The sequence below is a fragment of the Hippoglossus stenolepis genome, chromosome 9 (assembly GCF_022539355.2).
Source record: "Hippoglossus stenolepis isolate QCI-W04-F060 chromosome 9, HSTE1.2, whole genome shotgun sequence".
Classification (NCBI taxonomy): domain Eukaryota; kingdom Metazoa; phylum Chordata; class Actinopteri; order Pleuronectiformes; family Pleuronectidae; genus Hippoglossus; species Hippoglossus stenolepis.
Genome location: NC_061491.1, coordinates 2,054,980 through 2,115,927, shown reverse-complemented (window position 1 = coordinate 2,115,927; position 60,948 = coordinate 2,054,980). Strand labels below are relative to the sequence as shown.

Sequence of the window (60,948 nt, the reverse complement as noted above, 5' to 3'; positions counted from 1 at the left end):
TCAGAACTGTCTGGTTGGCTTTGCAGCAATTTGACAACACAATCTAATAGAGAAGTTTTTTTGCTGGTTTTACTTCATAAAAATGATTTTAACCTAAGTTTTCTACTCATTTGTTGCTCTGAATTCTGGTTTTATGCTGAACAGGTAGAGACAGAGAGCCGAATAATAACAGACAGATAGCCTGTCTTGATCCCCACATCTTCACCACCAACAACAACGAGTGATGGCAGTTTTCCCTCCTCTTCGTTGAAGTAACACCAGGCATTGTTTGTTTATGTCATTATGTCTGTGGAACATGTGACTGATGGCTTTCTGAGTGGCTCTGAACACAGCGCTGCCCTCTTACCTGCCTGTGACCTCCACAAGGGCTACCATTGACCCCTGTCAATTGTCAATCTCTACTCTCATCTCGCCTCCACCGGCCCATTGTTCCTCTCAGGCTCATTCACAGCCAGTGAAGGCCCCGGCTCAGCAGCTCTGCTAACTCTGCTGCTGGGGACAAAGGCACGTCCACAACACTTGACCTAATGGCTGAGAAACAACTGTATATCCTTGTGAGATACATGTTGTAAACAATGTATTTTATTACATGTTCTTTTAGCTTTTTAGTAAAAATCACAAAATGATTATTATAATTAAGTAAAAACTTCCATGTGACAGATTGTCAGTGTGTTGGGGTGGTGTTCAGAGTCATTTGCACTGCGTTCGCACAGTTACAGCTGACCTCTTGTGATTGGATCACTCAGGATAGATGTAAATACCCGGTCTGAACTAGGTCTGAATGGGTCATGTGATTTTTCAGGTGTGTAAGCAAGGACAGAGACTACTATTGATACTGAGTTCAAATGTTTCAATAAAATAGACCTAATGTAGTGATGCCAAAAGTCTAATCATAGACCCTTTAATGGTATTCTTCAGCTCCCGGTCTCCTGACTCTGATGTGGTTGCTGGAATTTCCACTGGCTCTCACCAGATGTAACATGGGTGGCTTTGTTAACAATGGAGAACCAGTATGTCTCCATTCTCTCCACAGCTTGAGTCATGGGAGCAGGCCTGACATACCAGGCATGCTGCAGTTGTAGGGCACCACTTGTCTTGCCATCGGTCTGGGGCCCATTGGGTGGTGGGGCTGGGCTGTGGGGGGTGACAGAAAATAGAAAATGGAAAATTCCTGTGTGAAGTGCAGTCGTTGTTGATCAGGTGTGAACTGTGGAGCAGAGATCACAGCAGTAAGGGGAGGAGGGAGCAGACAGCTGCTGCAGCTCCACTAACAGCAAGCTCACTGCGACTGGGGCCCAGCGCTCACTACCAAGGACTCTGTGGTGGACAGAAGGATGTTTACGGGAACTATAGCTCTACTTGTACACATATATTTCATAAATATTGCATGTACGGTGATCCAGATGGTTTTAAGTACAATATATATATACCTTTCTTTACAGTGTAAACTTGTATGCACATAGGTATTATATGCTGTTAAATCACGAATCTTCCTAATTCCTAAATACTAATATTGACTTACTCCCATATTACTGACCAGTTCAACCCACAAACCTCTGCATGCAGTATATCACTCTGCTTTAAGATACATCACTTGAGATCATTATGGGACACACCATTGCTACTGCTCTATCAGTGAGTGCCCTGCAGCATTCTTACTTATTTATAAAGCTACGTTAAAGGCCCTGCTTTCCAAAACCTTATTGAAATCACTGAAATGATTCCATGGTTTCATGTTGACTTGACTGATTGTACTAGTCTGTGCTTTGAACTTCGTTTCATTGTCTTGGTAGTTCGTCCGTTTGCTCTAAAAACAGTTGTTGTCATCATGGTCAGGGATTATCTGAGTGACTGTAACCTTTCCGTCAGTTCTGACCAGTCTGATCATTGTTCTCTGGTCTCTCTCATCAACACTGAACTTCTACTCACTGAATGTTTTTAATTTTGATTTCTATTCTGACTGAACACTCAATCGTGTCATTGTCAAAGTCATGTGAGTGAATATTCTTGTAGATGGTGCTGCCTTTTAATTTTCCTATTACTCAGAATTGTAATGATTAAAAAATTCAACCCAGAATGAAGTTGATAAACAGTTCAATAAAATCTGTAACATCTCTACTCAAGTGCTGGAAACGCTGACATAAATGAATCCCTCAGTTCATATTGTAAAGGAGACATCCTAACATACAAATTATATTTACAAATGAGATGTTTGCACGGAGGAAAAATGTCCAGAGCTTGGTCGTCCCTGATGTGAAAAGATATGGCTCTATGGCATCAGTAATAAACAATCTAGTTTATGGCTTGTAAATGACAGTGCCCTAGTGCCAACTGGTGCTCTTATAAATTGAGCTCCAGGTGGCATGCCACTATCCCCTTTTCCATAATCCTGTGGTAAGGACTGAGAACCTCCATGCTCACTGCAATATGTCCCTGTACTAATCAACCAACTATTCATCTTTAAATATGTGAAAATTACAAGTGTAACCAAAAACACATAGCCCTGGTTTATAATTAATTGTTAAACTTTCTGCAGATGCTGTATCTTTGCCCATTGCACATAAAACAAAATAAAAAAATATTTTCTTTTTTCGATCAGATCTTTGACCATTTAATCGTTGGGTTCATGTTGTTGCCTCTTTATATTGAAATGGACTTATTATTATTAGTATTATTATTATTGGATTTATAAATTGTTTCACCAATTTTATCGACCACTCAAAGCTCTTTACACTACAAGTCACACACACATTCATACAGTGTTTCTATATGCTGCGCTTTTTCTATCACACACCAATCTCACACACAAGAGGACAAGGACACTTCGGCATGCAGATTGGTGGAGGCCAGCATGTTGGAAATCGAATGTAGGGTCGGATAGTGCTGCATTTTCTTTGTTCGTTTTGTTCGTTGCACATTGGTAGTCTTTCATAGATTATACAGTGTACGTTTGGTTACCTGTTGTGTCTCATTCATACACTTTATTTATGCTGTTGCCTACTTCTATGCAGTAAAGAAACCTTTCCGCCTGGCTGTAGCTGGAAACATACATTTTTTTCTTATTTTGAAAGGAATCCTCTGAGGAATTCCTTGGGGGTTTTGACCCACAGCCCAGTGACATCGGTGATATATGTCTATAGTCCTGCTGTCAACTAATGACAGAATAAATCTTGAAAATGGCTATCAATGAGTCCTTGAAATCCCAAACCAGTCAAATATAATGGCCTGATGTGTCCTCTGGGAGCAGGAGGTCACATGTTTTTCCATCCATAACTAATTTCTAATAAATGGCCAGTTTCCCAATGCAAGTTTTTCAGAGGTCAAATTGTTTGCATGCTTTTTTCTCTGGCCACAGATTCTCAAAAGTAAGTGTTGGCTTTTGTAAGGATGTTGTAGGCTGCAGCTAGAAATTTAGAGTCAACACAATACAAAACATAAAAATAAATAAAAATATGCAGTAATCATTGTTATAATTAATGTTTTATTCATCAATGTAATGACACTGGAAGGCATCAAAGGCTACCCGAGTCTTTAAAAACCTTGATTATCATTGAAGGAAAACTGTTTTACCAAAATGAATGACTTGTTCAGGAGAATATGTTGCAGCTACCAAGTTTCTGTTTCTTAAAATGAACACAGATCCAGAGCTGTGAGTCATGTGCAGCTGTACATAAAGCAAACAAATTGTCAATTGACCTGAAAGACCTGAAATCATATTTATAGAATCAGGTCTGAGGTCAAATACGAAACCGAAATATATATATGATTGTTTCATCTCCCTGACAACTTATATTCGAGTCATTGGCAGCTGTAATACAATTTTTTTTTTCAGGCCTCCTAATGCATTTACAGCAGCAGGACTTGCAACCCTGAACAGTGAAGTTCATTTTTTACTCTTTGGTGAATCATTTTGTGAATGAGACACAGGCAACCTTATATGACAATTTTAAGGGTCTTAATAGTGCCTATGATCAAAAGTCACATATGTCTCATAAAGATGTGACCCTTTGAAATCTCAGAATGGCAGGTTATGTGAGCCGTTTTCAGACATGAACTCCAGAGGAAGAACGGAGAGTTGGGTCCAGACTCTCTGCAGAGGTTGACTATCATACATGCACAATGCAACGGCAGATTTTTCACTTAGACACGTTCACAACAAATCAAATCTCTGTAGCGTTCAGGTGACGGCTGGTGCAGCATGCAGAGGCAGGACGTAACGTATACATTCTGCTGTGCAGATCTCGTGTTGTGGTTAACAGCACATTTACAACGGTGTCGGCTCTTATCATAGTTTGTGTATTCTACGTGTGTATCCAGAGAAATATTATTATTATTATTTTATTTTTTGTCATTGTTGCATCTGTTACGCGTTAGAAATCCTCGTGAATCCTGCTGCGGTCTCACATCGGCTCCTCCACACTTTTTGCGGACTTCATACTAGGGAGCCAGATGGAGAAAATCCTCAGAAGGCTCAGCAGCTCTCACTCGGTCATTTGCGTTCACACATACAGCCCCTGTGGAAAAAAAGGCCGGAGGATCTACAGAGTTCAGTACATGTCTTAAAGCAGCTGTAGTAAACTGCTTTGCACAAAAGCAGTTCCTTCAACCTATCTGCCTTATTCATGATCACACACAGGTTTGTTATCTCTGCCAAGCAGGTAATGTTCCTCCCTTGTTTGTTTTCTTTGTAGGTTTGTTTGCAAGCAAGCTTATACAAAAACAACACAGATTTCCACAAACCTCTGTGGGAGGATGCTGTGTGGGTCCGGGAAGAACTGAAAATTCTGAGGTCTGGACATGCAGAAACAGACACTTTTGAAAACAATGACGCAGACACTGATATTCCTCTCCTGATTGGATGACGTACTTAAAACACAATGTCATTTTTTACTTTAAATATGGCTTTATAATAATTTTGATGATAAACAAACTTGAAATTGGGAGAATTTCATTGCCACAGCACTCCCGGAATAGCTGGTATTGCACTGTGTAACTCTGGTGTACTGCAGAAACAACTGTGACATACTTTCGGCATTCGTCACATTCCAACAACCAGAGCCGGAGACGGCAGCTAGCTATAAGAAAAAGTAAGCTTGGTATCCTCAGTATGGCCGAGCCAGCAAAGAAACTGAAGTGTATCATGTACAATATGTGCCTATATCATTACGCCTACAACATTTAATATCATTACACAAATTCAGACACTTTGTAAAAAACTGTATATAAACTGAGAATGCAAGCAGAATTTCAGCTAAATGAATGTCATTTTTAATCTCCAATGTCACAACAAATTGAACTATTCAGTCATGTTTGTGTAAATTCCTGTAACATTACTCTACCTTGTCAGTCGATGTGGTTCTTTGGCTTCCGAGTTTGTCTGTTCGTTTTATGTCAGCTTGGCAACAAAAGCATGTGTGTATGTGTCTGTCCATGGGGAGACTGAAACTAAGCGTTGTTTAAAAGACAGTTCTGAAAACGTTAATTACACCTCCTACCTATAGGGAGACCCTGAATGTACCCGAGAGCAATTTTTGCATTGTGTTGTTGAAATAGTGCTGGAGTCACTACAAGTGAATGTTTCACTGCCTTATTTGATAAATTGGAAAACAAATGTGTTGAATTTTACCGATATGTTGAATGGCATGGGGTTGACTTTTCAAACCCCACAACACGGCAGGTGAGTAACATCAACAGCAGTAAAATAGACAAATACCTGAAATCATCTTTAATTCATGACTTTGAAAGCTAACAGACAGAGAAAAAGTAAAATGCCTTTAAATGTCTGTTGACTATCCAGAAATCAGAGAGAGAAACGTCTTTGGCTTTCTGCAAACAGCTGAGAGCGTGCACATGAGCACATTGCAGTACGATCAGTTGAGAGCTAACAATGTCTTTCTTCTCAGGAGCTTCATTTACCACTTCAAAGTGCAAGCATTTGTGTCACTACCATTTACAACAGTGTCTGTCCTCAGGCATGACCTTGCATCTAACCCTGTTAGATATGCGCCTTGAGCATGTTCATTGCTCAGTGACATTTTGCTCCTTAAAAATAACACAGATGCTGGGCCCTGTCTGACAGACCCACTGTAGCTGGACAGCGTCCGGCTATTTTCATTACTACCATCTCTTGTAACCCCCCACACACACACACACACACACACACACACACACACTCGAACCTCCCTCTCTCTTGGTGTCTGTGGTTCAGAGAAGGCCAGTTGAGTGAGTCACTTTATAAGTTTTGAAGTCTGACATGTTCCCAGCTTCTTGGCATGTGGATGAAGCAGTCAGAGCCTGTCTGCAACTGGTAAGCGTTAATCATGGATCAGCAACTTGGGTTTCACCTGTTGGACATCCCAGCGCTCAGGGACTCAGGGGGATTTGCACAGTCTGGTCACCCTGACAATGTTGTCTGTCACTTATTACCTCTTACATCACATGCTATAAGCTCTTAATGTCATTGGTTATTCACACACATCAGGCTGACCTATCTATGTTACATTTTAACTCATCACTGGACATTTTCACACTGTAGGGTCACAATTTTGCAGAGTGCTTATGCCTTCCATCACGTAAACAACTTTATCCCACGTGATCCCATGCTGCTTGAATCGCTAGTGTGTGTGCATGAGTGTGTTTGTGTTCAAAGGCTTTGTGGGGCAGCACTCATTATGGATAAAGGGGGTGGGGAAACTAGTTCAAATTTATTGCCTGCGTCAGCTGTGTCAAATTTGGCAAGCTCAAATGGCCAGCTTGCAAATGGCAGGGCAATACCTTAGGGTCAACAGCCTTTGTAATAAGTTGTACATATTCACCTCTCAGTGTTTAACTTTAAAGGTTCCCAAAGAACATCCACAGGTTACTTTTACATTAGCAGGCTGCTGAATCAGTCAAGTGAGGGCAGACGTGATTGTGGATGTGAGAGACAATCAGAGCCCCGCTGCTACTGTTGCAGCTTTCGACGAGGAGCAGCCTGCTCGTCCAAATCAATCCTACAGTATTTTTTTCATTCTTTTTTACATTTCTCCCCTTTTGATCGTTCATAAAGGGGACCACCCACTTTCTGAACCCTGGCCTCTATTTTTGCAGGGTCAGAAAGAGTGGCCAGTTGCTCTTTATGGCGGAGATTTTTACGATGTGGTCAGAGCTGTTTGGAGACCACCAGTTCTCCTTTCACTTGTCACTGGAGCTACAGTAGCCCCAAGGAAGGCCCGAGCTGTGCATGAGTTTCACTGTTCTGAAGACTTGGACATTTTGGCAACTGCTCAAAAGTCTGTAAAGCAGTTTATCCTCCCAGTATTAAGACGACTACATGATTTACCTGTTTGTCATATTTATCAGGGTCATTTCTTAAAGATTATGTGGAACTATTGCCCACACAGTGTTTAACTTGTTACCATCATAACTTTAAATATTAAAAAACATATACCAGTATATAGAACAGTGATTTTCTCATCTTTACATAAAATGTCTACTTAGAATTAATGTCAACTCTGAAGAAATGACCTATGCCAGTGATGTGTCCCTCTTAGAGGGGCAGTTGAAGCAATGTTAGACATGATTGTCCCACATTGCATTTGGTAAATGAATGCTCACAAAAACCTACGTATTAAAAGTAATGATTTTTAAAAAACGGAGGGAGTGAATTTTCAAAACTTGTGAATTTAATGTTGTCTTAGATATGTATGGATGTGGATTAACCTACAACTAGGACAATAAGGAGCCTGGTAAACCAGCATTCCAGCAAGGCCTTTTTCCAAATATTATGAATAGTTCAAAATAAATTAAATAATAAATAATAAAATTAATTTGTTTAGAACACGTTTCCTTTTTGTCATCCAAAATTGATACACAGCCTTGTAAGGCTGCTCTTAATGACTATAATGCTTTGAGCATAATTTTAACATCAACATGCTGACATGCTCACAATGACAATGCTATCATGCTAACGTTTGCAGGTTGAATGCTCACCATGCTTACTGTCATATCCATTGTGTTCTAGCATGATAGCATGCTAGAATTTCTCATCAGCACTAAAGACAGAGTGTAGCTGAGGAAATTTTTCATGGTATTTGTTATCTTTTATGTATTTAACCAATAACTAAGGTATTTAAGTTTTAAAGATTCATCCTCAGGAGAACACAAATGTCTTTGACCAAATTTAATGGCAATCCATAAAATAATTGTCTAGACATTTAAAACCCACAAATTTACTGGTGACAGTAGATGTAATGTCAGTTAATAGAATTCTTCATGGATATAGTCACCAAATGTCATGAAAATCTCTCCTGGATATTTTAGTCCAGATCAAAGTGGTGGACCCACAGAGAGACCGACTCAAGCCATTGTTGCTAGCATGGATACAATCTTCACCTGTTTTGCCTGCATTTCTGTCATCATCTAGGTCTTCTCATTTCAGCCTGAGTGCCTGCCCAGCCTGCCACAGAGACACGTATAAATAAGATCAGGTTACGTGTCCTCAGATCTCTGCGTCACTTTGTGTCTCTTTGAGTGTTAGACTGATTCTCTGTTCTGCTCAAGCTGTCTGAGGAGACATTTCCCTTTAGCCATATCCCATTTCTATATCCCTATACGCTGTGGGTACATAAACAAAAATCATACATATATGAAAGTGTTGGGATTTGTCCTCTGTGGATCATGAATATCCACAGCAAATTTGAAGCCACTGGATCTATGTTCATGATGTCTGAGTAGGGACATCACAATGATGGAAATGAGTGGCTATCATGAGTTTCTCAAATATGGCATTACGGAAGGAACTGATCAGGATTCCTCTCAATGTATTGAGTGGCATATTCAAATTTGAAGGAATGGATGTAAAACAATGAGTGGTTCCAGTCTCCAATTGACCCGATCGGACTATGGAAGAAAGCAGGAACCCAGAGAGAAAAGCGTTGTATCACGTTGTTTTCAGACATGAAGCCCAGAGAATGTCTGTACAATGGGGTCGGGACTTTGTCCGGAGTTTGTCTTTCATAAATGAAGAACGCAGCAGGAGGTTGAGAGAAGGAGATTGGACGCGTTAATCTATCAACAGAAAGATCTCCGGAACATTCAGATGAGGAGTGGCGCCTGAGTAGCGCGTGCAGGAGGCAGGACGTAGAATTTCTGCTGCACATCAACACCGGCATTGGCCTGTATCACCAAAAGCCCTTGAATGGCATTGTCTTTCCAAGTTGTCGTCTGCTTTGGTGTTGACTACATGTATCACATCTCTTTTACATTCTGAAATATTTGTATTCTTTTTTTTTGCATCCATTGCGTGTCTGAAATCAACACACCCAATCACTCAAAGTGAATCCCCAGGATAATCTCCTGCTGTATTCTCACATCGGCTCATTTGGAGATTTTCCAGAATTTTTACCAAGGGGCTTGCAGGAAAGGTTTTCGGAGAATGTCTGTAGCAACTGACATTTGTGTTCTCACATACAGCCCCTCTAGATAATGTCAGACGATATATCCGGAGTTCAGTGCATGTCTGAAAGCTGCTTCAGATGTGTCTTTTTTTATTTTGGGTCTTTCATGTAATTTAGTCTGAACTGTCATGTAGTTGTCTGACAGTCACCAAAGGGCTATAGTAAAATATTCACACGCAAAAGAATAAATGATGATTGTGTCTTCCTCTTCTCCTCCGACTTATTAACATATCATAGGTTCTGACGGTGTGTTTATGTGCTTTTAAGTTGGCAGTAGGAAAGTTTGACGAGTGGCATTTCGTGAGGCCCTATCTCCCTTTTTTCTTCCTTCTACATCCCATTGCCTAAACATCTTGCTGACAACAGAGCGTAGCCAGAGATCTGTGAACTCCGCAGTGATGACAGCAGCTACTGCAAAAGTATTCTGCAACCCTACTGTCAAATAAAATGGTATCCTTGTTAGCGGCCGTCACCACATGCTGAAGAGGTAATCCTACACAGCCAGCTTTTGACATTTAGAAGAATTTGACCTCTTACCATTGAGTCACAGCTTATCACTATATAAACTATATGAGGATCAGTTAGATGTATGTGGATTAGTTAGGAGGGAGAAGACCAATCAGCTAATGTAAGAAGATAAAGGTAACAATGTTGTCACCATGCTATCAAGACATCAAGTCTACAGTATCTATTAGATGTCAGAATTTAACAAGAGTTTATACTACATATCAACTTTATACCAGAATAAATTTGAAATACATTGTGTCCAGGAGGAGAGTAGACAGCTTTATAGCTTTTCAACATGTATTGGCTGTAGCACAATGTGGGAATGAAACTCACAACAAAGCAACAGTGAATGCAGGTCTCGGGTGAGGAACCTTCATGCTATCAAGTTCCATTTCACCTTTTATCCCAGCCTTTGAAGGGACATACTAAATTATTCAGCACATATATAGCACTAACCTCTCTTATGCAATTGCTGGAACTGCTTCTCTTTGACGAGGCAGCTGATGTCAGATGGTAGTGATGATGATGATGTAACTCACAACTGGTTGTAGCCAAAACAACTTGCAAGAAATCCTCACCTTTGTTTGTTTTTGATCATAGAGAGAGCAAGTTGCCGCAAACTAGAAACATTGATTTATTCAATTTTTTCTTGAAAAGAGCAACACTCCAAATCTACTTTTCTTTTAATGACAATTATCATGATGTGATCAGCTGTCATCAGTGATGACCTGTAACAGCTACATGTTCTTCCTTCACCCTGACTGTGACCTGATCCAGTCCAAAGGGATTGTTATTTTTGTTATTGCACAAAAAAAATAACCGATGTCATGATTATATGTTTCTATTACTAAGTTGCTGTCTTGTCTTTATACATTGGCTTGTGGGCCTGAGGGCCACCATCCATTGACATATACTATTTTACTTACATTTCTGTTGATTTTTGTTCTTGATTGCATGTTTTCCAGATCACAGGGAATATGACATCATGAGGCTGATGATTTTTCGATCCAGCTGCCACACACTTACTGGACCATGGATCATACCACTGCATCATTAAGAGCTTCTCTCAGCACTCATTACTCACATGTCTGTTTGGGTTCCTGGCAATATTAATATTGAATGTTGTATTACCAGAGGAGACGAGCTGATGTTAACTGTGTCTTATACAGTAAGAAGTGAGATCACCAAGAGAAACCAGTCACTGCTGTCAGCTTAAGTCTGAAAAATCTGTGTGTCAGAGATGACTGCTGCATTTTATCACTTTAGTGCCCCAGACTGGGGTGATGAGGGGTCAAGAGAACGTGAGAAGGGCAACAAGTGAAGGCACTTGAAGCTTCATGTTACACTGTTGTCCATGGACACAAGGAATGTTTCATCTGGACTCAGATACTAATAAATTATATTCAATTCGTAATTTTAACAAACATTATCTCAAGGCACTTTACATAGAAGGCCGAGACCTTACAATTTTAGAGAAACCCAACAGTTCCCACAATGAACCAGCACTTTAGCGACTGTGGAGAGAATAAACTCCCTAATTAGCAAGAAGAAACCTCGAGCAGAACCAGACTCGGCGGCAGTGTGGGCGGCCATCTGCCTCGACCGGTTGGGGTGAGCAGAGAAAAATGGGGAAGAGAGGAGAAGGTGGGTGGAAAAGAGGGGAGAGAAGAGAGAGACCAGGAATAGTTGTGTCACCGTCATATTTAAGATCTGTCAGACTGGTTGTTATAGTAACAATAATGATTAGAGTGATATTTATAGATATAATTATGTTATCAATGATTGCAGCACCGGTAATAATAATATTAACAATAATAATAACAATAATAATAATAATAATAATAATAATAATAGAGTGTTGTCAGATCTGGATCCTGCAGCTCTGGAGTCAGAACAGGACTTGTCTTCTCTTATCGTTAACTTCATTGCTTTCAGGGGAAGAGGAAAAGACAGAATCCTTCAGTATCTCGCGATGTGGATTGCTTATTATCTAGACATGAAACTTTTTGTCTAAATGGTTTGTTTTGGCTCATTTACATGAGCTTGAAGTGTGACCAGTCAACACAGAGATAAAAGGGAATTTGTGGTGGGAGTGGGGGGCTGTGCCCTCTTTAACACCTAATTGCCACACCCATAAGGTGCGATTAGGCCTCTCACTTTTAAATACAATGCTACAGTAATGATCAAGGCTACCTTAAAAGCAGACTGAATGAAATATTGAACCAAAACTTCCACAACCGTTTCGTTTTCTTTTGCAGTTGAGCTGAAGAAGATGAGAGTGGAGATAAGTCTCTTTGTAGCAAAACATGAATGTGAATAATTTCTCTTGTACTGCACATCTGCGTTTCCCTGGGCTATTAAATCATCGTTAGGGGTCTTGGTGCTGTGCCCACCCACCGAAGGAAGATTTCAGGGAGGGACTTTGCCTCTCAACATTTAACCAGTGAGCAGCCTGATCCCGGAGAGGCAGAGGGCTTTTCAAAACCTGGAATTAACCGGAGCAGAGCTGCACAGAGCCGGGAAGCGCTCACGTTTGAACCCCCCAGTGATGCGCAGGCTTTCTGTTTTATAATGGATGTACCCGGGTGTGATGCGCAGCGCGGATCTGTTGAGGAGCTCTTCGCCACCCAGTCAGCTGGACCAGGGGGTTTGATGGCCTGCATGTGAAGGGACATAACTCCGCGGTGGTTCTACCAGAGGCTCTGTTGGTGTGGATGGACAGGTCACAAGTGCATACGCAACAGTGTGGCAGCACCGCTGGATTTACGCACCGCATCCAACTTGGACTATCTGCCTCCTCTCTTGTCGGGTGAAATAAGAAGGAGGATGTATGGAATAAACCAGCGCTGTATTTACATGTAAGTCGTCGGATAAAGCTGTAGAATGAAATACTGTGATTTTTTTATTTACTCAAATATAATAACAACTCTCCATGTTCTCTTGCCCCTGCAGATCATTTCATTTTTTCGTGCTGTGGTGCCAAGCTCAGGTAAGAACTAAATTCTGAATGACACTATTAAAAGTTATCTTCTAAAGTAAGATTTAAAAAAATAATTGGAATGGAAAAGAAAGTTTGTTTTAAGTTGTGATAACGTACTTGTGAATATATCATTGTGTAGCAGATATTGTTAACTTTAACTTTATTTGTCTGATGGGGAGATTCCCCTTCGTACACCCTGTCTTGTAAAATTGGCTATATACTCATTTATCTCAGATTAGACAGAAAAAAAAATTATATATTTTATTTTTCCCTGTACATGAAAAGGGGGAGAATCACCCGTCTCCTAATTTTAAGCAGTATGTGAGGACGCAGGGCGCAGTGACGGACCAGCTGAGCCGCAGACAGATCAGGGTGTACCAGCTCTACAGCCGCACCAGCGGGAAGCACGTCCAGATTCAGGGCAAACGGGTCACCGCTACCGCTGAGGATGGAAACATGTACGGTAAGAGCTGACCCGAGGCCCGCTGCTGGCCCTGCAACACATGTGGCTGTGGTTGTGGCTTTTGCCACGGAGCTGTACTTATTAACAGAGATGATCCTTCAGCAATATTTTCATTAGAGGCATTCGCCACTGGAGGTCTGCACGGTGGAGAACACAATTAGACTGTCTTTTAATGGTAGCTAAAGCAGGTTTGGACAATTCCCATCCTCCACCATGGCATTGAGCTAAGCATCCAATTTTCTGAATAATAAGAAAATGTACCACTGGTCTCTGAAAAACACAGATGACGTTTAAAGGCAATTAATCTGAGGAAATTTCCACAAATCCTCAAGAACTTCTGCATGGAAAATTAGTACATAGCCGAAATATATTTGTAACCTCTTTTTTCTCGTTGAAATCAGATGGGAATTAGTCATTCTTTGTACTTAATTTTTAGTGAAATTCTATTGGTAGGTAACATCAACATATATTTCTAGTAGATTTTTACACTTTGATTCATGTTGTACCACAATATGCTTTGTCATTGCAGCCACCATCTTTGTCTGGGGTTGGAAATGTGGTCACACCATGCAAATCTTTTTTTATCATGCAACAAACTGAATCTTTTTTCATCTAGTGTTAGATGAGTCCGCTGGGGATTTGTGTTTGTCATGTCGGCCTTCAGAGAATTTAAAAGAATTTAATTATTTTTCAGAGAGTCAGATGCTTAGCTCTGTGACTGAGAGGCACAAATGAGGCTAGTCTGGACTGGTATTTATCTTTTATAAACTGTGCATATTGGCAACTTCAAATCTGCAGTGAAACCTGTTGCAGGTTTAGAGTCTAGGCTTTACAAAGATTGTGATTTTTGAAACACATTTGGTACACAAAAATGGGTCATGCGATAAAAGACAAACATAGAAATGTTTAAAGTTTCTTTAGAGAAAGGATCAAATGTCATGTTTCGGTCCCTGACACTGGGTACAAAGCCTCTGCTGGGGACTGATGTCCTCAGGCACAACCAGCAGTTTCACCTCCTACCTGCGTGTCCCTCTGTGAGGTGTTTTCAGGCCTATATGTTAATTCAGCCTCCCTGCTGTATCCATGAATCCATCGTCTGGCGAATTAGCGGCTGATTAGGGCAAGTCCTTTGTCTCCATAGCCCCAATACACAAGGCTGTTGTAATGCCCAATGACTGTAATTAACTGCAGGACAGATTCAGTTGAGAATGTATATTCTGCTGCCAATACAACTCTTTAATGTTCAGTCATTCGCTCACTGATGATTTGTTTAGTCTTTCAGCATAGAGTTAAATTGAGGAGGGTTACCTGCATTCCCAAAGCAGGGCGATACTGTTGGTTTCAGCCCAGCAGAGCTATTGTCTAGTGATAACAATTTAATATACAAGGTGATAACAAGCATAACAAGTAAATGTCATCAGGTAACACAACCAGTAACAGCTTTACAGACCCTCAAATGTTCAAATAAGCTTAAATGAACAAACAACAGACCTGAAACATGGTTTATGTCTGACACGTTGCACTAAAGTATCAAATTGTGGATCTTCACATTGGAGCATTAGTGTCCACAAAAAAAGATTCGAGCCTACAGTCAGAATTCTGTTTATTCATCAGTGGAACTGCATGTTTCACTGTGTATTTTGGGTTTTGGATAATACATGGCACTCTTGAAATGACAAACTGATAATTAAAAGAAAATGATGTCATGGATTCTGGTGTAACTTGACTTTCTATTCTTTTTCTGGCAGCTCGCCTGTTTGTTGAGACGGACACGTTTGGCAGTCGCGTGAGGATAAGAGGAGCAGAAAGTGGGCGCTACCTCTGCATGAACCGGAAGGGTAAACTTGTTGGAAAGGTACAATATATATTCCCTTATCTTTTTTACTTGACAGACAAAGTTAACTTTGATCGTTAGTTAGCATGGATCAGTTTGGAATCATTGCTGTGATAAAATAAAGTTAAAATAAAGTAATTACAATGTTATAGTATGATAATATTAAACGGCCAAATTCTATTGTTGCAAGCAAGAATTGTATCAAATAATCTGAACCATCTTTGAAAACACTTGTGGCATTTATTGTAAAAGTTTCACACTTTGCCAAGCAGATACAATGTAGACAGAGGATGTAAACACAGTATGATCAGTGTTTCTTACAATTCCAGCCAAAGAACACAGACATGACTCACTTGTCTTAATCCATTCAAGAGCTAGTTCCTCTTTAGAAGACATATAATCTGTGCTCGGCGTCAGTTTATCAGATCTCACATCCACTAAAATACACACTGCAGCTCCGATATGAAAGCCTCAGTCCATTGTCAGTGTAGTGTCATAACATGTCAGTCACCCCAGGACATGATGTGATGGGAAAATAGGAATCCTCGGAGAAGTGAGGGATAGTCGCTCCGTCTTAGAGCCACAGCTGACAGCATTGAGGGGAAAGTACAAGCCCATCATGCACTGCCTGTGTGTTTGGTCATAAGTCAACTCTTCATTTCCTTCATGGAAATGGAAAAGATGGGTCCACATATCTGGCTGACACGAAAACTTACAAACCTATTTCTCCTCTTGGTTGAGGGGTGTTGAAGGCGCGGCTGCTCGAATGTCTGTTAGAAAGTGCAAACACGACACAGAACACAAGACAAGAGGAAATTACTGTTTTCTTTGATTGGCTAAGATGAGTGTTCACGACAACAAACCACTGACATGTGGCTGTCACACTTTTTCTGCAACCGTACCTTTTCACAAAGGTTGCGTGTTATCAACATTTCATAAAACAACTGCAGCACATAAAGTTAGTTATCTTTGGATTCATATTTTATTACTTAACAGAAGTTAACTGAAATTACAAGTTAAACGAGGAGATCGATACCACTCTCAGGTCTGTATATTAGATATGAGGTACAGCAGCCTGTTAGCTTAGCTTAGCATAAAGATTAGGAAAACACTAGCCTGACACACCGACCTTGTTGTTCAATATGTAAAAGCAGCTAATGTTGTGGTTTTGCAGCAGAATTATGAACCAAATTGTTGAAAGAAGTAATATATTTAATGTTTTAATTTGTGAGCTTTATACCTTTGCTCTGTGCCAGTGTACTACACAAACTGACTGCTTGTTATAGGTTCATATTTATTGATAGATTTTAGTCAAAAAAGGACGAAGGAAGAATACGATATATATTCTCTCAAACATTACACAGATTGTGACAAGGCTTTAATATGAAGGAAGACTGTCTGAATTGACCATTGGCTTATTATAGATCTAATAGACTTTGGTAATAGAGTTATTTATAGTCAGTGATCCTTTTGTTTGATGTGTATATGAACAAACAAAACATATGTGTTTCATGCTTTGCGAGTCTGTCCAAGTTTAACATAAGGAACCATTCTCTCTCCTCATGCAGCCCAATGGTCGGAGCAGGGATTGTATCTTCACGGAGATAGTGCTGGAGAACAATTACACGGCGTTCCAGAATGCCAAGTATGAGGGCTGGTATGTGGCCTTCACCAGGAAAGGGAGGCCCATCAAAGCCTCCAGGACGAGGCAGAACCAGAGAGAGGTCCATTTCATCAAGAGGCTACACACGGGCCCGCCTCCCTTCCCCAACACGGACCAAAGCAAACACTTTGAGTTCATCCGATTTCCGTCCACACGTCGAGCAAAGCGGAACAGGAAATCACATACCTCTTCCTAACACGCAGCAAAAGACATGGACTGATACCAGCTGTGAAATAGGAAGAAACAGATGCAATTTTATTTTTGTATATTTTTGATAGGTAAGCAATGGTGAAAATGCCATAAATCTAGAGTAATATTGCTGTAAAATGGTCACGTGTAAATACTGAAAGAGAGTAAAGCAGATGGATTATATTTAATTGTCCTGTGTGTATGTGTTGTCTGGGGGGGGAACTGTTTAGGATGAAGGGTGTTTAATGACAAAGTGGAGCATGACAGAGACATTATTTTCCCCTAATGCATTAAGGGGTAAATATATTGTTCAGATGAAAACAATGACCCAAGGGTTTAACATTCTGCATGATCAGTGAACTACATTACAATGGAAATGTATCTTTGTCTGATGCTGTACAAGACAGTCCACACTGTTCAATGCAGGGGGTGAACAAAATAAAATGAAAATCTCATGTGACATGGAATGATGAAAAAAGGACATGAAATATGTAAAAATCTTCCGAGCTGATACTGCAGGTGCATCAGAGAAAGAAAACTACACAGTCACATGGAGTGATTATAATAATCAACGTTAGAAATAGCAGCTTCAAATTATCATCTATGTGCAAGAGCTAGGGGGAACCCCATGGTGGTGCTAGAGCAACAGACTATGAGGATTTATACTCCGGGCATCAAATATAGCTCATGGAAAGTTAATACTTGATGAGATATTTCAGTCTGGAGCAAAGTGGTGGACTAAAATTAATGAGTGGTACATATAAACTATTAGTCATTCAGAAAAGAATGAGCTCACAATGAAATTACAACACATTACAGTGAGGGCAGCGGTGATGGCACCGTTGGCCTGGACCAACAGCGGTAATGATGCTGGATCTGCTGCACGCCAACGCAAGAGTCGGGGGGGAGAAAAACATTGGAATGAGATAGATTAAGTTGTTTTGCTCAGGACCATCTTGGTGGGTGGGTGGGTGGGTGGGCATCAGAGTGGTTGATGGAAAAAGGACGAGGGCAGGGTGGGATGAGTCTGGGTCACACATCAACAACCCATGCAACAGTTGTGGAGCTCATTCAAACGCCAATGCTTGTGTCACATGTCAGATTAGACTGTATTAGATCTGTATTAGATGTGTTGTCAGGACCGACACAATGTTATGACAGATCAAAATGCTATTTGGAGTTCAGCCAACTAATATTGCTCTTTTAATAAACTTGGCAAAGACAGAGGACATGAGCCTCAGACCGACTTACCACTGACTGCAGGAAACATGGCTGTGAATGTAATGAGATCTATTTTTACCACAATGACAGGAAAATATTTGATAGCAGGTTGGTGGGAGCACATCAACTGATACTGTTTCAAATCGCGCACAAAGTATAAATATCTTTACCTTATGTCTAATTTATCTTTGATTATTAGATTTAATGGGTCCCATTAGTAAGCAATTTCATCAGACTGGAACTAAAATTGAGATGAATCTGACTCACCGTCCCACTGAGGATCTATCTTTAATTATTTCTTGTGTATCCAGGGAACCTCTGTTGTTATTATCATTCCCTCTATTCTCTTCTATTATTTCTGTGTAAGTTGCTGTGTGTGAGTATACACACCACAAATGGATACAATCTGAAATAGTGGTGAAAACAAATCAACAAGAGTGCCTGTGACATGTCCAGCATTATAAGACAGACATAGAAGAGTAAAATAACAAATCAAAAAGTAGACATGGAAAACGTAAACTAAACGTGATAATGATCTTTACACTGACAAAATAGCCTAAATGAAGAGATGTTTAATGTGGTCATGTTGAATCATTTACAGCCACATAAAGGCTGTGTCCAAAATCTCTGATAGTCTTCTACATAGATGTCCCAAAACAGTGAGGTAGTGAATGAGTGGGTGAAATAACCATAGTTTGTAGAACTGTGAATTGAGCTTCCTAGGACTTATTGTGAAAACCAAACTTACTTCATTCCATTATCTTCTTCTGATTTCTTCCCGAGTGTGACTTCCATTAGAATTTACTTCAGATTTTAGTCATAGTAGATTTGCTTATGCCACTCACTCTTCATCCCACACAAATGCATTCCCTCCTCCTCCTCTAAGCTCTTGTGTGAGGTCAGAGGTCAGGGTTGGCAGAAGGACAGTCACTTGATGACCGCAGCACTTTTGATGACCTGTGCTGCCTCAGGATTAAACTCTGTCCTGTGTGGTTCATGTCCTGTGATAGTGGTTGGCGCCCCCCAGCGGCAGTCATGGGTGATTACACCCGGATCAGGTGGAAAGTCAGCTGATCCCACCACAAACAGGAAGTGACAGTTCAACAGTCTGCTCATAGGAAAACAGCTAATTCACTTGTGCTATTGTTTTATTGAAGAAGAGAAGGCGCTGGACGTGAGAGAGGATGTTCGTCGGGGACGATGAAGAGGGAGACTTCTTGTCTCCGTCAGGAGGGTGCGTTTGTTTGTGTGTTTTAACCCACCATGCGAATTGTCTTAGCATATGGGCTAACTAGCTTGCATCATTTAGCTAGGGTTAGCTTTGCTCGTTGATGGGCCACATTTCACTTTAAATCGAAATGTAAAGATGATTGCGACTCCCTCGGTAAGTAGTGCTGTTTCAGAGGACTAGTTAAAGCCGAGGCCATTTAATTCAGCTTACACTTTCGGCATGAATTGATTCAGTAGATGTTTTTGACGTGCCTTTGTTGTGTCTGTAATTCTGTTGAATCACTTCAGACAGATGACGCATTATAAAGACTAAGTCTGTGTGTAATTAGACCCCTGACATCCATTCTGCTTGGTGAGAAGCTCCCCCCCACTAACCTGCAGGAGATAGGAATATAGTTGAAAGCTCATTTCTAATTCCAGGACTGATGACATGTCAAAGTCAGTGTTTTTAACAGCAGCCAACTTGACAGAAACAGTATTGAACACGTGTGTTTTTAATCTCATTCATTCAGCCTCTGCACCTGAACAGAAGCCTCATTTATGTCATTAGAAACAACTGTGTTTACTGTGTCATGTCAAAATGGCTGCGGGGGAAAATGTGTATTAAGAGGATTAGGTCTGTGAAAAACCAAACAACGGCTGATTATATCAGATATAAAACTTAAACACTGAACTCATATCCACCACATCTCTGGTCCCCTGATCACAGGCTGCCACTCACCCTGTAGTGTGCGCAGTAGTTTGTATGAATGAGGCTTCTTAGACTGTCTGACATGTTCACGTTTGATTTCATATTCCCATATTTGAGCCAGTTAACTAACAGCTTCATGTCATACAGACACTGACACGTTATCCTTAAACCTCTTCTCAAGCCTCTCTTATGAGAATACAGAGCTGACTCAACCTGCTCAAAGCTGGTCAGAAAGAAAAACCCCTTCTTTAAGTTGAAGTGATTTTCTTTCTTACATGTGAAGGTTTATGTGCATTTTGTTATGGACTTAAAATGCAGTTTCCTTTGATGTTGTCGAATAATGTGTTGCGTGTTGCCCCAAATCCACAGTCAAGTTCAGTTTGTTTGGGGGAAGGGGGGGGGGGCTGTTTTTCCCACAGTGCTGACTTGAATGTCTCAGGGTTATTCTCCACCTTGGTCTAATTAAACTAGCCTGACTTCTATTGCAGCTGTGATCACTTGATGGGACCAAGATACATGACAGTAAAATAGGTGTACTGTGTCAATCCACATCTTGCCCTAACTTTAAATAGAGTCATACTATTGTTATTAATTGTGCATTCACTTCCTCCTCAGAAAACCCCATTTCCCTATGATGTGAAGTCATTATTCCAACTTTGGTGTGTTCATGTGCTTTGAAATCAGAATGTGGAAAAAAAACCCAGATGCTGTAAACAAAATGTGTTGTTTATTTATTTATTTTATTTACACCACACTCACACCTCTTTCCAATATATGCACAATCATAAAGAGCAATGAAAAAGGTGTGACAGGCGTACAGATGATTTCAAATGTATGCACATTTATAATAAAAGGGTCTGTGTTGATGGTGCTAGGTGCTTGTGAGAGATGGATGTTCAAAAAAACTACATTTTACATTTACAAGTCGCATTAAAAGATATTATTTAGAGCTGATTGTAAAATTAGATTATAAGTGAAGATGTCAGCAGCTCTGGAACTCGTGCACCAACATTTTTCATCTCTCTGAGTTGATATTCTGACTTGAGATGGCGTTCAAATGGATTTGCCCAGTCTGGAACTGGGGTTGGAATTTTTCCAACCCCACATGAATGCACATTTACATGTGTTATAGTGTTAATTCTGAAGTGTAAAATGAGTTGTGTTACATTAATGTGAGCTCAACAGGCTGCAGCAGGTTGCAGTTGTGTTATCATGAGTCTGTCGTCCTGTATCGTGATTGTGGACGTTTGTATCAGAGTTTCCATCTCAGTTACACCTCTTTTCAAACTGATCTATTTGTCACGATACAGACTCTCATACTTATTATAAACCTCACCTCACCGTTATCTGCCATTCAGTTCGAGCTATTCAGTTGCAGCTCTGCCACATTCTCAGGCTGAACACTGAGTTGTACTTTTTGCCACTGCGTGTGTGTGAGCTGGGGGACTAAACAACCAGTGTAGGGCCTGGCCAAGAGGGAGGAGTGGTCTGGCGGCTAATTCCTCTCACATGCTGCTTGTTAGACGAGGAAGGTGGAGGCCTCCGCCACAGCCCCTCTCTGCTCAGCGGAGACCCAACACTAAGTCGGAGCTCCTCGGTTTCTTCTGCTATGCTGTTGAATCTACCATGTTGGTGTGACTGCACTGAGGGGACGAGAGATCAGGGGTGGCCCAGGTCAGAAGCGTGGAGCGATTATCAGAAGGATTTTGACTAGCACATGCCAACAGATAGCTCCACCTCATCCCAGCTCCTTACCATTGGAGATGAGGGCCTCAAGGCTTTCAACATGTCATTCCTTGGAGATGCCAGTGATTACAAGTGGAAGGAGTTCCAGGGGTCAGTACGAGGCAGCTGGGCAGTTTTTAAACCGTTTTGTTTGGAAACCAGGAAAACTCTGAAATATTGGTCTCATCTTGAATGTTGCAACAATGTTACAGCATGCTACGGTCTTGTTGGAGCTCAACATGTAGATATTTATTTGATTCGGTGTTGATATATTTTTCAAGCAAAAACATTGTTCCTCAAGTATACAGATTTTCTCCTTTAGTTTTGTGGATCAGTGTAAGACATAAATAATAAGTATGCAAGCTCACTTTTGTCTTTGAAAACTGTAGTTTGACAAAAAAAAAATCTTATTGCATGGTCTATGAACCAGTTTATCAGAGCATCTCACACTGATTGTTTTCGGTATATGGAGTTATCTCAGTTGTGACGGAGCATGTCACGTAGCTGCATCGTGCTGGGCAGGCTCCACAATTTGAACACATCTTCTTTGTCTCTGGAAAATTGCAATGGCCATTTTTCAAAAATGACATTTCGACATCTTTATAGACTAAATGATTCATCATTTATCAAAATAAAAAACTGACCAGTTAATGAATAATGAAAACAATTGCTAGATGGAAGTTCTGCAGTTTTTGTGGCAGGCAGATACTGTAACTGCTGAAATCCCCCAAAAGATTCAGTTCAACATACTTCGGCAGATCATACACTAGATCATAAGTCTAATTGCACATATAAACATTGATGATCTTTACTGTCGCTTCTTCTCTTTGCAGGGCTAAGTTGGCCTCCCTGTTTGGTCTAGATCAGGAGGCCAGTCAGGGGAACGAGTCATTTCAATATACAGCTCCCAAACAGCCCAGGAAGAGCTCCACTCCAGGTAGGATCATCACAAATAGACAAAAGTGAATACATTTTTGGATGAGGATGAGGATGTAAAGTGAATATTTCTGTCTGTTCATAGTGCCAGCCTCCCAGAAACAAGCTTCGCCGTCTGGAGCCCCAGCAGTGTTATTCGCCACTGCTGTCCAAGCCTTCAGATAGTGAGCACCCTGTTTTTTATTATTTGAACGTCTTTTCTGATATTGATCGAAGTACTTGATGATGTAATTTGTAACATGATGGTAATTTCTAGAAATCAATCTGCCAAATCATCTTATGGTCAAGTCAACAAATCATCTTATTGTCAAGTCAAAAGCTTTTCTACCATTTTTGTCTTGCACAGTATTAACGGACAGTATGTGAAGCAGGGCAAGCTGGGAGCAGCCGCACTGGGCAACCACACAACAAAAGAGGTTGGAGCTTTGCTAACTGGTCACTTGTTTGAGATTACTGGTTTGACTTTGGAGTTTTGTGAATAATACTCCTCATCTTTTCTTTTCTACAGTACAAACTGCTTCTGTACTTGAGCCAACAGAAACAAGTGACCACTGCCAAGATTCACATGGGCTTTGTTTTCACGGTGAGTGAACACACACACAAAATTGAGTACATGCAGACAAACCGATAATGTGATGCATCAAAGTAATATCATGCTTTGCCGATTAGTCTTTCATAAAGTTGGGAAGGTTAACAAAGTATCGAAGTACATTTGGATTATTTGTAGGTGTGAAAATGCATCAACACTGAGCAAAGGCCTAAGTTTGTTAACATGTTTTTAAATAGGTATAAATCACCTTTGTAATGTTGCACTGACCGATTGTTTTATTGTAGTACACTTTCATACAGTACACTGCGAGAACCACTATTGAACAAAAAAGTACAAATATTTTATTTTATATTTTCGATATTTATTATATTTTTTAACAAAACAACAAATAAATTAGTGGTATGACTCCAACACCTCTGTGCTTGAATATTTATTAAAGGTCAAGTCTGAGTTAATTGAAGTCAGTGTTGGTCAATGTGAAGTATTCACAATGAGAAGTACAGTTTTTATTTTATAAATAAATTATTTTTATAAATCTATTTTTGAATAAGTTTATTTTATTTTATTTAGTCTCATTACGTTGTAAAGGTTGCATCAGTCGGTGGAGTCTTAAAGGGGCTCTTGCTCCTGCAGCGAGAGGAGCAACAGTTACACAATTAAAATGAAATTCTAAAAAAGCAATAGACAAATGAGCAGGATATAATATAACGCTCACTGGGTTATACAGGAACAATTGGGTCTTCATCAGCAGGAGACCATGCAGCTAAAACTCAATACTTTAATCAGATAATGACAACTGAGCTGTCTCTGTGACAACTGGGCAACTTTTGGTAAAAATCTATTAAGTGGTCCGTAAATTAATTTTAGTCTTTTGATTTCATGACACCAGCTGAAACTGATGATGCAACAGGACAATGACCCTGACTATAAAAGTAGATCCAAACAGAATGACTTTAAACAAAGATCATAGACAATCCACCTGTTGGAGTCCAGAGCTCAACCCATCCGTTCACACCAGACATCCTGAGAACATATAGCAGCTCTGGGGGAACAGTGGTGTAGTTTCCCTCCTGAATCCACAGCTGTTTAACCAGTTATCAAATCCACTGGTTTACTTACCTTTTTCACCATCACTGTAAATGTCTAATGAGTGTGTTCAACAAAGATAATTATCGTTAAGCATGTTGTGTTTGTCTGCATTTGTGACTTAGGTGAAGCTCAGGTCACATTATATGAACAATTAACTTAGATAACCAGCTCCTTCCATAGAGTTGAACACACTTTTCCACTGTTAATACAAGTCGCAGCTGTCATTGTACACAGAGGGATCCACTGAGATCAGTTGTGTTCATACTGTGAAGTTTTCAGCACTTTAGTTGTTTAGTGTAAAAACTGTATATTTTAAAGATAAAGGGAGAGACCATCATCCTAGACAAATTCATCATAAACATTATGAGCTTTTAATTCTGTCTCTCAATATCATATCAGTTCCTGCTCTGCAGGATTATTATCTGAATAGGAAATAAAATTCTTTAAATGTGAAGATTTTTTTGGTCAAACTTATAAACTTGTTAAAATAATTACAATTAAGCATGAACAAAGTCTATGTCACACTGTAGCCTCAATATTAGGCTGTCCTTGTGTTCCTGTGTTTTATTTGGTGGTAAACACAGCAGCAGAAACCAAAACTGAAAAGTCATGACACAATAGATTTCTCCTCCAGAGAAAGCAAGTTGCTTTGTAAATTAGCTGATCATTGTGGAAAACTGATACACTGTGAACTCAAGTTTCCGTCGTCATGTCTTTTCTGTGTTCATGACCACACGTTGTTTTGCTCCTGCAGGTACAACCAAACCATTATTGCACTTTTTATGATGACCAGAGGCAGAACTGGTCCCTGATGTTTGAATCAGAGAAAGCTTCATCAGACTTCTGCAAGGAGGTGAGTGACACAGGAGCAGAGCTACAGCTGTTAGTCAAATACAGCTTTTATTTGACTAACAGAGCGAGTATTTGTTGATGGAACAAGGTCCACAAGTCTCTGGATTGATCCTTAAAGGCCCTTTATCAGTCCAACATACTCAGGATTCAAGGTCTCACCAATTATGATGAACTTACTTTCTTTTTTGTGTACTAGGTATGCTTAGCAAAGGTGAACAGTGCAGCCTCTTTAGATGCTGTGGTGGTTCAGGATCTGAGTCTTGGGGAGGGCCAGGGGGTGGAGAATGGAGACTCCCTGGAGGTGGTGTACACAGGCTGGCTCCTGCAGAACCATACCATCGGACAGGTCACACAGCTCCACCATTGTAGATTCATTTGCAATTATTTTGTCTCCAGTTCTTGTGAATTTTCTTGACATGTGAAGCTCAACTTACACGTTTTTCAAATATAATTTTAGATGTTTGACACCAACCAGAACAAAGACAAGCTGCTCCGACTGAAAATTGGAGCTGGAAAAGTGATCAAAGTGAGTCAGAATACAAGCACTGAATAAGAAAAGCAGCTTCAGTTCATTCCTCAAGAAAAAACATTTTTAAAATGATCTCTATAATTCTTGAAAATATTCCTAATGATTTATTTTCTTCTGCTGCATATTATTACATTTCATTTCAATCTATTATGTTTATTTATTAACCTTTTAAATAATTGTTCAACACAGGGTTTTTAAATAAACTATCCTAGCCTCAAATGAGCAGCATCATGTTCATCACCATCATATTATATTATAATGTTCTTTCCTCCTTATCGCTCTGCCTCTCCTCCTCTGTGTGAGCAGGGCTGGGAGGAAGGGATGCTGGGGATGAAGAAGGCAGGCCGCCGCCTCACTGTCATCCCACCGAACCTTGCTTACGGATCCAAAGGAGTCCCTAACTGCGTCCCGGCTAACAGCACTCTTATTTTTGAAGCAGAACTTCGGCGGGTAACATCCACTGAGCAATCTTTGTACTTCCTTCCCTCGTCTGCTCTAGTTGTTAACCTTCTCCAACGTCCCAGATGAGTCTGATGTCACATTAATCATGTCTACTCTACATCGGTAAAGTCAAATATATTCTTCTTGTTTTGTGCTTTAGGTGAAGTTTTCCAAGGACAGTGGCTCTGATCGGGCCAGTGCCAGCTCCAGAGACTCTGCTGCTCCTTCCCCAGCTCCCAGTGTGGAGAATCTGACCCCAGAGTCTGCAGTACAGATGACTGTCTCAGGCCCAGGCAGACCAGGGTGAGTTAGGCAATAGCTAACAGCATTTTCCTTAACTTTTAACACGTAGCCTGGTTTGTCTCTGACCTTTCCTGTTTTATTCATTACTTTTTTCCAGGGAGCCACAACTTCGTGCAAAGTCAAACTCTCTCAGTGAACAGCTGGCAGTAAGCAACATCACTGCTTTTCTTTCCCTCTCAATGAAGCATTTAAAAAAAATAATTGTATGCAGTTATTTCACAGCTGTGTTGTGTCATTTTCTTTTTCAACTTCAGAATCCAGATGCTTCTAAAGCCAAGCTGATTTCTCGCATGGCAAAGATGGGTCAGCCCATGTTGCCCTTTCTGACAGGAGTGGCCAGCCAGCCTGAATCCAGTGACTCTGAGCTTGAGGTGGGAATGTTTATAATGTGTTTTTTATCTGAAGACCTTAAAAGGGAAAAAAGGTGATACTGTGTGGTTTTTCTTATTGATAAAAAAAAAAACATGAGATAATCTAATTTCTATTTGTATTTAAAGCCTGATACAGTATATCTTATTCATCTTAGCCATAGAACTCAATTGTTTTTCAAAAACTGTTAAAAACACATCAGTGAGCCACAGTGCTGCAAATGTTTTTATTATTTTAATGTCAAAATAGTTTTTGGGCTTTATGGAATTATCTATCCTTTAAAAACAAACCACTCATTTGTGAGCCACTTGGTCTATTTCTCCATTAGTAACCAATAGCTTTTGGGCTGATAGCCACAGAAAGTGTTGAGATTACTGCTGGTTTGGGTCTTTTCATCTGTCTTATTAATTGTTGACACAAAGCTGGGAAGCCTTGGAGACATCATAGAAACCACCAGCTCCCATTTACAAAAAACGGTCAAGGTGTAAAAGGAATAATCCTTCATCATAGCAAAAGTCAGCTGAGCCCATCAGCTGCATCATGTGAAGAGTTGCTCAGAAAATAAAAAGAATCGTAACCAAGAATCTGGAGTGTGTGAATACTGCCACATGAACTGTACATAAAAGGGTCACTTTCAAATTTAAATTAGTTTAAATTTTGAATGTGCTGAAATGAAAAGCTACAAAAAGGATTGTGGTACATTTACTTTACTCCCTTTACTAAGAAACTGTTGAATGGTTGATGGATCTGTTAGTTATTTTTCAGTTTCAGTTCAGTTATATATTAAACATCAAAAATATGATAAAATATTAAATTCTACAAGTATACCTAAAACGTAAAGGTATTCAAATTAAAATGATATAATAGAGACATGCAGTAAATTCATATGTTGCTGAATGGTCAACTTCAGATTTTATGATATTTTCCTTGGTTATTATGAATTGATTATCATAGTTGGTATTGATATTTGTAGTAATCTATTAGTGGACAAACGGTTTCAGTACAACCAGCAATAATCTTTTTCCCAGCAGATATTCTGACTTGGAAAAACATATGCTATCTATCCAAGCATTGGTAAGCTTCAACAGTGAGCCAGCAAGTAGAATACCATGGCTCTTAGACCTTTTCTCAGCAGCATCAGAAAAAATAAACTATATATTTTAAAGTATGAAATTGTTTCTCCTGATTTAAAAAAAATGTTTTCCAGATTAAAAACCCAGTTCACACATTTTGTTATTTATCAGACAGGAAAGCCAATACAATGTTAAAAAAATCTCTCACATCTGGTGTGTTACTAAGTTTGTGCCACTCTGCGTTGATCTCCAGGACACCAGTGGCAGCAGAGTGAAGGATCGGCCTTTAGCTTCATCTCCAGTGCAGATCTCCACTGCTCCAGATTCAGCACATGGTTAGCTTCTTCTAATTCCTCATATATGCATTCATCCTGGATTACAAAGGAAAGAATTTCTTATGATGGTGTACAGCATGTTTCTTGGTACGTGACCTAAATTCTCCCCCAGTACATCCTCATCCTCACACTGCTCCACCTTCTACCTTACTTCCTGTTATGACCACTGTTGCCCCGCATCCTGGCAGCAGCCATGCCTTTCAGGTGAGTTTTCACCACATTTCTTACCAACATATCAACAGTATGGACATGACACAATGAAATCAAACCTGGTAATATCAGTGCACCCTGTTGTTTCGTAGCCTTACTACAATCCGACCTCTATGGCTCCGTCTCAGCTGCAGCCTTTTGGTCAGGTCTACCCTGCACAGAGTGTCCCATATACAGGTAAGAGCATTCATTTCAATCACAAGGCAGCCATTATGATCAAACCAAGAGTGTTGGGTCTTTGACACAAATATTTGTATTGAGCAAATAAAATATTTAATTAATAAAGATTGATAATCATCTCCACTTCCCCCCGTAGCATAAAAATATCGCAGATATACATGGAAGAGCAAAGCTTTATGATCTATACTGCAGGCAGCCACCAGAGGGCGATCAAGATGATTTGACTTCACCTTTGGGGAGCTGTCATATCTTTCATCTTCATAGACAGTCTATTGTTTCAGCCACATTACACTCAGGATTATGTTGTTTACTCCAGGCTCCAGTGATGTGACTTCCTTCTTGATGACTGAAGCACGCCAGCACAACACAGAAATCCGGTTATCTGTTGGAAAAGTGGCAGATAAAGTAGATCAACTGGCCTCAAAGGTAAAGAAAAGCACATGTGCAAGAATAAGTTGAAGATGTACTTTTAACAGAAAGCACATACACATGGTTCTTGTCTCATTTAACTTCAACAGATAGATGACCTTCAAAGGCAGGGAAGTGTTCCAATGGGTGTTTCTAGTATGTCGATGGAAACCTCCATGATCGTACACAACATCCAAAGAATTGTGCAGGTACACACCTGAAAATACTGCATCATGTGTTGCTGAGACTTTGCTACTTGCGTTTTTTCATCAGCTCTTTTGTTACACTAACATTGATTGTTTCATCTTTCAATGTGCTGGGACGTTTTATTCAAATCAATCTGAAAACTCTTATTTTGTCTCTAGGAAAATGAATGTTTAAAAAAGGAAGTCTTTGACAAAAGCTCTCGCATTGAAGAGCAAAATCGAAAGATTGGGGAGCTCATTAACCAGAACCAGAGGTGAGTCAGAAATGACAAATGGTCACATTTATTGTTGACCAGAACATCATTGTTTCACATCATCATGAACAGAAATATAAATGATCTTTCTCTCATGTTTAGATAAAATAATGATCAAATTCCAAAGTGCCTTTTTTCTTTTAAACACACATTTTCTCATACAATTTCCATGGAAAAAAATCTTGCTGGATAGTGTACTTAAAATCAGTGGATTAAAACCCCTAACTGATAAAACTAGAAGGGCACTCAACAGTCCCCTTATGAAGCCACATTTAAATTCACTAGTACCATTTATTTGGATCTGCACCAAATTGTGCACTCATAAATATATAAAATATATATATATATATATATATATATATATATATAAATATCAGTACCCTAAACATACTGGATTTTTTTTCATCAAGATCTTTGAAATATTCTCTGGTAAACCAACAAAAGTGTTGAAGAGCGCCCTATCTCTCAACAAAGTGAATACAAATCCTCGATCCACCCCCTGATCTGGAGCCACACCAAAATGAAAATGAAGTTACATGCTACCACTTCCAGGGGTTTTTGCGTAATCCTGCTAACTTACAAACAAATATACTAAGCTCAAAACATAGCTTGCTTGGCGGAGGTAACAATACCGATTTTATCTTTGTGTACTTAATGTACTTTTTCTGCTGGCCAATATCTGATCTTGTATTAAAAAAGTGTGCGGTCAATGTAATGTGGAATTGCTGTGCTTGTCCAGGTACATGGAGCAGAGTAACCTGCAGCTGGAACAGAGAAACGACTCCCTTAAGTCGTCCAGTGAACACAACCAGGCCAGAATTCTACAGGCTGAGCAAGACAAGGTGAGTGTCTGGCTCTAGTGCTGAAAAGGGGAATAACTAATCCGTCAGATGGATAATACTCTCTTTCGGTGCATTGTTTGTCAGAGGATAATAGTGTGTGATGCACACACATCATCACATACTTTATATAGTGTTGTGCTTGTGCCTTCAGAATGTAAACATTTTCCCCATATCACAGAGGAAGATTCATCCCTGAGTTTCAGATGCTGTATGTTTGAGGTAGTTTAGAAACAGTCACATGGAACATTGTCCTGCTGGAAGTAGCCATTCGAAGATGGTACACTGTGTCCATGAAGGGATGGACAAGGTCACTAACAAGCCATGTTTGATTGGTAAGGGATTAAGACCAAAAGGTGTGTCAAGAAAACATTCCCCACATCATCACACCACCACCAGCAGTAGTCTGGACTGTTGACACAGGCAGGTTAGCACCATGGATTCATGTTTTTGCATCCAGATTGTGACTCTACCATCTGCTGCCTAAGCAGAAATTTAGATTCATCAGTCTTCAACTGTCCAGTGTTGGTGAGTCTGTGTCACTGCAGCCTCACATTTCTATTCTTGGCTGACAGGAGAGGGACCTGACGTGGTCTCGTTGCCTTTTACGTAGCCTGTGTTACTGTAGCCTTTCTGTTAACTCCAACCAGTCTGACCATTCTCCTCTGACCTTGCTCACCAACACTGAACTGCTGTTCACTGGATGGTTTGTTATTGGTTCCATTCTGAGTGAAAAACACACAACAGTCTCTCACAACCAACACTCAAACCAACAATCATGTCACATTTAGTCACTGAGTTCACAGGTTGTCATCATTCTGATGTTTGATGTGAACATGAACTGAAGCTCCTGACCTGTATCTGCAGAATGTTTAACACTAAGCAGGTAGGTATTCCTAATGAAGTTCTGAGCTGAAAGCAAAGAAACCGATGGTAAGGTGAGTGTAGGGGCTATAAGTTGTAGTTTGGTGGGAGGGGTATTTAATGAGTAAAAGGTATAATCCTGGCCTGTGGTGCAGGCTGCACCAAGTCCTCCTTTAAATATCTCCCAGACCCTCAGTGTAGGGCCTAATCATTGCCTGTGTGCGTGTATGGGATGTAGTTTAGCACCCACCCTCTGCCTGGGGTCTTAAAAGGTTGACTAGGGCAATGCAGGCTACTAATCCATATACACTGGGCTTGATGGGTAGTGGTTAGAGATGAGGGGACGAGAACAAGCCAAACAAAGCGAAGTCAAACTAAGCTTTTTTTAACAGGTTTTATCCTCTTTTATTCACATTTTGAGACTGACACGAATTATCATATTTGGGGATTATGATAAAAAGATAAGGTTTGGTATTTTCTCAAGTATATGATGTCTGTTTCCAATAACAATCTGATACTAATACTAAGGACTCTAATCTTTGCCAATTGCTCTCTGCCTGGTTATTTGTACTGCTGAGGAAAATCTAGCATTTACTACTCTCTCTTCTCAGCCTGCACTGCCTCAGGACCTGGGCTCTGGCCAGGTGAGCCTGTTTCCCTCTGTGTACTGCTACCAGACCAGGGTCAAACAGTATTTGCAAAGTAAGAGACAAATTGGAATGGTGTAACTTCTCCAAAGGTTTACTCAGGAAGAAAAACATGCTCTTTGTGACAAAAATAGTTGAAATGATTTATTTACATGGAGCAAAAACACACAAGTCCTTGAGTAATGGTCAGTCCACAAGTCACAAGTCACCTCCTCTCACTGCCAGAAAGTTTATAATTCTTTGCAATCATTTCCCATTCACTTTGCCATTCTGGGACCAAACCACTGATCTGATAATCTTGTCTGCCCCGATTACCGCCCAGATCCAAACATGCTGCTCGAAATACCAAGAATTATGTGCAACTACTATTTGACCCAGGTCTAACTGCTTTCACTGGAATAATGTGTTCACCATTCATTTGCATTTTAACAAAATTTCCTATTTTCTTTTTCCTGTCCGTCCCCTTTCCCATTAGTCATTACTCAGTTTTTCTTCCACAGGTTCATGCTGATCACACCACTATCACCAGTAGCCACTCATCCAGGCTCTCAATGTTTAGCTACACTGTCTGTTTGTGCTCTGGGATTTACTATAGCCTCTCACCCCCGCTGTCCTCCTGTGTCCCCATCAGGTTCGTCTGACGGAGGATCTGGCTTCGTCCACAGCCCGGCTGTCTGAGCTGCAGCTGGAAGCTTCATCCCACCAGCAGAAGGCTGTGGAGCTGCAGAGTAAACTGAGCTCAGTGCTGCTGGACACTGAGAGCCAGGGCAAGCACATCACTTCCCTGGAAACACAACTGGAAGGTTTGTCTATTATTATTATTATTATTATTATTATTATGATTATGATAAAAAATGATGATTAAATAGAAAATTTCAAACAGTATTTTGCCACAGCTCAACTTCTTTCAGTCTCTGCACTAATTTCCCAGGTTATTAGTTACATCTAACTAAAACTAATGCAACAGTCCTTTTATGAAGAGTTTAGCATATGAATGGTTTTCGAGAGGAATTCAACACCAAAAAAGACTTCATCAAACTGACATACTACAGTGGCAACAGGACTGTATGTGGTTACACTTATTTATAGCTTACCATTTGCCCAGTTCTCCATATGTGTTTAACAAATCCTGATATACAATGTCTTAGCAAACTAAAACAACCCAGTTCATTTTTTAAAGGCTCACACACGAGGAGGAGGTGTGGGACAATTTGTTGGGACTATTTTCAGCAGCAGATTAATCCACATTTTGTGCTTTATTTGTGGCAAGATTGTTTTTGCGGGATTGATTGGGATCAAAACCATGATTCACACTCACTGCTCTGTTTGATCATATCAGCATTTTTCTGTTGATGCCTTGAAGGAAAATTAGTTCAGGTATGTGGCTTATTGTGAGATTTCTTGGTCATGATCTTAGTAACAGATTATGATTCATACCCATTTTAACAAGCATAAGAACACTTTGCTTTAATAGCACACAGTATCCTGGAGCATAAAAGGCTAAGGACTTTGTGAAAAAAGGATGATGCAACAAAGCTATGTTTATGTGATTCAGAGCTGAAGGAGACAGCAGAGAGGACACAGGCCCAGTACCGCTCAGAGAGGCAAAGACGCAAAGAGACAGAGCTGAGGGTCAACAACACGGAGGAGGAGCTGCAGGACCTAAGGACTGATAAAGAAGGTCTAGAACGAGTAAGTTTACTTCTTGTTCATGTCCCTCTTTCATTCAAAGGACCCTATACTGAGGTTATGTCCTTTATATTACAGCAAGTCATCTACCCCTTCACGTTTTGCACTCCTTATTGTGGTACATTTAACTGTAAATGGATAAAAATTGCCATTAAACTCAATACAAAGTGGAAACATCCTTATAGAAATATCTATAAGAAAGTGAGATCAACCTTTTTTTTAAGACCCTTTGCTCTGTAGCTCTAAACTCTGGTCATGTGTTCCTGAGCCGTGTTTAGCATTTGACTGGAGTCTGCGTGTGGCAAACCGAATTAATTGCACATAGTTTAGCTAAGATATCAGTTCTCACAGTTCTGCCTGTATTTCAGGATACCATTAATGTTGCAGTGTGTAGAATTTAGTGACATAAAGTGGTGACGTGTCATGTTACAGCTGAATACCCCTCACCTCATCCTCCCCTTCCAAACATGAAAGAGAACCTGTGGTAACCTTCAGTTTTCATTAAAACTCAAAGGGTGTTTAGTTTGTCCAGACTGGGCTACTACAAGAAACCTGGCGGCCTCCATAGAGAGGACCCCCCCCCCTGATGTAAATATTAAGTATTTCAATATAAAGGGCCCATTCTAGGGTAAATAAAACAACAATTTGTATAATTTAGATGAAACACACTCGTGAAAACATCACTAGGATTATTTTATATAAAACTTCTGTCAATAGATCCTTTTCACCTAAATCTTACACACTGGACCTTTTAAGTGCATGAACCAAGAACGAGAATGATACATTTTTGCAAGTAATAGATCATAACAATCTCCTGGTGTCTCCTCCATGCTCTTGAGATTGTGCTGGGAGACACAGCAAACCTTCTTGCGACCGTATGGATGTGTCCTCCTGGAGGAGCTGGACCCCCTGTGCAACCTGATCAGGCTGCAGGTACTGCCTCATGCTACCAGTAGTGACAAGGACACTAGCAGAACACAAAACTAGAGAAGAATCAGTCAGGAAGGATAAAGAGAGAGCAGCTGTCTGTGGCCACCACATGCAAAACCATTTCCTTTTTCGGGGTTGTCTTGCTTTATCTTCTCCATTGCACCTGTTGTCACTTTAATTTGCACAAAAGCAGGTGAAATTGATTCACATCATTCAGATTGATATCACTGAAGTTTATCTGACTTGGTTTTATACGGGTGTTCCCTTCATTTTTTGTTGTCATATATAATCTGACTGTCTGTTTCTGTCCTTTTTAAGACACTTTTGGAAAGGAAGAAGAAGTGGCAGGCCGAGCGTCAGCGTCGGGACGAGGAGGTGGAGGAGCTCCGCAAGAGCAGCCAGCAGGAGCTGGACAACCTCCGAGCTCAACTTCGCAAGGCCAGGACCAGCACTGACAACGCTGCATCTGAGCAGGTAACTTTCAATGATAGGATACTGTAGGAACATGACTGATGATGTTATGGTTGAATAACTTGCACTTTGTCTTCTTGCTGAACTCCCTATCTTTAATCTTCTGAATTAAAAGATAAAAGACTCTTAAGTGTTAATCTCAAGGGGCCACATTGTTAACATTGCATTACAAATATCTATTTGGCAATATATCTTCGTCCTAATTAATTAGATATGATTATCCATATGCTGGCATCAAATATAGATATTTAGTTATTTAGTTTAGCTTGGACCTTTGCCACTTTATGGCTGTTTTACACTGTAAAACTGGCACCAAATCCCAATGAATGAATACACAAAGCCTGCTCTTTATCCTCTTTAGGGCATTATCAATTTTTTTTAGTTAGACATGATGTATCATTACATGATTGTCTTCCAATATATCAATTATCACAGAATAGCTAGGCCGTGATATTACCGTTATCGTTGGCTGTGTATCGAGTATCGTATCCTGAGTTACCCTGGGATTCCCACCCCTACATCAGACCACTAATGGAACACTTCCTGTATGTTTTGCAGTTGTCTCAGCTGCAGGCAGAGCTTGAGGAGGACTGGAAGGGGAAGTATGAACACATGTTGGCGTCTGTTAAAGAGCAGCACAGGAGAGATCTGGCTGAACTTACAGAGCAGAGAGATGCTCTGCAGGACAAGTTAACCCAGCTACAGGAAAAGGTACGCAAGCCTGTCTTGATGCAACCTGTTTGGTCATAACCATTGTATACATTTACAATATGAAACCATTACTGGCATTGTTCAGTTCTACCTCACCTCTTGCCCAATATCAACTGGGATGGGTTCCAGGTTTTTACTAAATTGTCCTGTAATGGAGATTTTTGATGAGATGTTTTCACTCAAAAATATTCAGGTTTTTGCAGCTTATAGTGTCTTTTTTTAATTTAGTCGAGTTGAAGTTGGTTATATAGTGTGATCAATGTGAATACATGATGTTTTATTACCTTGCTTTTGGACCTTTTTGCTCTCAATAGTTTACTCATCTGAAGCAGTCAAGGGATTCGGAAGAGCAGATTTTGCTCCAGCACAACGGGCAGACTGAGGAGCTGCAGGCCCTTCAGGAAAAAGTAAGACTGGATGACTCGTCAGCTGATCCCTCTCAATATATTAAATTATGTCAGGGATGTCACTGGACTTTTGCAAGACATTGTATTTACATGCAGAGTTGTTATTCATTCTGTAGGAAAACATCCCTATCAGCCCCTCTAGAGACACACATTCACACACACAAAAACAATCACTGTATGTTATTGTCTTTAAGTACACAGCCTTGGAGCAGCAAGCAGGAGCTGTAAGGGAGAAGCTTGAAAATAAAATGGCTGAGCTGGAGAAGAAACTGGCAGAGCAGGAGAGTTCGGGAGACACTGCAACAGAGGTGAGGAGTCCTGCGTGGCACAGATCCCAGTTGATGTGTTGGTCACTGATATTTTTGTGGTCATCCTTACCAAGGCTACCTACAGCACACTTGGAAATATAATATCCATTATAGGCAGCTATGGTAGAGGTGGTGAGAAACATGGCCAATCACATTCTCGTCTCTCAACCCCTTTAACATGTGTACACTACATTAACATTACTGATTATAAGGTTATGGCTATAATTTGAATTCTCTTGTTGATGAATTTACAATCAACATGTTTTTCATATGTAATAGTACAGATGGTAGGGTTGATACAATGATCCCTGAATATAGACATATAACTACTATTTAGTTTTTTATGTTTGATTATCTTTAGTTCTGATGTGGTTTTAGTCTAGATTTGTATGTTTGAATGATACCTGACAATCCAGAGTGATCCACAAATACATTAGAATTTTTAAGATAACAGTCTTTTATTATTGTGTTTCTCAGTACAGACTGCCTATTAATTGTCATAGATTACAGAGCTCATTCATCTTTATTCTGTTTGTCTTGCATTAACGCCATGATCACAACACAACCTCTTTCTACACATGATCACATGTCATGCAGCATGTTTGAAATTGTGTTTGAAAAATGTTTAAAAGTGAAGATATGAGGAAAACATAAAGGGGGATATGTGATATAACAGAGGTTTCACCAAATAAAGTGACCTAATTCTTGGTACGCAGACTGCAAAGTGCCCTTCTGGTGAACACAGTGCATGGTGAGTCACCAAGATACCAAACCAGCACAGTAGAGGAAATATCCACAGTGCATTGCAGGAACTTTTCAGTTTAACTCAGTGTGCCAGTGTTTTGCACTACCACTTCTGCCTACTGCAGCTCAGAGCTGAGGTGCAACTGTACTGAAGTTTGATATTCTATAGAATTTTAGTGCTGTTAATGTGCCTTGACTTATCATTTCTGAGCAATAATAGTAAGGCCATCTGTGTGTACCTGCAGGTGAAGCGTGTGATGAACGGAGTGTTTCATTCTCTGCGAGCGGAGTTTGACCTCAGTGAATCTTACTCAGGCCAGGCTGTGCTCGGGGTGATTGTCAGCACCATCAAGGTAGGTTAATTCTTTTAAACAATTAAAATACCTAAGCAGTCTGTATGTGGCAGTCTGGAAAGTTGAGTAAGTACATTTACTAAATGGACAATCTATGGATGGAAATTAGTCTCTCTTTCCAATTCAATGTGTCCCAGCTACTTTCAGCTTCTTAAACCAAGTGAAACTTGATTCTATTGGTTGTAATGGAGTTGGTTGACACTCACTGTTTGACTTTGTACATCAGAATATGTGCTAAGCATCTTTTGATTCAATCTTCAATCATGTGGACATGTCTTCTCCTTAGAATGTAACTCTACAGCTGCTCAGTGGCACACAAGGATCTTCCGTCCTTCCTAAGAAGGAAGAGGATGAAGAGGATGCAGAGGAACAGGAGGAAGAAGCAAGTGATGATGTGAAACAAAGAGAGGAGAAACCTCGTCAGAATGTGCATGTGAATGGAGAGAGACAAGTCAAAGAGGAAGAAGAGGAAGAAAAGGAAGAAGAACATGAGGCTGAGTTGGATTCTCACAATGTCAGTGAGACTCAAATGAATCAGGACATAGGGCAAGAGGAGACAGAGACATCAACTGAGTCAAAGACACAAAGCCAATCTGAGACATTACAGGCCACTGATCTCCATCCAGTTTCAATCAGTGAAGGGTCACTTCAGGAGCCAGCAGCAGAAGAAGCAGCAGCAGAAACAGCAGCAGCAGCAGCAGCAGAAACAGAAACAGCAGCAGCAGCAGCAGCAGAGAGTGAAGGACAGCAGGAGCAGGAGAACCCCCTGTTCCTGAAAGCCCAACAGGGTCCAGAGACTCCAACAAGTCTGCACATCCAGATGATGGCTCTGATCAGAGTTCAGCTCCTGATGCTGGACAGGAAAGTGCTGCAGAGAGCAGTGAGGTGGACAAGGAGAACATAGAGAACAATAGAGAGGATGTAGAAGAAAAGAATGCTGCGCCTGAGGAATCTTTTGGACCCCCAGCCAACCCACCTCCACCACCAGACACACTTCAGAACAGCTCATGGTGAGTTGGAACATGAACAATTACTATTACTGCAGATTGATCTTAGCTGTCAGTAGAATCAGATGAATATTCACTCAGAGCAAAGTCTGGTCTCCAGTGGTTCCAGGACAATAACTGGTATATGACTATATATAATTTATTATAACACAACAATAGCAACACTAACACACAAACAATTCCAGGAGGACATTGGTGTGGCCCAGGAGTCCACCGAGCCATCATTTCCAAATTCTTCTGAATGATCGTTTCAGTATCTGTCATTATCGTTAACATACAACACCAAGGGGTATGGACCTTTTTAAAGTTTCCGACTGAACTTTTTGAACACAACAGGAACATTTTCTCCTCTTCCAGTTTCATGTTATATCAATATGAGTCTCCAGATTATTATTGTCCTGATTAGTCCGATTTTAAATAAGCTGAATCTTCTGTACAGGGGTGAGAAGGAGCAGAGTTGGAATACTCATCATATACAGATGAGGCTCTTGGAGATCAGCTCCGATTCAAAGAGTAAATCAACACACTGACTCCAAACCACATGTTTGATTCAATAGAAAACAACTGGCCCAAAACAAATGCCAACGTTGTTTCTTTTAAATATATTTGTTCTCATCCATTAAGTTTCTCAGCAGATTTTCCAGAAAAGGCCTTTTATCCCAACATGTTTATATGCGCAGTGGAGTAAGAAACATTTTTATTATTAATATTTACAAAGTTGTGTTACTGTGCAGCACTTTCAAGCCGAGAACACTTAGAAAACTTAGTTGATACACCTTACAACACTCTGCACGAGATTTCTTGTTTATCACAGCATTATTGAAAGCACCACGAAGTTTGGAACTGGTTTTCTTCCCACTGCAGAACCAAACAGCTGCTGCCAGATCTAAAAGTTTATAAATCTCCAAGCTGAGCTGAGATGAGCTGAGATGAGCTGAGCAGAAACCAGAAACCAGCAGCAGCAGCAGCTAATGAATCTGAAAATGTTGACTCTGTGATTAGGAAGCCAGTAAATAACATGTATGCTGTTTGCCCACTGTCATTTTCATCTTGAGGGCCATAACTTTACTTTTAGTATCTAGATTACAATTGTAACCTATGTGTGCCCCCATCTGTTCTCATGTACATGTGTATTCCTTTAAACTAACGGTCTGTCTCTCAACTCCGCTTCACCGTGTATTTGTACCCCTCGTCCTCGGCTCTTTCTCTGCTATTCTCTCAGCCTGACTGAGGGAATTAGTGAGGAAAATGGAACGGCGCCATTTTTCCAGATCACGGCTCCTGCCAAACCCCCCGCAGCAGCCAGCGAGGAGGAAGAGGAGGATGAGATGGTAAGGGAGGATCTGTAGAGTTCAATCAAAGCTCTCAGATTTGATTCTGCAGCTGCCTCACCCCCCCCTACCCCCCAGCTCCCCCCTTGTCTTTTGTCTCCATGTGAACTCAATCAGGGAATTTTTTTATCGCCTCAAAAAAACGTAAACATCTATCAACAACATTTTGGACGGCATTCAATTTTTCATTTATCTCGCTTGTGTCCAGAGTTTGAAGGGCCGTCCACCACCCGCCCCTCTGTTTGGTGAAGAGGAGGATGACGACGATGATCTGGACTGGCTGAACTGAGATGGAACCAGAATAATTTAATTTTGCATCTTAATTTGACTCTCCAAACCAGACGCAGGGTGTTTGACCTGCTGGTTGTGCCTGGTGGAGTAGTGAGGATGAACGTCTGCACGTCTGAGTCCTGGCAAACACAACCACGATCTGACGCTGCAGTTATGGTTGGAATAAGAAGTCTGTAAAACATGATTAATAATGTCACATCTGTTAGTGATGCAATTTAATACCGAACCTTTACATGGCAATGTAGCAAATGAGTTTGTTGAATCAGCAGTAATCCTCTTATCAGACTGTACCATGGTTTTTAATCATTAGCTTGCTGCTTTAAGAGTTGAACTTTTACACGGTTTTGCTGACCTGAAATTGATTCCAGGAAATAAATAGCATTTATCTTTTCTTCTTCTGTTTTGTTGTGCGTGTTCTATCAGTTCTCTCTGTGATAATTAATCATTTGTGTTTAGTGTTCAGCCTTAAATACTGAACATGGAGTACGATGTCAGTGAAACAAAGTGCCATTCATTGGTCAACTAATTCAACAGTTTATAGAATATGGTGTACTTTTTTGTGTTTGGGATTTCTGCCAAAGACCAGCAGGGGGTGCTCGAGACCCTAGGAAAAGTTACTCTGTTGCTGAGCAACAGTAGCACCAACCATGAACAGTACCACACTGCTTAGAGGTGAGAGCCTGAAAGAAAATGTTTGATTCAGTCGAGACAAAGGTGAGCTCCAAGTATTAGAACACTGACACCTACACAGCACAAACATATTTTTCTGTTCTGTTTTAGATCCACAGGTTTTCACTTTATCCAGCATGTAAATTCCATTCAATCATTAATTCAAAGTCACCGCTGACTGTGTTTACAGTCTATGGACTGAAGCCTCAGAGCGGGAAGGAAGAACTAAGTGCTAAATCTGTCCAACACAACAAAGTGTAGAGATCAGGTAAAGAAGTGATTTAACCATCAGCTACTCAAGAAGTCACAACTAAGAAGACAGTGTTGAAAATAAAAACCAAACCTACAGGATTGTAACGTTGACATATGTAATAAAAAGAATTTAGATGTAGCCATTAAAGTAATAATTAAATGTAAATATTAAACTAAGAGCTGGAATATGTTCAATCATATGTATATAGTGTTTCCTGCTTGGTGGTTTTGAACATTTTGATACATTTGTTCAGTCAAGAAAATTTAGTGACCTGACTAATGCAGTACTTTGTGAAGATGATATTTACAACTGGAAATTCAATATGCCTGTTCTTCAACATGACTTCTGACGAGGTGGAAAAGAAGATGTGACATGTTCTGTGTTTATGGATTTGCAGCCAACCATGTGAGGATAAGTGTGTCACAAGAATAAAATGGGTGCTCTGTTGTTTCTATGTTAACTCTGTGCCAGTGTGTTAAATGTTGCTGCCACGAGTCTGGGACAGGATCATCTCTTTCCAGTAACAGGACCTGACGCTCTCTAGCTTCTGGTTTGCTTGCATCTCGTTCTGGCCGTTGAAGACAAGCTGTGTCCGTTTGTGTTCTTTTTAGTGGATTGCATCACAAATTCTTTTATTGAAAAGACAAAATATTTTTTTAATCAAACATCTTCTGCCTCAAGTTCAGCATTAAAACCAAATACATAAAGAGAGAAATAAATCTAAGAAAATTAATCTCAAATAATTTACTTATATTTATCAATGAAAAACACTAGAAAATGCTTTCTAGTCAAGTTAAAGTGATTTATTACAGAATTTTATCTCATTCCTCTGATAGATCAAATTGGGTTTTGTCTATGCATTTATAATAAAACTTCCCTGATACCAAAGGTATTGAAAACCAACTCTTACTTTCTGTTGATGACAGAAGCACCAAATGAACTGTCGAGTGTGACAGCTCAATCACCTGCTCTGCATATCACTCCAGAAAGACGGATTCACAGCGGATAAATAAATGTTCCAAACTTTCAAACCCTCTTCTACAAAACAAATTCAAATCAACGTTAAATCTCAATCTCAAGATTCTTAGAAACAATGTAGAAACCGTCATAAAAGACACTTTTAAAAATTAAGCTATCATCTGCAAAATTGCTTTTCAGGTTTAACCCCTTGGGATGGTTGTTTTGATGACAAACAGTATCTGTCTGTCCCCATTATGAACATTAATTGCGAGCCACCACATCCGCTATGTGCTCCCCTCTTAATCCCCCTCTTAAAGTGCCACTCGTTACAGCTATAACTATTGATTCAATTACAGAGCATTACAATCACATTTAGAAAAACCTATAAATCCAAAGCAATGCATGGTTCCCACTGGTTTAAATCTTTTTTACAAATAAAGTAACTGCATGCTTTTATCATATAATCAAGTAAAAATGTTTTGTTATTGTGAATTGACCTTCCTTCCAGTAATTCTGCTTGAGTCTCATTATTAAAGGTTCAAATGCATTTCTGTATCCTCATCAGTGAGAGTACATTATAACCAGTTCAGCAATGTGAATTTTCTCAAATGTCTTATCTTTATCAGATGTAGGCATCAGGGTGATAAAACCTTGTTTCATGCTTCACATCAGTTCTTCCTTAAGCTTTGAAGTCCTTGCATCCGTACTAAACTATTTATTTTGAAATTGGCCCCAAGCCTGTCTGTCCCTAGAGATTAGTTTGAAGTCATCTTTAGGAAAACTGATTTCTGTTCCTTCATTTTAGGAACACAAAACCAGAAGCACAACTGATATAGTTATCCTGTGTACAGTACAGAGGGCTAAAACATAGAAAACAATCCAGCTGGTCAAATGGATCTGTTGTGTCTCACCCACATGGTGTAACTTGTCTAGGTTCCTTACATAAGTTTTCAAATAAAACAATTGTCATTTGCCAAAGTTACGTTCAATTGATTCATTCTTATTATTATATAATTCTTATTTCTCTGATCTTTATTTTGTAGTTATTGGACATGATATTTCCAGAACCCAGCATTTATCTAAGAATGTTAACACTCACCAACAAATGGTCAATTTGATCTATATTTGAGCACACGTTTCAGAGCGTGTGAGTGTGTGAGTGTGTGAGTGTGTGAGTGATGTCTGATGAACGAGCGTCTGGTTCCTGGTTGGTTTTTTGTTGTATTGTTGACAGTAGGTGTCACTGTTGAGTCACTGAGGCTCATGTGAACGCTGTTGACAGCAGGTAAACTGCACAAGAGAGAAATATCTGTTACGTGCTCAACCCAATAAATACAGATCAAATATATGGAGAAAACATTCAATTTGAAAACATCCCTAAATACATGTAAAGACTCAAGTCATTGCTCTGGTTCTTTTAATGTGGCTTTATTCATTTCATTCCTAAAGATTTGTAATTTATTTCTTGAAATAGAATGTTATAAAACCGAACATTCCTGATGCAAAATGATCTTAATGGATACAAAAATACAATAAATAAAATCTGTCAATGAGATAAAATAACATTCAGAGACAATGAGCTGAGATTCAAACTCTTTTAATAGATTGTCTCATTTATGAATACGAATATAGATTTGTATAATTTCCTATTTGTTGATTTCCTAATTATCACCTTTGTTCTCTGTAGGCTGTGTCATTAATATTGTTTTGAGAAGACAATTAACAGGATATACAGTTATTTGTGTTAGGATAGGATACATGATACTAGGTGAGTGATCTTAGTGGGAAAAGATCAAATGGGCAACATCTTTAGGAATAAAACAGTGAGGAGCACATGCTAGAGTTTGGACTGATACGGATGAATAGTGAAGTAGTCCCTCTGTATTAATCAGCATGCTCATTAATACAGTGAGGTTTATTTAAGATTAAAAGTGCCCCTCAGTAGAAAAGTATAGAGACCGAGCAAGTGATGAGGACATTATTCCGTATGTTGAGTTGTGCTGCTCAGGTCAGGTTCATGCTGCTCTCATGTGCTGACTGGAAGCAGAAGGTTTTCATGGTTTTCTCTGGCTGCCTGTCAGCATAATGAAGAGGTGTGTGTGTTGTTGTTGATGTGTCTGTTGCTGGGGTCGGCAGCATGATGTCACAGCCGGGTCACAGTCCTCCCTGGTTGCCTCAGCTTTGCTTGGCTCTTCAGACCTCTGCAAGATGATGATGTCATTACTGTGTGTGATGTGCCCTCCAGGTTCAACTGGTCGTTGACTTGTTTTACTGGCATTCCACAATGATGTCGTCCAGTCATTTATACCAAATAATGAGGAATGATTTGTTGATCTATAGAAGCTGTAGATCACATCTCTGTTTGCAAAAGTAATGCAGTACTACACCATATGATTTATGACTTTATAGTGATGTCATGATAACATAATTTCTACAATATGATCATAAATAATTTTTGATCTATACAACCATGCATGAACTCTTCATTTTCTACCTCCCCTGTGACTTCTTCGTGACTTCTTTACGACGTCATACGATGTCATATGATGGGGTGTAATTTCCTGAGCCATATAAACTTTAGATTGTCTCTATTATGTGCAGAGACGTCTTAGGAAAAGTGTTTTTTCTTTAACCATATTTTTGTTAAACTTTTTGCATCTTTTGATGTTTGATTTATCAGCTCTGAAAGTAAATCATACCCTCCCAAGTGACCTTCCCATCATATTTGGTGAATATCCATTGTTTAGTCATAAGACTTCGATGACTCATGTGTGACGATGTAGAGGTTTTGGGACTTTGCACTACTCTGAAGAAGTGATGACGCTTGGTGAATCCAAGACCTTTAAGACAAAAGCAGAAACTACAATTACCTTTGGGGCCCGAAGACCCCAATTCCACCTCTGACACATTGTGTAGATAATAACAGGTGATCCTCAGGTGGTCAAAAGCAGTTAGATCTCAATATACAAGTCAGTGCCAGGTCCGGGGTCAAGGACAGCAATGCCTCGGACAAATCCCTTCCTGCGAGGGAAGTCTTGCTAGCCTGCCTTCTGCCTGGCAGCTCGAGTTAACAGCCAGAATGTACACACCCCAAACCTTGAAGAGGTTTCAAAGAGCCCTTTGAATAAATGACCTCAATATCAGCACAAACACTGCTGCCTAATTTTAGATGCCAATAACACTGAATGTTTGTCATCGGGTATTGGTGCATGCTGCTCGCTGCTGAGCAAACAAATGATCTCCCTCGTTTGCCGAAGGAAACGGCGAACGAAGGAAAAAGGCTGAGTGTTGCCAGGCCTGTTCCTTACAGATACAATACCTTCTGTGCTGTCATTTCTTGATCAAAAGTGACTTCATTTCCATTTACTGTATATTGGTTTTCCAGTCAGACACAGTGAGCTTTATGTGCTTGTGTCCCAGTTCTCGCAGGGGAGCCCTGGAACGTTTTCTGTTTACGGCTTTACTGTGATAACATTTTCCCCTCTGAATCACAGGCAGCTCTGTGTAGTGGTGCCACCTTCCCCTGCCCACGAACAGGACACACTCTGTCAGCTGGCTACGCCGCCAACTCCCACACTAAAGGCCCTTTGAAATACCAGTTTGTTTATTCTAGTGTATGAAATGTGCCGTGTGCAGTTTAGGACACCTCAGATTCACCAGAGGGAGAAGCAGCATCTGTGTTGATGCCTCTGGCCTCTGTCACTCGCAGCTAAATCCTGCTCATTGTACTCAATTTAATGTAAATCAAAGTGATAGTACAGTATCTCCTGACTCTGTGCTTTACTTTCTCTGCTCGTTTGTTGTTTGAGAGGTTGCTGACCTCCCACCTTTTTATTCACAAAATACATTTCCATTTCATACGCTTCCCATTTCTGCCCTGCTGTCAGAGTCCAAGTGATCAACTTTCCACTTGTGGTCCACATCTATATACACAATACAGAGATGAAACACTGACATCTACTGTGCAAATGGGTGACATTAATCACTGTGCAAATGTTATGACTGTGAAAAATCTGCTTTTTTCCACAATTGAAACATTTGTTTGACTTTGGCTACAGACAAGCTGGTATAGGCTGCTAAAGAACCAGATGTTTTTGCTGCCCCTAGTTGTTGTTAGCTTCACTCTATAACTACAACATTCTCCCTGCACTCATGACAGACCCTCACCCTCTCTGTCTTTATACCACTGTATCTTAAGACCACAGTGTGGGGGTGGGTGTGGGTGTGGATGTGGGGTGGCATCCAGCTGCAGGACAGAGGTGTGCAGGTGGCTCAGGAGAGCAGAGCCAGGTGAATTGACCAGGAATCTTATCACTCCTCTTAACTGTAGCAGTGTGCTGAGCCTCAGGACACCTGCCACTGATGCGGACGCAGCACGATTTATTAATAAGGAGCCACAGAAATTGAGCTGAGCACAGGGACACTTTGTGTTTTCATTCGTTTTAAGATCGACCCACTAATTCCACAAAGGTCTGTCTGTCTGTCAGTGTGAACCTAAATCCAAGTCTTGTCCTCCCTCCCCTTCTGGTTTTACCACTACATGCTCAACCAGCTGCTCTCTAGCTCTGTGTATTTGAAAATGTAAATTTCATTAGACTCTTCTGCCCCAAAAAAACTAAAATAATATGCATAAAGAGGCTAGTAAACTGAATTGAGAAATACAGAGTTACTGAAAATGATTGGTGTGATTGTTGTTATTAGGGACAACCTTTGCATCATAAGGTCAATTTGTATTATGCAAAATATTACCTTTTGCTTCTATAATGTAGCTTAAAATAAAGGCAAAGTTAATGACCTAAATAAAAAGTGCTTCATTGAAATGACCAGCTCAGCAGATGAGAGGCTGTTCAGTCAGAGCCACCGCAGTCAAAGTTACGAGTTGAATCCACTTGTTACCTCACCCTCCCTCTGTCGGTCAACACCTGCTGCACACCTGCTCATGCCAGACACACAATGGCCAGGTTATTGCCAGTATTGGTAGCACTGTGGCCAGTTATTGCGGCTCTGGGCTCCCTGCTGTCATCACTCCTATTAGATGCTGTGGAGGAATGTGCAGGCCACAGTTTCCCTCTGTGCTGGGCAGCTGCCAGCTCAAGTCATGACTCCCTTTTGTGTGCAACCACACCTGCAGCCACCCCATGCAGGGTGAGCCCACGTTTTCATTAGTGTGTATGCTGAGAGCATCCACACTTTAGTTAGTAGTAGTCAATTTAGTCAAGATCTTTATCAGTGCGAATGCTGCACGACAGCAGGGCATTTTGACCAGAAACCTACAGTAGTCCCATGAGCCCCTGACAGCAGGCCAACACTTACACAGCCTACACACACAAGAAAACTTTGAATGCCTAGAGTACTGATTTGTACCGCCGACACCTGAGGATGGCGTTTCTGTGTTAAGTAATTCTGAAGATATTTAAAGAAAACATTTTTATGGAAATACAGGGGAATATACATATAGTACCGGAGGCCACTCCCACATTGCAGCTCTACTAGGCCAGTCATCTCTTTGCCAAAAATGGAATTTGTGATGTCACATCCATGTATTTCTTCAAGCATGTTTTTGAACATGTTAAAACTTTTTCTTATATATAAATACTTTAAACAATGACACACTTCTCCATTGTTTTAAAAACTGTTTCTCTTCTAATCAATGTTGTCAATACTGTAATTTCCTTGATGTGCTCAGCTACACGTGGCATCTATTGCACTTCTGTCCATCCTTTTTTGTAGTTTTTCCTAGCCCTATGAGACAAATTGTGATTTGTGAATATGGGCTATACAAACACCCTCAATACCATGTATTAATCATGTAGACTGATGTTACACTGAGTTGAAATCAGCAAATTTTGTTTTTTAAATGCAATGTTAAACTCTTGGAAGAAGAAACTCTCTTTCTGCTGCCAGTCACGTGCTTCAAATTGCCGTACAGCTCATGACATAATCTGCTCACACTCATCTATGAAATGTAATACTCACCTGACTGCTCAGCATGTGTCTACACTATATGAAAAATGGGAGCCCCCCCGGGAAACAATGGGATGAGTGATGGCTGCAGTGCACCATGAGCTTTTTAAGGACACTGGCTTGAGGAATGCAGCAGAGACAGAACCTGTGGAGACGGTGTCATGACTCACAAACACACACACGCACGCACGCACACACACACACGCACGCACACACGCACGCACACACGCACACACACACGCACACACACACACAGTTTGTACTTCTATCTAAGTGAGGACACTCATAGACATAATACATTCCCTAGACCCTTACCCTAACCCTAACCAAAGGATGTGGTATGGGTATTTTTTATAAATTTATTTCTTCAACATTGCAAGATAAGGCATTATTCAACAGTCTCATACATTTCTCAGAAAGTTAAACAAATTCATTCATAATTAAGTGATTCATATCACTGAGTGTCTGTTATTTGGTTTGGCTTGATTGAATTTAATGGGACTGTTGGGCCTTGACGAATGCATCACTCTACTGAGTGCCATTCTCATCTAATATTGCTATTTATTCTTTAGTGGCCCTTAACAAACATTGTTTTCCATGTGCACAACACCTGTGCAGGCTAATGCTGCATTCACAATATGTTGGCAGAATGAGAAGACCTTCCGTCTGACTTCCTGTTGTGTCTTCTGAGCTGTCTGCGGTTGACTCAGGCGTTACAGCACCTCTTCCCGCATGCTGCACACACTTCCTGTTTATCCCTTTTATTACTGCCATGAGTGTGATTCTGAGCTGTTCAGCAGAATTAGGCTCTTTGACACCACATGACAATGAAAGCTCACACTGTGTTACTGAGGAACCTCTGTGCTGCCTTGATACAAGCTCCTTTGGATTTGGAGGCGACAGGTTAGGTTTTACAAAAACGACTTTTAGTAAACACTTAAAAGGAAGGACTCATCATACTGGTGGTTGGTGTCAAAAATCCACATGAGACAATAAACATAGGTAACATCAGTGTGATGAATCACCGACGACTCATGACCTCCATGTATTTGGAAATGTTTGCCTGGCTGACAAACAATGGCTGGAACCTGGCCAGACAGGAGGCTGCAAAAACTGGCAGCCCCCCCTCCACTAAAACCCCACTCCTCCATCAGTGACGCAGCGTGGCCAGTACACACATCCTGCCTTTGTGGGCCAGGAATGCTAAGAATCCAGACTCTTGCCCTCCTCCCCACTGCTGCCCAACAAGGTGCTCTCACCCCATCTCCCCTCATGCCTCATCTCACCCCAGTGACCCCCCACCCCAGCTTCCCAGTGGTTTTACAGCTCCGTCGGCTGGGTGTCTGGGTGGCTGCTTGCGTAACTACGTGCACGGTGTGTGGTTTGATGTTGTCCTCTCTCTGCTCATCACCGCTTCAGTCTGGAGCAAACAGCACCGCCTCTCAGCAAGGGAGCTGTGTGTGGTGGCAGCAACTTTCACCTGTTTGGCTTCAAGCGACATATTCAAGTTTTCAGGGTGGGCTGTGGGGAACTGAGGTCACCCTATGGGTGTTCTGACCACTAGCAGTGCTGCGGAGCAATGTTTTTAAAAGTTTCTCTCCCTTTTGTTGGTATGGACACATACAGACCATACGTGTTAATCCACTGATCAACAGTTGGTGGCGGTGAAGTGCAGAGACATGTGGCAATCCAGCAAGAAAGACAGAGAGGAAGGTAATGTGAACAACATAGGTCTCTGATAAAAGAAATTAATGAAAAGGGTTTCAACCCATTCATTAGGCCTCAATGTTAATGTGCTTTGATGGCTGATGCTCTCTCTCTCTCTCTCTCTCTCTCTCTCTCTCTCTCTCTCTCTCTCTCTCTCTCTTATTATTATTATACCCTTATTATTTTCATTACAAGATTCTTTAGTCTTACTTTGGTATACATATACATATTAATCTAATGTAAATGTAATGGTTTTCCCATTATCAGTGGTTTAATTATCAGCAGAATGTGTGCACACTGTGTTTTTACAGATACAGAGGGGAGACCTTCAGCAGCCCTATCAAATGCGTCAAAGTACATTTCCCATGTTTCATAACAGTGCGAGCCAGCGCTTAATGTGAGGACTTTCCTGCTCTCCAACAAAACACTTTTTACGTGCCCCTGGGATGACAATGGGAATGCAGAGTTTTTCCTACCAATCATGGGAACCTGAAGATAGGTCTGTATTTCCTGGAATGCAGCCCATTAGGAAAGTGATGGAGGGAACACAGGATGTCCTGAGCACAGCGTCCCACAGAACACTGCAGTGGAGAGGACAGAGCCAGCTGCTTGGCCCTCGCTGCTGGAAGAGTTGTTCACAGGGATTTTCTCCACATCACCACTTCCCCTGTTAAAAACTCAGCCAATATGGAGTGGGATTCCCTGCTCAGGTTTTCCATTACACCTGACCTACCATTGCTTTCTTTTTTCTTGTCATACACTTTTTCCATATTCAAGATTTGTCTCTTGCATATATTTTGACACCATGACATTTCTCCTTGAAGTCACATGTCCACAATAACAGTGATGTGTCAGTGTTTGTGTGTCAGGGTTTGACACCAGTATACCTGCCACCTCCTCCCTCTGGAGACTCTCCAGTCATCTGGAGAGGAGAGTCGGTGATATCACAGAAGGGGCGGAGGGAGGCTTGTGTGTCTATAAGTACAGGCCCCGCACAGGGAGACCTCTCTGTGAAGCAGAGCTGAGCTGTGCTGACACCAAAATACTGCAGAAGACCAAACAAGAGCATACTGGTGTAGCTCTCAGTGTACAGAATCTGGACTGTGGATACCTTCTCCTCCCTGAGCTGACGAATAAGACTTCTTTCCCCTGGACGCTGGACAGTCGATCTGAACTGCTCCTTACTTCTACACTTCTCTATTGCTCCTGAAGATTTTGTTTTTTCTCTTTTTGTGTGTCTGAAGTGATCAGGATGCTTATCCCTGTTACTGTGCAACAGATCATTTCCACCCTGTTTGTGCTCAGCAGTGCTGCAGTAACGGTGAGTTGCTGTGACCTGTGGTCACTTGCTTTCAAAGCTTCTCTGTACTTTTTTCTGTTTGTTTAATATTGTTTAGTAATCACACCAGCCACTTTCTCACATCCTGACCTGACCTCTGACCCCTACCCAGTCTGCAGAGAGTGAGTGTCCAGCTCAATGCTCCTGTGCCTCCTCACCTCCGCTCTGCCCGCTGGGCATCAGCTGGGTGACAGACCACTGTGGCTGCTGTAAGATCTGTGCTCGACAGTTCAATGAGGACTGCAACGCCACCAAACCCTGTGATCACATCAAGGGGCTACGCTGCCATCTTGGGGCTGGAGGAGACCCCAAGAGAGGACTGTGTCGAGGTGAGGATGAAAACCAGGCTGAGCAAAAGCACACTACTAAACTTAATGAAACGGACCTAATTCAACTAGTTCATTGGGTTTAAATAACTACAATGAGTCATCCAAAAATATCTGTCAAGTAGAAAAAATCTGAAAGTCAAGAAGAAAATCACTTCTTGGTTTTACAACTCATAACACAGAAGCCAAATTGTTCACTTCTTCTAAGTAGGGAAAACAATGCTTGCCTGTATGAATAAATCACAAGGAAAGAAACCAGAGTAAACAAAAATGTACACTCGGCTCAGCCCGAGCTTTGTGAAGAGTCTGGAGTCTTAGCCATGTGGGCAGGGGATGTCTAATAATTGCAACTAAAGTTTAATAACAGGAAATCTGAAAAACTTTGGATATAGAATTGGAATGAAAATCAGTGGCATACCACTTTGAACATATTTCTTTCCCTAGTCTGATCCTGCATTTTATGAGACCTATTAGTTGTGTCAGTGGGCAAATGCAGGTGTTCCAGAGTGTCCTTCCTATGGAGTTGAAAGGTCTCTCCTCATCTCTGTTTCCTGTTTTGTACGTGCACGTTGACAGCTGAGGCCCAGGGTTTGCCCTGCGAGTTCAGCGGGCGGGTGTACCAGCACGGCGAGGACTTTCAGCCCAACTGTCAGCACCAGTGCACCTGTATGGATGGGGTGGTGGGCTGCATGCCCCTCTGTCCTCAACAAGTGCCTCTACCCACCTGGCGCTGCCCAAGGCCCCGGCTGGTCAGGCTTGAGGCCCGGTGCTGCGAGGAATGGGTGTGTGACGACGACAACCACATCAGTGAGGAGCCAGACGAGTCGACACACACCTCCCGACGAGACAACCAGCACCTTCCCAACCACATCAGTGCCTTGCTGCAGACCAGAGGGACCCCGTTCAGAGGTAAGCATCACAGTGTAACCCAGCCATGCATTTCCTGATGTCCCACTAACACTTAATATGGTCTGATTCTCATGTTGATGTCCAGGAGATGGGCCAACGTCAGCATCAAAATCATTGAATATAATATATCCAAAACATGATGCAATTATCCTACTGAAGCTGCTTTAGAATTCATCTTGTATTTCATTGGTTTTGACCTTTTGTAATCCCCCCCAAAAAAAAACATGGCAGCATCAGTTAGATATACAGCTTTTTGCACACCTTATTGTGTTGCACATTTAAATTTCAATTTTTGTCTGTCAATTTACACTCAGTAATCCATTCATCTGTCTTTCTGTCTGATTTTGGCTCGCTTATCTCGAGATCCGTTTGTCTTATCGACTTCACACTTGGCATAGGTATTGTTAATTTGGTTGGATTTGGACGAGTGATAAAGTGAGTAAGCAGGCGACCAGTGCTATGTAACAGCAGTGGCTAGGACTCATTGAGGTTGGTGATTTTGTGGATCATGACAACGCAACTACAACAGATTCTCCAGTTTGGAAAAAACTGGAAACCATGTCGAGCTTCACTGAACTTTGAATAAACAGTTGAACAGCTCTTTGTGCAGCAGCTGTGGCTTCAGGCTTCTGAGGACTGATTTCAAAAGCCGGTCTTTATTTGCTGTGGCTCAATTACTTTTACAGTTTCAGATAAAAAGCTGCAACCAGCATCACCACAGGCCAAGCAAACAGTCCATTCCAAGCTGGCACTGTACTAATAATAACAAGCTGAAAACATGTTTGTAGAAATGTTTGCAAATTTATTAAAAGTCAAAAACTGAAATCTCTGTTTGCTGTGGTGAGGTGTGGTCAGGTGAATCCTCTTTGCTTTAATCTTCCCTGAGGTGTGTCTGAAGTTGACATGTGACAAATTAGGATGCTGGACAAAGTTGAGAAGGACACACCTGTGTATATAACGTCTCACAATTCAGACCTTTGTAACAGCATTGTGGCGAGACATAACATATATCTAAAGCATAGCCTGGCCTCAGAGAGAGTCCTCTTGGAGGAGAGGTGAAACATCTTCAAGTGTTTCCACTAATGTGCAGTTGCCCTCAATTCAACTCTCCTTGAATGAAATTGAAAAGGTTCAACCTCAGAGGCTGAAGATGCTCAGTACATATAAATACATATTTCACATTAGATTAGATTAGATTTTGTTATTTCTTTTGTTCAAGTAAAAAATTTGATCCGGCATTAAAAATCTTTATGATCTCCTAAAGAGATCATGTCCTCGTTGTTATGATGCTTAGCACCCGAGTGTGGGAAAACACCCAACTGAATCGCATTGATCTGTTCTCTGCTTCTTCTAGTTCTGAGGGACAAATAGCACATAAGCAAAATCTAATCAAAGCTCAAAGATTGATGGATCACTTTTTTTTTTAAATACGTCATAATTGCCTGAATGTTGGGATTCATTGTTTGATTGTAACAGTTTGTCTTTCTTCTCTATCTCAGAGATGGTGTCCTTCCCCATGTCTGAGGTATTGATCAAATCCACCTGTTTCCCACAAACCACCACATGGACTGAGTGTTCCACCACATGTGGGATGGGCGTTTCTAGCCGTGTGACCAATGACAACCCAGACTGTCGGCTGCTCAGAGAAACCAGACTGTGCCAGGTCCGACAATGTGAGCTGCAGCCTCCAGTAGCTAACAAGGTATGCTTAGATACATCCCCACCAGGACATCAACAAATATTGGAGATACATGCAAAATATTAATTGCATCTAACAGCTACTACATCGTAAATTCATCTCTTTTTCTTTGAAAAGAAAAAAAAAGCTACTTAGATGATTGTATTTGTCTATTAGTGTGTGTAAAACAAAAATTTACAAAAAAATTACAAGGAAATTATGAAATTTGTGTTTCTGTCATCCAGAAGGGGAAGAGGTGCCAGCGAACTGTACGCCCCCAGGACCCAATCCGAATCACCTTTGCTGGATGCTCAACAGCACAGCAGTACCGCCCTCGCACCTGTGGGACTTGCACCGATGGCCGCTGCTGCACGCCGTCCCTCTCCCGGACCGTGAGACTTCATTTCCACTGCCCCGATGGAGAGGGTTTCTACAGGAACGTCATGTGGATACAGCGGTGCAGTTGCAGTACAAGCTGCCATTCAAACAGCAGGCCCTCTAGCCCTTCAGTCAGTCTCCACAATGACATCCACACCTTCAGGCACTGAGGCTGACTCATCATGCCCGGCTCTGACCTGGCAAGCTGGGGTGAACACTCTGCACCTACCTACACCCACTGTCTCCCATTTAGACAGAGGGTTTACGTGTGTTGCCTCCAACCAGGTGACACACTTGCTTGCACTTTAAGCTTCCTGCCATGATGAGAGTTTGCCCACACAAGAGTTGTGTTAGCTCTGATAGTGGGGCAGCACTGAGGAAAACACACAGTATGCTACTGTGTTAGACTGCTGGCAGAGAGTTTTTATTTGTATTTATTTGTAACTTTGTGTAATCTCCACAGACAACAACGCAACCATCTGTAACGCAACCAGTAAGAAGCTTGTTTAGAGACAGAGACAAATATTTTTTTTCTAATGAGAAGAAGTAGATGACATAAGACGTATTCATTAGTGACTATAGGGCTCAGTATGTCCTGTCCTTTGTCGAACAGTGTTTTCTACACATGTTGTTTCTGTGTGAGTGTGTGTGTGTGTGTGTGTAGTCCTATTGGTCTGTTTTAAGAATGAGATACTTATATTGCTCATTATGCTACACACAGTATATAGATTAAGACATTTGATGTATATAGACTTCACTCTTACTTGTGGAGTGGTAAATTCTTGGATCACCTCATTTTTCGGGGTGTGATTGTGCTGATTTTGTGTGTGTGTGTGTGTGTGTGTGTATGTGCGTGCGTGTGTGTGTGTATGTCTGTGTGTCCTTCAGATTGTACATACAATGCTTTATTTGAAGAGAAAAAATTATGCTATATGTTTAGGATACGGTATACAAATTCGTCCATAAACTCCTGTGAATACATATAATAAAAACTTATCAACCTGTTATGTGTTATTTTTTGGCTTAAGTGTAATCTGATACCCACGCCTAGGTAAAAAGCATAAATATAGTACATGAGCTCACAACTCCTCTGACCTCGTATGAATAATTTCAGAATGCAAAAGCCAGCATGGACCCAGAGGAGGAACCATTGCATGATGATTCATCCTTTTGAATCAGATTTTTGATTTTCCATCCCTGTTGGGTTTCTGCTATTGTGTTGATTTTATTATTCATTTTCCTGCTAAAGCTGCTGGGGTCAGGAGGAAGGAATTCACAACCGTAGTGTCTCGTGTGAAACTGCACTTTGTGCTCTCAGCTGAACCAGTATTCTGCTGGGCTCAGTAACACAGACACAGACACACAGATGACTTTCAGTCTTTCATTCACAATGTCTTTTTAGCCTGAGGGCTCTGTGCATTGTCTTAGCTGTTCTGAGGACTGTGCTCTTATGGACAGAGATCTCTGGTTCCTAGAATCGACTGCATTTACATGCCATTAAGGAAATTGAATATACATAAATGTATACATAAGATTTAAGGTGGGAGCAGCACGGGGGTGTGGTGGTTAGCACTGTTGCCATACAGCAGGAAGTTACAGGTTTAAATGGTAGCTTGCTAGGGGTTTTTCTGTGTGGACTTTGTATTTTCTAAATGTGTCTGAGAGGGTTTTCTAAATTTAAAATCTAAATTGTCCGTGGGTGTGAAAGGTTGTTTGTCTTTGTATGTTGGCCCTGCACTACGCTGATGACCTGAATGTTTAAATATATGGAATGAAAGCTGCATAAATAGAATGAAATCTGAATATTTGGAGTGAATGTTAAAACATGTTGAATGAAAAGTTGGACTATATTGATTAATGAATTAATTAATTAGGATATTGAATGAAATCTTGAATCCATAGTCTTGATCCATACCTGCTAGCTTGTCGCAGTATAGATCATAAATCCCACCTCCTCCATGTTGGTGGACAGGACATGGACCAAACTAAATAGTCAAAGTACACTTCAGATCTTCTCAGATTTGCTGTGATGATACGTAGAACCCCTAACCTTGGATCAAAGAGCTTCTCAGTACAAAACTTCAGCCAGAACTCTGTGTTCATGTTGTCTCATGGCCTTACACAATGCTGCGGCTGCCTCTATAGCACAAACATTACAGTGGGCTACTAAATTCCTCACCCTGGCCTGTGCCTCTTTCTGAGAGGAGGGAGAACACACCTACCTCCTGACTGTCCCAGTCAGACACCAGTCAGTGGTGTGTGCTCCATCTCCACCAACTCTTTAGTCTTTACATATAACTAGTCCAGAGGTTTTTACCCTGCACCCTGGCATAGCTGTGTAAGCAGGGTAATGTTTTGCCCCTGTGTGTGTGTGACAGCGCACAAAATAACCCAACAACACATGGACACATTTGCACTATTACTTTTAATCAAGCAAATATATGGTTAAAAAATATATATAAAGAGATAATTGAAAGCCTACATTGATTACAGAAGTATTCCCTATCATATGATGTTTATGTGATGTCATGAAAGGTCAAAAAGAAGAAATAAATTGTCATTTTTCCAGGTATCTCTGTTTCCTAAAGGACCATAAACATCACCTAAAGCTTATATAGATTGAAATATTCATTTGTAACGTATTAGTGGAGGTAGCAGGGAGAGCACCTTCACCTGGACCAGAGGAACGATCAGCGCAGGTCAGAGCTGTTAGCTGACTGATCCTCTGGTACAAAAGGCAGCAGCAGAGCTGCCTCAAGGAGACACTCAAGAGAGACACACAGAGGAAAAGACACTGAGGACTGAGACACTCAGAATATCACAGAACGTGGGGCGCCAGTGTGGCAGTTGACCATGCCACAGGGCTCTCACCACAGCAGCCAGAGACAATCCACTCAGTCTTTAACATTTCAACTTGCTTAATTAAATCATAAACTCATAAAACTCTTAACTCAAAATACGCCAGCACATATCCCATGAACTGTTCAACTTATTGGCTTCACACTTGGCATGTCTATTGTAAATTGCCTGAGAAAGTGCAGTGCTTAGTTTGGTGCGATTTGGACACGCAATATGTTCAATATCAATACAATATCAAAAAAAAAAGTCAATCAGATTGATTATTTCACCATATCAGACTGACATCCATCGTGACAACAATATTAACAGAATCACTTCCTCTTTAGAAATGGGTCTTCAAAATTAAAGCACTGCAGTAGTCATATAAAACAGCCATTTAATTGTTTAAAAGTTAGCATTGAACCAATCGATATTTCCATATCAACAATGGATCAAATGAGTATTTAGAGTGTGAAGAATTAGAATACTTTATATGATGGATGTTATAACCTGGGCTGGAGAAAATGTTTTATCACTGGAACTATATCTATTGTAAATTCAACTGACAACTGGTCGAGTATTCCTCTCTGCATCTGTCTTCAGACAAGGTTAAATTCTTTTACCGTCCCACCGACAGGCAGGAAGCTAAAAGCACACATGGCATACCATCTCACCATGGAGACTTCCTCACCATCTGCTGTCGTCACTGATGGCGCCACTGGTTCTCATTTGACCCAGACCATACACTTGATGACGATGTTTGTCTGCTCAGGCTGTTTGGTTGGTGTACATTCAGGGAAATGATCCTTCCAGCAGAATTGTTGGACATGAAAGCTGGTGTCCCATGACAACATCTGATTGCTCCTTTGTCATTTGGACATTTCAGTAAAATTCATAGCATTAACAGAAAAAGAGGCTGACAGATAGGAGGAAAATATCTAAGGTATACTGGGTCAGTTTTCCATCCAACATAATAAGTGAATTATTAAAAGTAATAAGTGAAAAATAAGTAGACTAATTCAAAGAATAAAATGAAATAAAAAAACAAATACTTAAAAGAAATGTATAGGACCGCCTTCTTTCACTTATGTAACATCTCAAAAATCAGACAGGTCCTGTCTTAAAAAGATACAGAAAAACTATATCCAGACTTGATTATTGTAATTCCTTATTATCAGGCTCCAGCAGTAAGTCGTTAAAGACTCTGCAGCTTGTCCAAAATGCTGCAGCAAGAACCAGGAAGAGAGACCACATTTCTCCTGTATTAGCTTCACTACACTGGCTTCTGGTTAAATCTAGAATAGAATTTAAAATTCTCCTCCTCACCTACAAGGCACTTGATAATATGACACCATTATACCTTAAAGAGCTGATAGTACCTTATCACCCCACTAGAGCACTGCGCTCCCAGAATTCAGGCTTACTTGTCGTCCCTAAAGTCTTTAAAAGTAGAGTAGGAGCCAGAGCTTTCAGCTATCAAGCTCCTCTCCTGTGGAATCATCTCCCACTTTCAGTTCGGGAGGCAGACACCATCTGTACATTTAAGAGTCGGCTTAAAACCTTCCTTTACGATAACGCTTATAGTTAGAGCCGGTCCAGGCTTGTCTTAGACCTGCTCTTAGTTATGCTGCTATAGGTCTAGAATGTCGGGGGACACATGACACACGGAGCTTCTCTTTCCTCTTCTCCCTCTTTATAACATTCACATCAATACATGTGACTGACTGGACTTCTACTTGACTCCCACAGTCCTTGTGCTTTAACGTTTGCAGATGATGGTGGATCGCGAATCAGAGATCGTGATGGCGGATCGTAATCATATTGACAGATCCTCTACCGTCTTGGCAGCTGAAAGTGGTGGTGGACCATGATCGAGGTGGCAGCTGATGGTGGATCCTGATGGCGGCAGTGGATCATGTCGATGGATGGTGGACTATGGTTGCATCTGATTGTGGTGGCAGCTGATTGTGGACTATTATTTTCAACAAGACTGCTTGATATACAATATGTCTACTCAGATACTGACAATAACTCCTCAATTAATTTACATTCCATTATGTTACAAACTGTTTCTTCTAATCAATGTTGTAAATACTCTTATTAGGGCCCGAGCACCGAACAGTAGGAGACAGTGGGAGGCCCTATTGAAATTGTAAGGATTATTATTATTATTTTTTTTTTTTTCAGGCAAATGAATTGGCTTTTTGAGGGCTTTAATTACAAATTATATTTCATTATAGCCAGATAGCCAAGGAGACTGTACAAGCAACTATAAATCATCTATAAATAATTAAAAAACAATCACACATAACACAAAATGGGTTACTCTAACCAAAACAATGAGGGATGGACTACAATGAGATATGGGAGGCGACAAGGTCGTCCCCGTTAGCGGAACTGGGTCCAGGTAGCCCCCTGGGGGAAGGACCATGCACCTTCCGCCACCTTTAATAGGAGGCGGGCTCAGTTCCCCTATCCTAACCCTAGATGTCACGTGGAACAGAGAACATCCGAAAGTTTGCAGCATTGCAAAGTATTTGCAGCATTGATTAGAATAAACACTTTTTAGCATAACTGAAGGTCAATGAATTGATGGATTATTGTCAGTAATGGTTGAGTATCTGAAAAGTAGTCCTGCTGCAATCATAGTCTATGGTCAGGATCCACCACGATCAGGATCCACCATCAAGATTGGATGCCACCATCGTCCACAGTCATTATCCACTGCCGCCATCAGGATCCACCATCAGCTGCCACCTCGGTCGTGGTCCACCACCATTAACAGATGCCAACATGATACAGGATCCGCCATTATTATCACGATCAGCCAGCACGATACAGAATCCACTATTACGATCACGATCTCTGATACGCGATCCACCATCATAATCCACGATCTGCGGACGATAAGGCAAAGGGACTCCGGGGAAGAAGTCCAGTCAGTAACATGTATTGATGAGATATTCATTTCTTTAAAGGGGACATAGCATGCAAATTCCACTTTGTTAGTGCTTCTACAGGTTCATGTGGGTATCTGGCATGTCTACCAACCCAAAAACTCTGGGAAAAAAACACTCGCGCATTTTGTTATGGTTCCTCTAAGTCAGAAACGTCATGCTTGAGTGACTCGATTGAGCTTTCTGGGTTTTGTGTCGTAACAAGGCACTGGAAGTCTCCCTACAGTGCATCGCCTTTGGCTCCCCATTTCAACTGCCCAGTCGGTCGTCGGTTGAAGCAGGGGGAGTCATCCAGATAATTCAACAATCCTTACTTTATTTCTCCTGTTTTAATTTATTTATTAATTATCTATTCTTTCTTCCATTTGATTTTTTAAATGTATAATTTATATGTGGCATTTTGTGACAATCCTATCTTTCTGTTTTAACACTGTATGTTGACTTTGTATGTTGACAGTCTAAAATAAAGTTTGTTGTAAAAACATAAATGAATCAATTAAAAGTTTCCACTCTTAAAGAATAAAAACTTTACGAGGGAGAAAACCACAGAAGAAGACCAACTTCTGCTGCTACGATTGCATCATTTCCTGTCAAGTGCGGAGTTGGCTGTTGCACATGTGCTTGCAGAGGTGCACCATCTTGTCTGCAGGCAGGTACTCTAGAAAAGTTCAGCTCCTTTTGCTGAACACACGCAGTCCTGCAG

The 60,948-nt window shown here is 40.8% G+C and overlaps 3 protein-coding genes across 4 annotated transcripts; all 3 read left to right on the top strand.

The window, feature by feature from the left end:
* Window positions 1-12,401: 12,401 nt before the first annotated feature.
* fgf17 (fibroblast growth factor 17) lies at window positions 12,402-17,261 on the top strand. Of its 2 annotated transcripts, none has more exons than XM_035165071.2 (5): window positions 12,402-12,802; window positions 12,897-12,933; window positions 13,243-13,387; window positions 15,136-15,242; window positions 16,790-17,261. In XM_035165071.2, the coding sequence occupies exons 1-5, from the start codon at window positions 12,771-12,773 to the stop codon at window positions 17,078-17,080; spliced, it is 612 nt and encodes a 203-aa protein (XP_035020962.1). In that variant the 5' UTR covers window positions 12,402-12,770; the 3' UTR covers window positions 17,081-17,261. The 2 variants fall into 2 exon arrangements, with proteins under 2 accessions (XP_035020962.1, XP_035020960.1); XM_035165069.2 differs by having other exon boundaries at window positions 13,210-13,387.
* A 2,103-nt stretch (window positions 17,262-19,364) lies between these two features.
* fkbp15b (FKBP prolyl isomerase family member 15b) lies at window positions 19,365-41,649 on the top strand. The gene is given in 31 exon segments (XM_035166119.2): window positions 19,365-19,528; window positions 22,774-22,877; window positions 22,962-23,040; window positions 23,223-23,292; window positions 23,385-23,459; window positions 25,270-25,368; window positions 25,564-25,713; window positions 25,825-25,893; window positions 26,203-26,346; window positions 26,498-26,640; window positions 26,738-26,786; window positions 26,895-27,011; window positions 28,336-28,417; window positions 28,530-28,621; window positions 28,720-28,804; window positions 29,124-29,233; window positions 29,326-29,424; window positions 29,581-29,675; window positions 30,415-30,517; window positions 31,990-32,022; window positions 32,657-32,828; window positions 33,581-33,717; window positions 34,963-35,118; window positions 35,674-35,826; window positions 36,141-36,233; window positions 36,428-36,541; window positions 37,531-37,638; window positions 37,925-38,413; window positions 38,416-38,648; window positions 39,868-39,976; window positions 40,185-41,649. Coding segments are annotated over 31 exon segments (3,693 nt in total). The 5' UTR covers window positions 19,365-19,478; the 3' UTR covers window positions 40,266-41,649.
* A 9,157-nt stretch (window positions 41,650-50,806) lies between these two features.
* Window positions 50,807-55,455, top strand: ccn1l2 (cellular communication network factor 1, like 2). Its single transcript, XM_035166887.2, has 5 exons — window positions 50,807-51,141; window positions 51,272-51,488; window positions 52,062-52,394; window positions 53,894-54,096; window positions 54,318-55,455. Exons 1-5 carry the CDS (start codon window positions 51,073-51,075, stop codon window positions 54,618-54,620), a joined length of 1,125 nt encoding a protein of 374 aa, XP_035022778.2. The 5' UTR covers window positions 50,807-51,072; the 3' UTR covers window positions 54,621-55,455.
* Window positions 55,456-60,948: the final 5,493 nt, after the last annotated feature.

What these genes read in the sequence shown, in the direction of transcription:
- fgf17 (XM_035165069.2), top strand. Translation starts at nt 12,771, where the DNA reads ATGTATGGAATAAACCAGCGCTGTATTTACAT. An exon ending in AACCAGCGCTGTATTTACAT is followed by an intron (nt 12,803 to 12,896) that starts GTAAGTCGTCGG and finishes TTGCCCCTGCAG; the next exon opens with ATCATTTCATTTTTTCGTGC. An exon ending in AGGGTAAACTTGTTGGAAAG is followed by an intron (nt 15,243 to 16,789) that starts GTACAATATATA and finishes CTCCTCATGCAG; the next exon opens with CCCAATGGTCGGAGCAGGGA.
- ccn1l2 (XM_035166887.2), top strand. Translation starts at nt 51,073, where the DNA reads ATGCTTATCCCTGTTACTGTGCAACAGATCATTTCCACCCTGTTTGTG. An exon ending in TCAGCAGTGCTGCAGTAACG is followed by an intron (nt 51,142 to 51,271) that starts GTGAGTTGCTGT and finishes ACCCCTACCCAG; the next exon opens with TCTGCAGAGAGTGAGTGTCC. An exon ending in CAAGAGAGGACTGTGTCGAG is followed by an intron (nt 51,489 to 52,061) that starts GTGAGGATGAAA and finishes GCACGTTGACAG; the next exon opens with CTGAGGCCCAGGGTTTGCCC.